We start from the raw sequence: 69,300 nt of genomic DNA, 5'->3' as shown, positions 1-69,300 counted from the left end.
GGTGTGGAACAACATGGCCTGCTCTGGGCATGGAATTGACAGGGTGCATATGAGTGCTTAGAAGGACAAAGCTCTAGGCGGCAAGCAAATGACAGGTGAAGGCCCTGTGCACCTAGCCTGTGCTGAAACCTGACTTCCTATGTGGAAAGAGCCAAAAGATTGCTTTAGTAGCCTGGATGATGTTTGGATGTCAAAGAATAGTGCCAGGATCCGTTTTGACCACTAGGAAACAGCCCAATTCAACCTGGAAGTAACTCCACTGAGAAGTCCAGACCTTAGAGCTGACCCCTACACACATGCCTCTTAACTCTCTTCTCCATCTCACCCCCAGTGCAAGCCTTCTCTGGGCCTTCTCAACCCCTGTAGCACACCTTGGACCACACAGGCTGATGAGTATTTCTCCCAGAAGGTGGCGCCAAAGAACAAGTAATGATTCAGCATCTGTACCGTGTCTCAGAGGGTTCCACAGACATCGAAGGGAGATGCTGCAGGGCTGCTCAGTGGTACAGGGTAAGTGCACTAGAGCGTCAGGGTTCAGTGCCAGCACCAAAACCACCACAACATCAGTAGCATAATGACATGCTTAACAATAACAAAGACTCAAACCAGTACCTTTCCCAGTTTGCATTCATCTGACGAAACCATTTCCTCAACAGACAACCAGTTTACTGAAAACTGAAAATACAGCCCAATTTTCCCACCTATTTGGAAGCTAGAACCATAGAAAAATTTATTAAATGTCTTTGACCCATCCATCATTCCCCAGGAATTTATCCCAAGAAATTGACTAACTAGAGGTTTTAGGCATAATTCAGAAAATATTCCCCTCTGCAATATCTGTAATTTAGAAACAGAAGTAAATGAAAACCTTCCAATCATGTAATTCACACTCTTAGTACTTAGACAAATACTCTATAACATTCTGTGTTTCAGCTCTAGAATCATATGTGGAATGATCTAATAACCAAATGGCAGCTTGTCAAAGACCAGCACCTCCTCCTGACCTGTATCCCTCCCAGATCACAGCCCATCCCCACCAGGGACTCCTGTCTCTCTCCCTGATCATAGCCCACCCCAATGGGGGGCTCTCTATGCACCAAAAGTGACTCAGACACCCAGGTTATGCTGCCTGCTCTTCCTTCCTGGCCCCATCCACTCATTAACGTCCTCAAAAATGACTGGAAGTGAACCTAACCAGGAAAATGAAAGACTTGTACAATGAAAACTTTCAAACAGCAAAGAAAGAAATTTAAAAAGATAGCAAGAGATGGAAAGACCTCTCACGCCATGGATTGGTGGAACGATTGTGAAAATGGCCAGCCTTCCAAAAGCAATTTATAGGTTCAGACAGGTCCCTGATTCTTATCTTTTGTAACAGTCATTTATAAAATGAAGCAAAGATATTGATGCAAAACTTGAAACTTTGAAGCTACAAGAACACATAGGGGGAAACATTTGGCAAGGATTGTGGTAAGGACTCTATCTAGTAGCTCAAGAAATAATAGCGGCTGGGCGGTAGTGGCACACACCTTTAATCCCAGCACTTGGGAGGCAGAGCCAGGCGGATCTCTGTGAGTTCTAGGCCAGCCTGAACTACAGAGTGAGTTCCAGGAAAGGCGCAAAACTACACAGAGAAACCCTGTCTCAAAAAAAAAAAAAAAAGCAAGAAGCACTATTCACAATAGCCAGCATACATAGAATCAGCCTTGGTACCCATCAATTGCTAGAGATGTATGAATGAACCAAGAAAATGTGGTCTACAAGGCTAGAGTGGTGGCTCAGCCACTAAAGGCTAGGCTCAAACCAAGAAGACAAAATGTGGCCTATATCCACAGTGGAGTCTTACTTAGCCCTAAGGAAAAAGGGAAATATGTCATTTGCAGGAAAATGGATAGCCCTGGAGATCATTGTACTAATAAAATAATCTAGACTCAGAAAGACAAATGCTGTGAGGGTCCTCTCATCTGTAGAGGACATGCATATAGAAGGGGGGCTGACTGCTGTTGGGGGGCAGAGTGGAACTGATGAAAGAGGGTAGAAATGATCAGGAAAGAGATGTGGATACTGAGTGTTAGAACAGTATAATGACATACATGTATGAAAATGTCATCATGAAATTCATTAGCCTGTACGTTAATTTTAAAATTAAGAAAAAAGAAACCTGGCAGGGCGGTGGTGGTGCACACCTTTGATCCCAGCACTCGGGAGGCAGAGGCAGGCAGATCTCTGTGAGTTCAAGGCCAGCCTGGTCTACAGAGCGAGATCCAGGACAGCCAAAGCTACACAGAGAAACCGTGTCTCGAAAAACCAAAAAAAAAAAAAAAAAAAAAAAGAAAGAAAGAAAAAGAAAAAAAAGAAAGAAAGAAAGAAAAGAAAAGCAGAAAGAAAGAAAGAAAGAAAGAAAAAGAAAAAAGAAATCCTTGTATGCCAAAAACCTCTAACTGCATGTCAGTGGTATAGATACAATAACATTCAACTATTTCTATTTAAATTATTTATAGCCTATAAACACAAAATGGGTATTTCCATCATATGGAGAAGTGGAGAGAAAGAAAATAGAGGCCCTTGGTTACAATAGGGATCAGCTGAGGAGAAAGTTGGAGGAATAAAGAGGATTAAGACAGTGGGCCCCACCTAGGGAGGACAGAGCATCATAGCTCAATGGAGCCCCAATATGCCTGAAGGGATGGTCACCAAATGAACCCTGAACTCTGTGCCACACGGGGAATGTCGGGCACAGAGCAATAGGAGGGGGTCCCATTTCAGATAGCATCTCCCCTTTCTTCCCACCGGCTTCCCAATTCCAACTGACCACCCATTCCTTCATCCCCCCACCCACATTAGCCTTTTCTGCATGGTAGGGCACATCATATGTAATATCATGACAACCAACTCCTGCACAGGCTGTTTTGCATAGATTTGAACTACCTAATCCCCTCTCCGACTCATTCCTTGGTGGTCCTTCCAACGCTGAATCCAGACAGTGGAGAGTGGGAAGAGAGTGGCACTGGTGTCCTCTTCCCCTCTTCTTGAGAACCTTGTGAGCATCTGGTCATATGATGCACTGAAGCCACCCTACCTCTTCCCTTGGACTGTGAGTTCCCAGAGGGCAGTTGCTGATGAGGCCTGGGGAGCTTCACCTGAGGGAACAGAAGGATGAGTTTGAAGTAGGATTTTCTGCTGTTTGTTTGCCGAGTACACAGTGGAATGTGCCTAACTCTACACATGTCAGGGGCTCTTTAGTTAAAATGAAAACAGCCTAGCTGTTAGGATTATGAGAATTAAGAAGGACTGAAGGTAGTGTGGGACTCTTGATGTGTGGTTGGTTCATCAAACATTAATTGTGGGGTTGTGTGACTGTCAGGACAAATACATGGGAATTTGTAGGTCAGGTGAACAATCAAAGAAAACCATGCTGCCTCACAGGCTCAGACATCCTAGCAGCTCAGTGTTTCTCTCCCATTTGCCCATCTGCTGACCATCCAAGTGCCAATCTGAGCTGGGACAAGAGCCTTCTGCTCCAAGTAAGTTCTCTTGGGAGGCGCAGAACCTGGTCACTGGAAATGCTGAGCACAGTGTGGTAAGCGTGTCTTACCCACAAGAAGTAGGGCAAGGCTGCTGGAAACTGGGTTCCCAGCATCCCGACAAGGTTCAACCTTATAAAGGGACTTCACTCTGTGTCCAGGTGCACACATCTCACCTGTCTTCTCCATAAAACCTTCCTCAGCTCAGGTAAGTCAGCAATTGCCTCTTGTACCTTGGAACTGTTGTGCCCTTCTCCTAGCCCATCCTGCGACCTGCAGGATAAGAAACACTTTGGGACTCTGGCTAGCCACAGTCATCAGCAGGCCACAAAGAAGAGAGAAACACAATGCCAGTAACCTCTATAAACAGGCAATCTGACCCAACAGTGTAAGAAGCAAGAGAGTTGTTTCTGTTCAGCTGATGCCTATTGTGGTCATCCATCCTTGTTTCCTCATGCCCAGAGTGCTCTGGGAAGTTCTCTAACTAGTCCAGGATGGGACTTTGACATCCACTCACAGCCTTACTCATATACTCACACTTGGAGCTGACACACTATTTCATGAAGAACTTAGAAATAGTGATGACAAGGCTCCCAGGTGTCTTGTCCCTGATAGAGGATGGTCAATAAGCAGATGACCAAGGACATTATCCTGCTTCCACCACTCTAACCTTGACTTTGAAGCTGAAAGAGATAGTTTTGATGCTTCTTAAAGAGGGGTCTATTGGTGTAATTATTAAGGCCACTCCTTGTAGTTAAAAGGGAGGTTTACTTTGTGGGATAACTTACAAATGAAGGGATAGGTTGTAGGGTCGCAAAGGTATGGCGCAGTCTGGTGGTGTTCTCTGGAGAACTCTGCTCAGTCTACCTCCTGTGTCCAGCGTCCCCAACGCGTGCCTCCTCTCCTCTTGGGTCTTCCACTTCTTCCTCCGCCCCGCCTTGTGGGCGTGACCATTACCGAAGCCTCAATGGGGGTTGGGACTTCCAGGCCAATGCTGGGATGTCTATCCACTACAGGGGTCTATCAAATACTTGGTGTGGCTGGGTACACTATCCTAGGGCTCGATCATGTTTTGTATGTTAACCCCCCAGTTCTGCCTGCTTCTGCATCCTGAGCAGGCTCATGGTCTCCACTGCTAGACTTTGGTCCACCTATATTGTCCTCTTGGTTCCTGAGTAGATAAATGAAGGTCCCAGGCAGGTTCCTACCTTCCTCTTTTCGAACAAGAATTATTCCATCACACTGAAAGCAGTAGCTCTTTCCGCCCTCCTTCAGTCTTCCTTCCCTCAGTCCGGAGGCACTTAGCCACATGTGAGGAGGAGGAAAACAGGGTCATTATCTTTGTTCCCTACAGATTTTTGAAAGTAAAGATGAGCAACACTAAAGCTGAGATGTCCATGACAGGGATGATGAACACGTTTCATGAATACAGGGATAAAGATGACATGACCACAAGCCAGGTTCGACGAAGATATTGAAGGGGAATTTCCTCAAGTTCTTCAGTGTCCGTGTGGATGAAGGTCTGAGTTTTCAATCTTGGTTGGGCTCTGCTATGGCCAAATATCCGTGTTGCTCATGTTGCAGAAGTCAACCTTATTCTTCAGTTCTCAGTGTCCACATCTGCATAGTGGAGTAAATGATGTGACTTCCTATCTTGGATCAATATGGAGATTCTAAAGAGATGATAAAAGTAAAAAGGTATTGAACTGGGAAAGAGTTACTGGGATATGATTGGTTGGTATTAGGTGGCAAAAAACGTACTACTTGAGGTGAGTGAGTGGATCTCCTTCTTATTGTCGGTGACACTTCATGAGATGAAACATCACTTACAGCTCCTGAAGACTCTCTGTTGCTGTCTCTGATTTTGTGCCACAGCACTGGTAATACCACCATTGATCAAATTTAACAGTGGACAAAGTTCACTAAGAAATCTAAAACAGAGTCTAGCTAACAAGAGCAGGGGATCCAGATGTGAGGAGAAGGCTGTTCAACCTCAGTATCTGTCCTCCCATTGGTCATGAGAATGGATTTGGCTAATATGGCTGGCTAAGATGCTGTCCACTTCCTTACAGTCCCATGCGCATCCTTGTGAAGCTGTGAACTTGGTCTAAGAAGACAGCCTTCCCTGAGGGAAAACTCTTCTGTCAAGGGTAGAGGAGCAATTGAACATCCCTGCTAGAGACTCCAAATAAGACCTCAAGAACAGTGAACCTCAAACAGGTTCTGTTGGGGGAGAGGAGAGAGAGAGAGAGAGAGAGAGAGAGAGAGAGAGAGAGAGAGAGAGAGAGAGGAGAGAGAGAGAAGAGAGAGAAGGAAGGTTTGAAAATAAAGAAAATGCCGGGTGACCGTAGCACACACCTTTAATCCCAGCACTCGGGAGACAGAGCCAGACAGATCTCCGTGAGTTTGAGGCCAGCCTGGTCTACAGAGCGAGCTCCAGGACAGGCACTAGAACTACACAGAGAAACCCTGTCTCAAAAAAACCAAAAAGAAGAAGAAGAAGAAGAAGAAGAAGAAGAAGAAGGAGGAGGAGGAGGAGGAGGAGGAGGAGGAGGAGGAGGAGGAGGAGAAGGAGGAGAAGGAGAAGGAGAAGGAGAAGGAGAAGGAGAAGGAGAAGGAGAAGGAGAAGAGAAAAAGAAAAAGAAAACAAGACTCAGGCCTCTTCTGAGTCTCTGGCATGAATTTAGGGCAAGTAGTGCCAATACAGGTTGGGGACAGAGTAGGGTAAAAGCTTCCAAGCCTTAGGGGCCCACTGGGTGGGCCAATAGAGATGTCACATTTAGAGCTGAGTACTCAATAGTCACCTCTTCTCAGCTCTCTGATCATTATGAGTCTCTAGATTAACAAATGGTATGTGTTCTTTCTCATATGTGGATCCTAGCTAGGAAATTGTAGACTTGTTTAATTTTGGAGTTTCTGTACAGTCCAGAAGTCAGAAAGAGCTCAGAAGAGAAGAGAAGTCAAGGAGTAAGGGACAGTAGAACATATTTGATATTAAAATTTCTCCGACCATGCTTAAGGGAAGCTAATCTATGGATAAAAGCAAAAAAAAAAAAAAAATGTTTAGAAGTAGCTTGGTAACAAAAGCATTTAGAAAACAGCAGTAGTAGGTTACTCCCTAAGGCCAATGACCTACCCAACCAGGAGCTTTTGACCAGGTTTACAAGGCTAGGCATAAGTTCTCCCCTGTGGAACAGTCAGTCCTCAAATCCAATTGGAAAGTGGTTAGTTATCCCCATAATAAGCATGCCACTATTGCCTGGTAGACTGGTGTTCTAGCAGGAAGGTCCCAATGCTGGGTAAGATCACTGATGTCTCTTCCTTTCCAGCACTCCGTATGGTACCTTCCTGCACTGTGAAAGCTAGTCATCAAAGAGAAACTTTCCTTGTAAGTTCATTCCTCATTTCTTTATGTCCTACAACGAAAGTGTGTGGTGTCTTCAGCAATTATACCAGCTAGTTATGGTGAGTAACCAAGAGAAATGGAAGCAGCCTGTACTGTTCTGAAGGCTTTTGAAGCCTACTTGACCAATAACTCACAGAGATATCACATGCCTAGCATTGAGATTTTTGTTTAATAACCCATGTTTTTTGACAGCCCATGCAGAGTACCTTCATTCAAACTCCTTCTTTAAAAAATTACCTTACAAAGCAACAGGTTTCAATAAGTTGTTTAACACACCCTTAGTTTTGCTTAGCTCTCCTTCCTCTCCTCTATCCACTATTTCTTTGGGGTATCATGTTAGCAGTTAACTTTTGAAATTTCTAAAGAGAAGTTTATCTTAAAGTTCTCTCTCTCTCTCTCTCTCTCTCTCTCTCTCTCTCTCTCTCTCTCTCTCCCTCCCTCCCTCTGTGTGTGTGTGTGTGTGTGTGTGTGTGTATGTGTACATATATCTATTTGTGTGTATATGGGTTCACGTGTGTGTGTGTGTGTGTGTGTGTGTGTGTGTGTGTGTGTGTGCATGTGCAAGCATTGTGGTCAGGGGAGTCCAAGAGACTTCCAAAGGAATACAGGCTGTTGCCATCCTTCCTGGTTGCCTCCCAGAAACTAGAGGTAAGATCATCCTCATTTATTTTTAAGATGAATGTTCAATAATTTAATTAATGGTTGATTTGTTTTAATTTTCCATATTTTTTCTCCATCTTCTCTCCTCTTGTACTTTCCATTTTCTATTGACTCTTGACCATGAGTAGAGAATTTCACAGGATAAAGACAAGTATGCAAGGAAGGAAGATGATGAGGAACAGCAGAACACTGGAATGTGGGAGGTGAGCCCTGAAGGGTGTCAAGGTGTGGATTATGGTGTGGAAAGAATGTTCCTGATGGGCAAAGGGAGGGGTGCTTTATGAGTAGAAGAACAGGATGAGTAGAAAGTGGACATCCCCATGGGCAAATAATTCATTCTTCATATTTTTTAGACAGGGTTTCTCTATATAACCCTGGATGTCCTGAAATTCACTTTTCATATGTAAAGGGATTTGGAGTATTCTAATTCTTCCAAGGAAAATGTTGACTTGATGTGTACAGATCAGTGTTTTGCCGCTGTGATACAATACCTAAAAGCCTTGAGAAGGACAGATTCATTTAGCCTTCTTTGATTCATGAGTGTCAGGCTGGCACGGTAGTGTGAATGAGAATTGCTCCTATCGGTTTATTTAGCTCAAATTTCTCACTCCTGCCTAGCTCTGGGGAAAACCTTCTTTGAATGGCATCACAATGGTGGAAACACAGGAGGACTGACTTACTGACTGAGGTAAGATTCCAAAGACCAGAGAGGGTCAGTCTTGATTTTCTTGGTAGCAATCCACACTTCTGGGAACTCATTCCAAGACATCAGCATTCAACCTCTCTGAGGGCAGTACTCCCTGTGACCTAATTACCTCAACAAAGCCTTCACCTCTGAAAGGTCCCAGCACTTCTAACATTGCCACTCAAATGATATCTGGACCCCAGTGTGAGCCTTAGCAAGGCTCCCACCATCCCTCCCCCTCTGTGGTTCTTAATCTGTCCTCTGCTCCGGGAAGCCCCGGGCTGATTCTCTACGTTGTAACTCTTCTGTCCTACTTTCCATGTTTTGCTGTTTGCTTGGTTTGGGGTTCCACTTTTTATTCGCCTGGTTTGGGGTTCCACTTTTCATTCGCCTGGTTTGGGGTTCCACTTTTCATTCGCCTGGTTTAGGGTTCCACTTTTCATTCGCCTGGTTTGGGGTTCCACTTTTCATTCGCCTGGTTTGGGGTTCCACTTTTCATTCACCTGGTTTGGGGTTCCACTTTTCATTCACCTTCATCTTCTAGCACTTATGTTACATTTTTATTCCTACCAACGCTGAAAGGAAATTCAGAAGCAAATCTATTCTGTAATGAATAGCTTCCTTTTCTTCCCTGAATAGTCCTTTCTAAATCTTGTTTCAGAGAAAATATCTTTTCTAACTCTAAAAATATAAACTTATGAGTTTTCTTCTGATGTCCTTATGGACTTTACTTTTTTTTTCATTTATTTGTTTGTTTGTGAGAATCTTAGTCTTTCATTTTCTTTAAACCTCTGGTCATCTTTAACTATGTATTCCTTTTAATAATAAGATACTAAAGGGGGTGAAGAATGTCTCCATTGGTAAAATGTCTGCCTTACAAGCATGAGGGCCCACCTACAAACATAACACCCCCTACCCCCACACTGAGTAGGGTGGGGACAGGCAGATCCCTGAAGCTTATTGGTAGGCCAGCCTAGACAAATCCATGCACATCAGTGAAAGACCCTGTCTCAAAGAATAAAAAGGTGGGGCCCTGCGGAGACTCACAGCAGCTCACAACTGTAACTCCAGTCCCAGGTAAGCCTTCTCCTGGCCTCCATAGGCAATGCATGCATGTGGTATACAGACATACATGCAGGCAAAACACATATACATATATAACCAAGTAAATAAATAAGTAAAATTTTAAGATAAATTAGTAGGTTAGGGAGACTGCCCAGAGGTTGAGAGCACTAGTACCTATACCTATATAACCAAATAAATAAATAAATAAAATTTGAAGATAAATTAGTAGTCTAGGGAGACTGCTCAGAGCTTAAGAGCACTGGCTGTTCTACCAGAGGGCCTGTTTGATTCCCAGTACCCACATGGTAGCTTGCAAACATCTGTAACTCCAGTTCCAGGAGACTCAATGCCATTTCTGGCCTCCTCGGGCTCCTGCACACATACAGTGTATATAAATACACTCAGGTATGAACACATACAATAAAGTAAATAAATATTTTGCTGGATGTGGTGGCACAGGCCTTTAGTTCAAGCACTTGGGAGGCAGAAGCAAATGAGTCTGGGAGTTCAAGGCCAGCCTCTTCTACAGAGTAAAATCTTGTCTCAGAAAAACAAAATAAAGTATAAATAAATAAATAGGTGGAGAGGGATCAAGAAGAGATACTCCGTCATCCCCCGACCTCTACATACCCACATGCACATATGCATTCACCTATGCTAATAAATACGTACTCCACTCACAATGAGAGAGAATAAGAAAGGAGAGAGGCAGAGACAGAGAGTGTGATGGAGGGAGAATCAGAGAGAGCTCATTTGTGGGTTTCCCATTTCTGTTTGAGTATAAATTTATCTCACTCAAAAGCTGTAGGTGACCGGCCTGCACTCAGGCCTCAGGCCTCAATCCTTGCCTCACTTGACCTCATCTTCTCCAGCCACAATGGCTATCACTTCCAGCTCCTCCATACGGGTCATGATTCCTTCCCACCCCAGAAGTTTCTCCACACTGTGGATACGCCCAGAACTACCTTCCACCCTTCATTCTCCCTGCCTGACATGGGCTTCAGTATCTGTCAGGACCTTCCCTGAACTCCTAAATAGGATCATGTGTGCTGCAGTTAGGACTCCTGGGGAACTCGGTGAGGAAAGGGATGCTGTTGAGAAGTGTATGTGCTCCACCGCATCACCAGCTTCTAGCACAGGACTTGCCCCCACAACAAACTCAGAGTGGCTTTCCCCTGAATCAACCAAGTCATTAAATTATCAGCTGACACTTGGTGGTAACTAAACGGCAGCCTGTTTCAAGCAAGGACCTAGGAGAAACATTAGATCTAGGAGTGATCTGGGTGGAGGTTCTGAAGGGAGGGATGGGAGGGGACCAAGGAGCTAATGTGCACCACCCTCAACTTCACAACCCAAGAAGACACTAGAGAAACCACTGCTGACTGAGCATTCCTTAAGCCCTCTCACGCTGGGAATCAAGAGGTCTCATACCCCAGCTCTCAGCTACTTCTTGTCTCCCTGCCTTGCCCAGGTGTGACCTGATTTGGAAAGTGAAGGGTTTACACTTGGATGTTGGTGCCGAAGCAGAGCAACATTCTATGTCTTTACCGTCTAAGTTCAATATGTACCATTGCACCCCAGTCCTGGCCTCACCCTCCCCAGGCGTTCTCTCCCACCCAGGCCCTATTCAAACCATCTCCTCTTCTGTTACTGCCCCTCTTTCCACGCCAAGCACTGTCCCCCTTGGGCTTCAAGCCCAACCCTACCCACCACAGCCCACTAAGGGCTGGCCTGGAGTGCACTGCTTCCCATTACCCAAAGGCTTGCAGGCTTTTTCTGAATACTCAGCAAGGGTTCTTCAGAGGAAGAGACTGACCACCTCTCCCACTTTCCAGACAAAAGTCTCCCAATCCCATCCACTAAGCCAACTCCCGTCTGCAACATCTTGTCTCTAGCAACCATCCAAGAGCTAATGTGGATCACACTGTCAGCAATTGCTGGTGAGCTACTGAGTGCCAAGTCCTGCTCCATTAGCACTGAGGCTCTCCCCCACCCCTGCACTCATCAACTAGGCTGGATTTGCACACAGTCACAGTCAACAGAGCCATAAATGTAACTACCGTGGCAACTGAGGTTGTCTCGAAGGGCTCACTCAGCCTAGGGATTTCACCAGTGCGCTCTGTAGAATGTTTTTCTTAGAGAGATTTTCTTGCCCTAAAGTCCAGAGCAAAGCAGAGATGCCAGAAATGCTGGAATTACAAGTGTGCGCACCAGAAATGGAGCCACACATAAATGAAAGCAATCAATAAAAAAGGTAGGCACAGAATGTGGATGTGGGAGGGTCTTTGCAGATCTGTAGGAAATGACAACCTAGTATGTAAGTGGTTCTGAGATAACTTTCCAGACAGGAGAAAATGGGATTGTGTTTCATTCTGTATCATATAATAAAATAAATCCTAAAATCAGGCATAGTGTCTCACGTCTACAATCCTAGCAGCCAGGAAATGGAGGCAGGAAAATCACCAAAAGAAATCGCTATTTTCAGCTAGACATGGTTGTCATCATGGAAGGAGGCGTGTTTATGACTTCTTGACTGAAAAGGAAATACTTGCAAAGAAGTTGGCATGATTGATTGACAGAATCACCCACATCTGCAGCCTCTTGCATACAAAAGCTCTTTGTAGGAGATAAGCCTCTAGTTACTCAGTTTATAACCCGTTTTGAATCGGTTAATCTGATGTTTTGCAACCAAAAAGGCCCCCATCTGGTACAAAGATCCTCTTCTTTCCAGGCCAACAGCAGCAGCACTCCATCTCCAGGCCCCTCCCTTGTTGCTGCCCAGAAGTCAGACATCATCTGTAAGTCCCAAGAATGCAAGGGGTCACTTAGACTAACTCCTGCCTCCTGCTTAGATCTCTCAGGAAAGAAGAGGTTGAGTATACATGTAGAAACACGAGACCAGATGAGAACCTGAAGGAAAGATGGAGCAGTAAGGAGAAACAGCCGAATTTGGTGCCATGCACCTGTAATACCAGCATGTGGGAGGTATGGGCAGGAGGATCAATGATAGAAGGCTATCCTTGGCTGCAGAGCAAGTTTAGGGCCAGCCTGGTCTTAGAAAGAAAGAGAGAGAGAGAGAGAGAGAGAGAGAGAGAGAGAGAGAGAGAGAAGAAAAAAGAGGGAGAGGCAGGGAGGGAGAGAGGGAGGAAGGAAAAGAGCCAACCTGGTTTTTCCACTGATGTGTGATGCTTAATTTCAATTGTCAACTTGATAAGACTGGGAATCATCTGAGAAATAGGCCTCTGGTGTGCTATGGGTCATTATCATGATTTGGCTCATTGAGGTGAGAGCACCTGCCGTTTGTTTGTGGGTGGCCCCATTCAGTGGGCTGGGGGCCTACAATGAACAAACAGGTGAAAATATTGAGTTGAATATTAGCGTCTGTCACCCTCTGCTTCCTGTTGAATGCTAGTGTTCAACTCATTTAAGCAAATCATAACAAAGGAGAAAGGGATTGTTTTTGGCTCACAGTTTTCAAATATTGACCATTCTGACAGGGATGTCCTGGTGGCGGGAGCTTGAGGTGGCTGGTCAAACTGCTTTTGTGGAGAATTTAATCGCAGCAGCAGCAAATGTAATGAAGACAATGTAGTATTTCTGGTTTGTTTTCTTGTTTTGTTTTGTTTTGTTTTGTTTTGTTTTGTTTTCGAGACAGGATTTCTTTGTAGTTTTGGAGACTGTCCTGGAACTCACTTTGTAGACCAGGCTGGCCTCGAACTCACAGAGATCCACCTGCCTCTGCCTCCCGAGTGCTGGGATTACAGGCGTGCGCCACCACCGCCTGGCGACAATGTAGTATTTCTAAACTGCGGATCTGTGGCCTCCTCACCCAAAATTTCGTTTCTTCCTTAACTTGCTGCTTCTCCATACATGGATTCTAGGGCCCGCCCCCCCTCCCTTATTTTCAATACCTTCCATAGACTGTTGGGTCTCGAAACTCATGACACATGGCTAAGCTGGCCACCAGGTCCTCTCAGTATAGCAAGGATGGGTTACAGAGTCCTGGCTCCTCTGAGGCTTCTCACCACACCCCTACACTAAACTCTCCAGCCCTGAGCTCCCCTTTCCCCAGCCTCTCTTTTCTATAAAACAGCCACTTGGGCCAACGCTCTCTTGATGCCTCTCCCTTTCGTGCCCTTCCCCACATGGCCTGGTCTACTCTGCTACCATATTCAGTCTAGACTCTTCCAGATGCATCCGGTGTTCTCTCCGCCATACCTACAATAAAAATAAAAAATAAAAATCCACTCCTCAACCATCCCTAGCAGCGTCGTATCCCCGTTTTCACTCCTAGCCTACCACAGCCGTGGTAGTGAGACATGAGTGAGACACTCCACTCCCGTCTGGCAGGTTTTGTTCCCTGAATTTCAACAGGAGCCTGGATGTCCACCATTTCCTCCACTCCCACCCAACTCCAAGCCACCCCCACCTCTCACATATGTCCAACGCCTTCTCAAAAGTCCTACAAGTGATGGGAGGGCTGGCATTCCCGGGCTCACCTCTGCCTCTGCAGCCTTACACGTGAGACATCTGTCCTCTACCACGTGAGAAACACAAGCCTTGGCACAAAACCAAACAAATGGGAAAAGCGCAAAGCACTCACTCACTGACGCTGATGTTCCTAAACATCGTGAAGGAAGAATCTCTGAACCGGTATTTCCATCAAGGAAAAACAAACAAACAGACTTTCCTGGGATTAAAGAAAATTCAGAATATACTAGAAGAAGATATTCTTTATCAAAACACTCAGCCTCCCCTCCCGGAAGCCATGATGGACAGGATCCTCAAGCGAGCAGCCGGAAGTCTGTGCAGACCCCAGCCGCCAAGGCCAGAGGTGAGGCGAGGTAGTCAGTCGCCTGTCTGCCTCGCTGACTTTTGAGTCTACTGCCTTCCACTTCTCTGCCTGCTCCCTGGGAATTCCCTTGATCAACATCCTTTCCCCCCAACCTCCCCTCCATCCACCACCTCTCGCCTATGAAATGGTACTGCTGCCCCCTGCTGGTTCTTCTTGGCAATGGTCCTGACCAGCTCTCCAGTCAGGTCCTCCTCTCCCACGCTTTTTTTTCTTTTTCTTTTCTTTTCTTTTTTTTTTCTTTTTGAAAAGACTGACACCCCACCTCTCAAGGATATACTAGTCCTCAACTACTGCTCCCACAAGGCCAGGAGATACATTATGGTCTTTACGTTATATTCTTCACATTGTAACACATTACTCTCAAGAGTGAAGAAAGAATCAGGATCACCCTGTCCCAGCCAGAGAGAAGCTCTGTGATGCTCGGTCCTGAGCATCTGATCAGCAGTTTCTGTGGCCAGCTGAGGAAATGCCTGTGGCATAAAGCCAGGCAAGCCCCAGCAGCACCAAGCCAGGATGAAATCGGTAGCGGAGACCCCCAGCTAGGACAGAGTGGCTACCCCGAGTACAGGAGGGTGGGGTTCACACCTGCTCTGAGCTGCACTGAGGCAAAAGATACACCCCCAAGGTGTGTTTGCCTTTCCCGGAATTTAATCCCACTAGAAAAGTGCAGAACAGGCCTGGCAGTGGTGGCGCACACCTTTAATCCCAGCGCTCAGGAGGCAGAGCCAGGTGAATCTCTGAATTTGAGGCCAACCTGGTCTACAGAGTGAGTTCCAGGACAGCCAGGGATACACAGAGAAACCCCCATCTCAAAACACAAACAAAAGGAGGAGGCAAGGAAGGAAGGAAGGAAGGAAGGAAGGAAGGAAGGAAGGAAGGAATGAAAGAAGGAAGGAGAGAGAGAAAGAAAGAAAGGAAGGAAGGAAGGAAGGAAAGAAAGAAAGAAAGAACAGAAAAAGAAAAGAAGATAAGAGAAAAGAAAGTACAGTACAGAGTACATGAGCAGCTCCTTGTCCGCTGTCATGGTTTCCATACCAGCTTCCCGTGACATCAAGTGTCTATGACCTGGTACTACCAAGGGCCCATGGCCTTTATTCCCCCAGCATTCATGTGTGTCACCTAACAGCCCACACACCACCTCTGCTATGCCCTCTGGGCTCTCTAAACAACATCAAGGACCAGGGCACAGACCACAGCAGACACAGACTGCAATCCTTGAGGATCCTCAGCGAAAGCAGGGAACCCCAACCCAGCTTGGGGGAGCCAGCCATGTCAAAGCTGTTCAGAGAAGCAAAGTTCTGAGAGGCCTTCAGGGAAGGGTCCACATCCTCAGCTAACCCAGACAAGGTTCGCCTCCCTTCCTCTCGAAGGCCTCCTCTTCCAGGCTGTCCTCCAACACTCAAGTCACTCAGCACCTGCTGGGTACCAGGCTGCTCTCAGCACTGGAGAAGGGAAGACAAGCAAAACAGATAAGATTGTTCTCTCTCTCTCTTTGATTATAGTCTGAGAATTAAGGGGTTTTATGTTTTTATTGGCATATGTAATTATTATAGATGTGTTAATGATATAATGGTGACTGTGTAAGATACTATATTTGTGTGCATGTGTGAGGGAGCATACATGTGGGACCAGGGCACAGCTTCAGATGCTGTCCCTCCTCAAGCATGCTGTATATGGTGATATATTGTGTACCCTAATAAAATTTGCCTGAAGATCAGAGAGACAAAGGAACAAGCCGCAGCCACATCTCACCTCTAGGACTCCTCAGCCTGGAAAGCTTCAGTTCCTTCTCCTCACTCCTTCCTTATATACCTTTCTCTGCCCAGCCATAACTTCCTTCCTAGTGCTAGAATTAATGGTGTGTGTGTGTGTGTGTGTGTGTGTGTGTGTGTGTGTGTGTGTGCTTCCCAAATACTGGGATTAAAGGTGTGAGATCTCAAGTGCTAGGATTAAAGGCATGTGCTTCCCAATGCTGGGATTAAAGGTGTGTGTCACCACTACCTGGCTCTGTTTCTCTCCTAGACTGAGTCAATCTCTTGTAGTCCAGGGTGGCTTTGAACTCACAGAGATCCAGACGGATCTCTGCCTCCCGAGTGCTAGGATTAAAGGTGTGTGCTACCACTGCCTGGCCTCTATGTTTCACCTAGTGGCTCGTTCTGTCCTCTAATCTTAAGGACAATCGTATTAGGGTAGAATATATCACAGGTGTGCTTTGGGCTTTTGTTTTTATTCTCTCGCTGGAATCTGGGCCTTGCCGGCTAGACTAGGCAGGTTGGCCATCAAGCCCTGGGGATGTGCCTCCATTCACCTCCCAGCACTCAGGTTACATGAGGAGTAGCAGCTTTTTACCTGGGTGCTGAGACTCAGTGAGACCAAAACTCGGGGCCTTGGGTTTGTACAACACTTTACCACAATGGTAAATCCCAGGATGTCAATTTTAACCTTTCTTTTTTGTGCTTTTTTTTTTTTTTCTCTTTTGAATTATAAAAGTGACTCATTCCCACTACAGGAAAGGAAATGTGGCAGCCGTTATGCCTCAAATGATTTTTACTTTTCTTTGTTAGTGGCTCTTCCTTCCTTTTACATTTTTATCAAACCAGTGCACGAGTGTGCCTTTTTTTAATTAAACAATTCAGATGTTTATTCTACAAAAGTACCCCTGCCCTGCCTGCAGTCCCTCTCCTGGGGGCAGTCCCCTTAATGACTTCTCTTTTCCTCTCTCTGCCTGTGCCACCACCCTGGTAAGGCGACTTATGCTCCTGCTTATTTAACTAACGGATGAGGCCCTTACCACAGACTCCCTGGATGGAAGGGGCGGACAACCCTTGTCCTCCTCTCCCCGGCTCCCTCCTAAATCTTAGTGGTTACTAGGGTATTCTTTTAGCTCTTCTCCTGACCGCCTTTTGGACTTTTTTTTTTTTCCGAGACAGGGTTTCTCTGTATAGCTTTGCGCCTTTCCTAGATCTCGCTCTGTAGCCCAGGCTGGCCTCGAACTCACAGAGATCCGCCTGGCTCTGCCTCCCAAGTGCTGGGATTAAAGGCATGTGCCACCACCACCCGGCTGGACTATTTTTTAAGACACATTTTTACTTTGTATACAAGGGTGCTTTGCCTGTATGCAAGTTTGTGTGTCTATGCACCAGGTACATGGGTGGTGCCTGTGGAGACCAGAAGAGGACACAGGATCCCTTGGGACTGAAGTGACAGATAGTCGTGAGCTGCCGTGTGGGGTGCTGGGAACCAAAGTTGGGTCCCCTGGAAGAGCAGACAGTGCTCTTAACCAATGAGCCATCTCTCCATGCCCACCTTTGTGACTCTTAATCACAGCCTTAAGCCTCCTGTGTGTGTTTCAGACTGTCCCTCTGCGCTCCTAAGATGAAAGTGTGTCCCCACCCTCCTTTGCCTTTACATCTCCAGACAAATCTGCACACACTTCTGGACCCACAGTCACAGCTCCAGGCTCTGCTTTAGGTTAATTATACACAACTGAAAGCCAAACACAGCGTTTATGGGATGGTTACAGCAACATCACTACCTGCCACAGCCAGAAACGGTTGCTCAGATGGCTCTTCATCCCTTGTCTAGTGATCCAGGGTCTCAACCTTCAGTCTTTCACGGTTTAAGCAAAGTAAACACCTTTTTCCCCTCATTTTGACATAGACCGATGTCTATGTCACCCCCACCCCCAAGTTCCATAGGTCAAAGTTTAGTCCCCAATATTCCTGGGCAATTAGGCTGCACAGGGACAGACTCTATGGATTAGTGGAGAAATCCCAGTGTTCCTTCATCCCTCCACTACATAAGGACATATCCAAAGAGACCTCTTCCGGACATGAACTCAACGCAGCTGTGTTTGCCTGGACAGGACCTGCACATGACTGGACTCTTTCAACACTTCATCATAGGTTGAGGAGGGATCTGATGACACCCCTCCCTGGGGGACTATTGGCAGTTAGCAGCTGTTACGGTAGAGGGTGACCTTCATTGGTGTAGCTGCTGACATGGTCCCCCATTTTCTTCATTGGTGTAGCCGCTGACACGTTCCCTTCCTCCAGTAAATAGCCTCCCACTCACTCTCTGGCAAGAACTCTAATTAAGCTCAATGGGTCAAAAAAAAAAAAAAAAGACATGGAAATAGGAAGGGGGCTTGCTGGCTGGAAGAAGGGTTCAGTGGGAGAGGGAGGGAGGGAGGTGAGGGAGGGGACTGGGGTGAAAACAACTCAAATTCACTACATAGTGTGTCAAACTGTCAAACAGTTTGGAAACATCCTTGAAGGTGGCCATCTTCAGTGTGACTTTCACAGTTTCTGTCTCATCTGGCTTTCATTTGCCTTGTGGAGTTTCCCTTGCTAGGCAAAGAAGCCTATGGCGTTTATACCACTCGTGGTGGAAAGCTACATCTACTAATTTGCAGTGCCAAGGTGCACGTACCACTACATAACCAGCTTCCTGTGCAATCGTCCCCGCCAAAATCGTTTCCTGAACACACACCCCCATCACCCCACCCGGCTGCCCCTCTGAAGATGGAATATTCGGGCTCCAGAATGTTCCTTCCTTTTCTATGGTCAGTGGCTCTTTCACACCCAGAATCTTCTTCATAGTGAGGTGATTTTATAACCTTAGGAATAAAAGACCAGGTTAATGCACAGCTCTGATTGGTCTGACTCTGATCACATGTCCACCTCTTTCAACAGTCACTGTGGCCAGGATGACATCATCCATAAGCACTAGATTAAAGGCTTAGAGAAAAGGGCACCCTCTGATGCTTCGTTTGTGAGGAGCTGATGCTTCTGTTAAACAGCTGGAGGACTCCTTCCTCGGAACATTTCAGAGGGGGTCAGCTAGGGGATGTCCGCTGACTGGCCCCCCTTTCCCCTCGTGTCCTCATCCTTGTCTTGGCACTCTAACGGGGTTCCAAACCCACCCTCAAGTGACCACATCACCTCACTCTTACCCCCGGGTCGGCTACAAGTGCTGTCTTGTTCCATCCCCCGTGTGAGCTAAGCCATACTGCAATGGTGGGCCACTCACTGTAAGTCACCTCCTGCATTTCAGAGCTTTGGGGAACTGCACACAAGAGGCTTATCTAGGGCTCATGGCATGAAGGGACAAGGTTCTGGGGTCACCCAGGTCTGTGGTAGCACAGCCACACTATGGGAAGTAGGTATTAGGTTTTTAAAGCACCACCAGCAGATGGAAATGAGAAAGATGATGCTTTACCCTAGAAATGAGGGTAAAGCATCAGAAAGGCAGAAGGGTACCTGTTGGACAGATGGGAATGGGTGCAAGTATGTAGCAAGGACTCACTGGCCTCAGAACCCTCCTCTGGGCACTCAGGACTTACTGGGTCCTTTTGTAACCACCACCCAGACTCGTTGGACTCACCAGCTTCATGCAGCTGGCCTCCTTCACTAGTTCCATGAACAAATATTTCCACTTCCAAGCCAGGCAAGGGAGGTGGTGGACTCTATTGCCAGAGAACCCAGAGCCATGAATTAGCTCCCCTGAGCCCAGGCCAGGCCCCTATGACAGGACAGTAAGCTGGGCCTGAGGTGCAAGCTGGCCCAGAGAAAGGACGAGGTGGGAAAAAACAGACAGCCTCAGAGTGTGCAAGACCCTGGCCACTAGGGCCCTCTCCAGGCCTGAGGCTGAGTGGAAGGCCCTCACAGACATAGACGAGAGACTGGCATGCAGGATGAGATTCGTCCTGGAGGACGGGCTGAGGCCCATATTTAGCATGGCCTGGACAGTGCTCAGCTTCGGGTTTCTTCTCCCATAGCTGCTCCACCAGGAGCCAGAAACCAACTTCTCTTCTGTACCAAATTCCTCACTCCAGGGCTTTCACCTCCCAACCACTCTCTTACCTGCTGGAACAGCTAGCCTTGGCCTTCAAGGATCAGTCACTCTAACAATGCTGACACTGTGTCATAACATGTCTCCTGAAGACATTATTTCAGATGGACTAGGGCTGTGTGGCAGCTTCTACGATTGTCTGAGTGTTCAAGATGTGTAGCAGGAATCTTAAATGGTCTTAATAAGATCAAACCTGAGCCAGTTATTGGGGTGAATGCTGGAAGTTCAGAGAAGCTGAACAAGCCACAGCTTCCTCACCTCGCCAGTTCCTCAGCTGATCCTGTTTCCTCAGACTGGAAGCTTCTGAGTCCTCATCCTAAATGAATCTCAGCTGAACTGCTGCTCAAAAGCCTGAAAGCTTAACCAGCCAAAAGCTTCTAATTTCTGGTTTTCATGCCTTATATATCTTTCTGGTTTCTGCCATCACTCCCTGGGATTAAAGGCTCACTTTCTGGGATTAAAGGTGTGAGTCACCAGGCCTGGCTATTTCCAATGTGACCTTGAACTCACAGAGATCCGCCTGGCTCTGCCTCCTGAGTGCTGGGATTAAAGGATTGTGCTACCACTGCCTAACCTCTATGTTTAATATTGTGGCCATCCTGTTCTCTGATCCCAGATAAGTTTCTTAGTGTGCACAATATTTCAGGGAACACAATACCACCACTTGCAAAGAAAGCAAGTAAGTTTACCATGGGCCCACAGCAGGGTTCAAGCCCAAGTTTCCAAGTCTGCCCCAGGGAGACCCAGAGCCGAGCCCCTTCCGCTACCCTCTTGCCAGTCTCCTCTCCTCCTACTAGCCTCATTTCTCACCCAAGAAGCCTCCTGGAAAAGCGACCCTGAGACCTCCCAATTGTAATTCCATCCATTCACTCATTCTCCAGACCCCAATGCCACAGGAAGCTAAATATCCACACGGCTTCTATCACAGTGGCCCCAAAGTAAAGGGTAAAGGGGATGCATTTCTAAGCTTTCTAGAGAGGCTCTTGGTCCTCTATGGGAATTAGCAAACAATAAATCCTCACCTCAAGTAAAAGGTAGTCTAGGATTATTCAGAGAGAGAGCTGGGTTGTTTTGGGGGTGCCATTTGTTCCTATCTCACCCCCATAGAAGAGGATGGCAGGTACTACCTATGCAGAACAAGTGAGGGGCTCACTGAGAGAACCTCTCAATTGATTTGAGCTCGGTCGTGGAATGGAAAATAGAGGAACTAGTTCCTGACCAGTGTGTAAAACACTCTGAAGATGGGAGGCCGCTTGCCCAAAGCCAGTGACGAATGGTTGCATCTATCAACTATGCTGCTACCTGATGTCAGGGGCAATTGTTGAAGTCCCATGGTCTGACAGGGAACCCTGAAAAATAGGGCCTACTATAGGACAACTTAACCCCAACAGAGTCCGTGTGGAGACATCAGCTGGATCCTGATGGGGATTGTCACAGTGATCAGAGGTATCCTCTCCATTAAGAGAAAGAGGACTAGATAAGCCCACAGCAGTCAGCCCACCTTGAGGATTATAAGGGTGACGGTCAGAAAGCCTGGACTGGCCAGGTGGTGGTGGCGCACACCTTTAATCCCAGCACTTGGGAGGCAGAGGCAGGAGGATCTCTGTGAGTTCGAGGCCAGCCTGGGCTACCAAGTGAGTTCCAGAAAAGGCGCAAAGCTACACAGAGAAACCCTGTCTCGCAAAAAAAAAAAAAAAAAAGGAAGGAAGGAAGGAAGGAAGGAAGGAAGGAAGGAAGAAAGAAAGAAAGAAAGAAAGAAAGAAAAGAAAAGAAAAGAAAAGAAAACCTGGACTCCTTGTGTCTCTATTCCCCCTGCTTAGAAGAGCAAGCAGACACAGTGATGGGGACAGGTGGCTGGAAGAGGAAAAGGCTTCCCACGTGTCCCCTCCCTGTTGCAGGGCAGGCCCAGCTGGAGCAGTAGAAGCCCTTTGACTGGAACTGGAATGGAGACCTTCAGACAGACTTTCCACCACCTGGAAGCCATGACCTCAGAGACACGGACAAGGCCATGATTCATCCAGGGTGAAGGATAGTGGCTGAAAGTGTGCTGTTTGAAGAGAACAAGGTTTCATCTGCATTTGCACTTCGGTAAGTCCGTGGTCGTGACTCAGGCACCTGCTGTCCCTGTCTCAGCCAGGAACACAGCAATGAATGCAGCATTCAGGACTGAGCCCTCCAGGTATCCCTGAGATGATGACTCACAGACACCCCTGCCCCATGACTGAAGTCTCGGGGACACACCCATGTGGCCTAATCTCACATACTTCATCTTTCTGGCTCATCCTCCAAGCTATTCATGGATCAGATTCCTACCTAAAAACACCTTCCACAGGCTCCCTCCCTGAATCCTTTATCCACATCCCTCCTCTGTGTGAGCAAAGATTTACTAAACACCCACTATATGGCAGGACTTAGGCCAAATAAAGAGGAGGTGCACTTGGGAGGCAGAGGCAGGTGGATCTCTGTGAGTTCAAAGCTAGCCTGGTTTACAAAGTGAGTTCCAGGACAGCCTCCAAAGCTACAGAGAGAAAAACCCTGTCTCCAAAAAACCACAAAAAAAAAAAAAGGAGGTGCTGTGGCCCTGTATCTCAGTTCAGACTCAAGGGAGATTTATGGAAGAAGGAGGAAGGGAGGAAGGGGCAGTCATGCAAACCAGTGTCATAGGACTGTTGCAGAGGATTGTGTCAGGACTTTGGGAGAGCCAGCGCAGAGTCCAGGACCTGAGATGTCACTGAGTGGACAACCTGCAGCTGGGTATAGAAGGTCGGGAGGGTTGAAACATGACAGGAAAGTTGCAGATTTGAAGGATGCAAGATCAGAAGAGAGCAGTCTCTAAGGTGGCATGAGCCGGGCTCCTTTGCCAGGAGCAGTGGGGCGGAGGCTGGGTGCTATGGGATGAGGTTAGTGGATGCCTTGTCTCCAGTCTAGCTGTGATCATGACTCCTAAAATATCTGTTAGCAAACAAAATTCTTAATAGTAAATTTTCTACATGAAAGATGCACGTTCTCACATTAATATGCCACCCGCAACCTCTTTGTAAAGTGTTCGCACTGGCTTTATTATGTCCAGGTGCATTTTTGCTTGTTTTCAATAGTTAATCTCTCCGAGGATTTCAGATGCCTCTGCCTGCACCATCAGGCAAATGGCACCTCATCCATACATCCTGTCATGACCCAAGTTTCTCCAAGACAACCAACAGGAAAGATTTTGGTTTTTTTTTTTTTTTTAATTGGGAGAGGATGTGTTTGTTTTGGGGTTAGGGGCACAGTTTGGTTTGGTTTGGTTTGGTTTATGTGTGTGTCCAGGAATCTTTCTGCCCAGCTGTAAACTCTGGCCTAGAGAGAAAAAAAAAAAGAACAAGCGTCAGAAAATGGAGCAGATGAGGCAGAGACACACTGTGGAGGGCTTGCTGTGTACATTTAGTGTTAGGGCCTGGCCCGTGGCTGAAGCCCATAGAGGGTTTGAATTACAGGATCAGTTTGGTTTGCAAAACCCAAAGCACATTCAACCACAAACTGGAAGCTACGCTGGCACAGAAAAGCTTAGCTCAGCTCTTCCCCGTGGGAGCCTATGCTCTGCTGTAGCCCAATGACTTAGCCCTGAAGAGAAACAAACTGGTCTGGCTTCTGCTCCAACCAGCTGTTGTCCAAACTATCTAGCCACTGGCTGGGCTCCCCCAGCAACCCCTTAGCAGCCTAACCACCTCAGACAACTTTCCTGGCAGGACCACAATGAATGGCCAGAAGGAGGTGCTAAAGTGTGGATAATGAGACACCTCAGGCTGATCAGCTTCCTCTGGTCTTGTGGAAAAGAGGAAGACAGACTCCTCACCTGCGCAGACCCTGTGGGCTTTATCACTCCTGCCCTCGGGGTCTGAGCTCAGATGGGGGCACAAAATAGAAAGGGGGTGTCTTTCCCTCCAACGTTTGGAGTAGGAAGTATGAACTGAAGTTCCCAGAAAAGAAGCCCCACCTATGTTACAGAGCCACAAGACAGATGGACTACTGCTTACACCTTTGTGATTAAGCCTTGGAACCTTGCAGATCTAGAGCCGAACTATCTTGGGCTATCTTTAATTCTCTTAATAATCATTCATTTCCGCCCCTGTATCTGACTTGACTTCCTTATGATTGTCACATAAGCCCTTTAGAAACTAGAGTGACAGACCTCTAGTTCCTACGAACGCAAAGCTAAGCACAATATCAAATAGCATCTGAAAGCCACAAACGATCTGCTGCAACTCACCTGATGTCCCCACCAATCTCAGAGCAAACTTCCTGTCCCTCCGACTCTTACAATCTTCCCACCCGCTCTTCCGAGAGGATCCCTAAACCTTAGGGTGGGCGTTGTGTTGTAGATGTTATCTATTGGGACTGGAAACCCCCATCCCTTTTTTTTTAGATGTGTTTTTTCATCCCTAAGACTTGCCACCTCCTCAGTTCTGGAATTATAAGCACTCACCACCACACCCAGCTTTTTAAGTGGGTTTTGGGAATCCCACTGGCACTGTCTCCTCGCTCCACCGTGGAGTAGTTTTTACTTACCAAATTTGTAAATCAGTCAACAGCCACATTTCAAACAATTAGACATGTTTTCCTAAACTAACACTATGGCTCTGGGCTGCAGACATGGCTTGTCAAAACAAAATGGCATCCCAGGACTCAGCAGCACAAGCCACAGACGTGAGAGATCCGACGATGCCTCAGCTGCTCTGGTTGATACATTCTCCTCCAACATTCTCCTCCGAGAGCCATTGGTAATTCAGAGACGTACAAGCAATAACAGTCTGAAGTGTCCAGAAGGCAGGGACTTTAGCAAATGCTGCTTAGCAGCAGCAAAGAGCTGTTTCTAATATTAAAATGGTGATTATGCTTTCCTAGGAAGACTTAATGATGAATTTGAGTGTTGTCTTCCAGTGGGGAGGGGGATCTGCAGTGAAAGGGCAGGCTCCCGGGGCAGGCTCCTGGGGCAGACTCCGAACCTCTCTCACCTGAGCTAAGAGAAGGCACAAGGGACTTCTTGCTTAGTTGAAGATTTGGGAAGGGAGGAGATTTTTTTTGCCTTTTATGTGATGTGTTATAGTATCTAATTTTTTTTCAAACTATATTAAGTATATTGTTCCAGTCACTTATTAAATTCTGGAAACTTCTACATAAAATACAAATATCCATCCATATTTTGCTACCGTGTGAAATATAAAAGTACAAGTACTGACCTTTTGCTCTATGTAACAGTCATTAAGAATGAGGCCTCCCAGGCTCAACTGGTTTTTCCATTGCTTTATATTTAAACTTCAGTTAACACTGGGTTTCTGTGGTGGAGGATAAAGGGAATCGGGGGTTGTCAGGAGAAAATAGAAAAGGACCAGGGTGTCCACAAGGAGGTGGGGTCAGGAGACTTGGAACTTGCAGGGCCGGGAAAATTATCAAAGAGACAGCAGTCAGCCCCTGGGGTGCTGGGATGCCCTGGAGGTAGGGTACACCTCGGCTCTTCTAGCCCTTCCGGCTGACCTTCCAGTCTTCAACATTTGGTCTCTGTTCAGATTCCTCTGTGTGGGAACTTGCTGCTCTGCCCAGTGACAGTTGACCTGCACAGCCAGACACACACACCAGCAGGACAGCTTCCCTGAGACCCCCAGGACAACCGTACAGCAATGGGCATCCCCAGACTCTTAGTGTGGTGGAGAGGACCTTCTGCTGTACCCAGAATAAGTTAAGCACGTGGTAGGGGCAATTTATGCCACAGGTCAAGTAGAAAATATAAAATGCCCAATAGTGTAAGTCACCATATGATGATGTAAGAGCCTTGGAAGACAATATAAAAACTTATCCCTGCCGGGCAGTGGTGACACACACCTTTAATCCCAGCACTGAGAGGCAGAGGCAGGAGGATCTCTGTGAGTTCCAGGCCAGCCTGGGCTACCAAGTGAGTTCCAGGAAAAAGGCGCAAAGCTACACAGAGAAACCCTGTCTCGGAAAAAACAAACAAACAAACAAACAAACAAACAATAACTCATCCCTGTTGGGGTGGTAGAGCTTGGAATTTTTAGTGTTTGCTTTTTTTTTTAATCTAGAATAGTGTCTTTTCAAATTTCTTATGAAGGTTACTGCCCCTGCTCTTATCCCTCAGGAAGAGCGGGCCTGACAGTCCACCACAGCCCATATCCACCGTCTAGGACTGTTGCCACCCTGGCCACCAGTCCCTCACCCATGCAGATGGCACTACAGTGTCATCCATGCCAGCCTTCCCCTCTGACAGGCCACACCCCTTCTTCCTGGATGCCCACATCCACATGCATCTCCTCCTGGAAGCTTCTCAACAGCCTCCCACAGCCCACTCCCTCCCCAAGTACTCCACTATGCAGGACCTCCTGATACAGTGGGCACACACACACACACCTCACTCTGCCCCCAACTGGCTTCCCTCTTTTGTTGATTTTTGTTCTGATTGTTTTGTTGTTGTTGTTGTTTTGGGGGGGGTTCTTTTTCATTGTTGTTGTTTTTCATTTTTTTGCTTTTTTGAGACAAGCTTTCTCTGTGTAGTTTTGGTGCCTGTCCTGGATCTCGCTCTGTAGACCAGGCTGGCCTCGAACTCACAGAGATCTGCCAGGCTCTGCTGGGATTAAAGGCGTGCGCCACCACCGCCCGGCGACTGTTCTTATTGTTTATAGCAAAAAGACAACGACAGCTGGTGACAGACTGAACGGTCATCCCCCTCTCTGTGGGCCCTGTGACCAACTCTTTTGAGTGACAGTCTTCTGGGGACAACGTCTATTAGTGCAGGGACCATGTTTATTCCTCTACTCCATCCCTCAGCTTTCTGGTGCTGGTGTTGGGTTAACAAGGTTTAAAACAAGGAATCCCGGTGTCCCTTATAAGGAAAATGACTTCTCTCACCCGGCTTCCACTTCAATCACTTTTAACACTTTGGCTCACCACTTCTGGTCTCAGGCTCACCAGAACCCTGACAGCTCCTCTGCCAGCCACCAGCATGTGGCTGTCTCCTCCATAGAAGCAATGGCCTTTCCGTTCCCAGCTGCCCACGCCCACCCCCACCCCCACCCCGAGCTTTGAGGGATCTAATTGTGGAATGATACTGCTATTGTCTTTCAGCCCACTCTAACTACTACCTAATAAGTATTTACTCTTATTCTAACTAGTAATCTGTTTGCTATGCTAATAATAGTGATCATCGTTGACTATATTGTAATGCTAAGGACGATAAATGCATTCTTTCCTTTCGTTCTCAAAACATCTCCGACAGGAAGCTACGTGTATCTCGATTTAAAGGTGACCAAACCGAGGCTTGAGGATTTTTTTCAGCCTCCACACAGCTATGCCCATAGCTAAGGCCAAGGGAGGTTCTGGGGTTGTTTCGTTTTGTTTTGCTTGGTCTGCAAATGCTTTTGTTTGTGTTCCTGTGATTTTTGGTTTGGTTGAGATGATCTCACTGTAGCCCTGTTTTGCCTGGAATGCACTGTGTAGACCGTCCTGCCCTGGAACCCCTGCCAATTCTCCTACCCTGACTTTTGAGTGCTGGGTTGCAGGCTTGAGCACCACACCAGGCTCACAACAAGGCTTGAACTTGATTCTGCCTACTCCAAAACTTAAGCTCTAGCCGCTGCGCTTTACCACAGCCCTTCTGAAGCAGTCGGTGGAGACCACTGTCTGCCTCCAACAATGTTCTTGTCCCACCTTCCTCCAAGAATGGAGTGGGCAGACAGTGAAGAGCACAAACCAGGGGGTACTTTACTGTTGGTTCCCTTTCAATGGGATAGAGATTGAAACAGGTGTCCAGGTGGGATTTAAATGGGAGAGGTTTAAACTCTCGGTAGCGCTGGGGTGCTAGCTCTGAGAAGTGTTAGAACTCTGGAAACTGTTAAACCTCAAAGGCTTCTGGTGCCAACACTGGTCTTGCAGAGCAAGCCTGCAGGGCAGTGACCAGCATAACAGAAACAGGCCTTCTGTCTCCAGCAGGCCTCAAAGAAAGCTGGAGTTGAACATCTCTGAACCAAAGCTGGAATCACAAGTCTCCAAAGCGGGTCCGGAAGTTTGGAGCTGCCAAGCTCAGAAGTCGAGCCTCAGAGACTAAAAGCTGCTGCAGAAGGAAATTCTCCTCTGTAGACCACCAAGTGAGAAGAGTCTTGGAGGCTGAGACAAGTACAAGTCCCTCACATGCACCTGCTCTTCAGATCTTGGAATCCAGAAAGCTTCCTGCCCAGGGCGGAAGCCTTGGACCCAAGGACTCCTCTTTGACCCTGGTGATTCTGGAAGGCACTCTTCCTGCTCCAGTGAGCAAGCCAGCCAGGAGCCAGAAGTCTTCAGGAAGTATCTCTGAAGAAAGCAGGAACATCTGGAGTCAGGCTGCCGGCCAGGGCCAGGGGGCAGGCTTTGAAGTCCCTTCTCTTCCTCCTTGGTGGGCTCCTGCAGAAACTCTAGCTCTGCGCTCTGGAAGGCCAGGATTCATAGACTTGCCAGGGTGCCAGCTGGGCCTCGCCAGCTGCTTATGGGTGTGCAAATGAGATGAAAAAAGTTGCACCCATCAGAGAAAATCTGTCAAACCTGGGAAGGGAGGGGAAGCAACCTGAGCAAGCCTTGCCAAAAGTTCACAAAGAGGTCCACAGATCTTTGTCTCCAAGGAGGCAGGGAAACAGTTGAAAGGCTCTGTTTCTAGTTGCTATGGTGACCTTGGCAGCCTGCCTCCTGCTTCTCAGCTGCTGGGTTCACTAGGGGATTTCACTCAGCAGGTGCTTTTTGTTTCTTGGGGTTTTTTGGTTTCTTTTTGCAGCTACTGTGACTGTACAGCAGAGCCTCGGAGGCTCCTTTGCCCTCCCGGGTTCAGAAAGCTCTGGGCATGGGGTTGGAACACCTATATAACACTTCTGCCAAGCCTGTGCTAGAAATATATGGCACAGATACGTGAACCAACCAAACACTACCATGTTGTGGTAGCATGACCCGAGAGCCCCATGCCTGGTGAGCTGTGCTCCTCAGCCCTACCCACAGATCAGACAGCTGGATTCTCCCATGTCATAGAGAAATAGGTCTTCCCTTCTCTGCTCAGAAGATGATATGGGGATTGGAATGTGTATTTGGAGACCGAGCCAAATCCCCTAATAGTAGAGGCAGAAATGTACAGCATTAGTGAGGTTGACCCTGCCAAGAAGCTCATAGGAAACCAAGGGCCACAATAATGCCCATGTTGCTACTTCCCAAATGAGGGTGAGTGACGTGAAAAGCCAGGTAATTTGCTTTCTGCGTACAGGAAGGAGCTCATCCATGCCTGCACATGTCCCTGAACGAATGAACTGAAATTGTATCTGCACAAAACCTACGTGAACACTCACATTTAGAACAGCATGATTTGTAATTTTTTAAATGTAAAAATAACACAGATGTTCATTCGCTGTTGTACATATCAACACATTGCAGTATGAATATATAATGAGGTGCTATTCATGAAAAGCACTAAATACTGATGTGTGCTTCAGCAGAGACGAACTGAAAACAAGTGAAGCAGTCGGAAAGGCTCCTGAGTGGTTTCATTTATATGCGAAACCCAGAGTAGACACATGCATAGAGATGGAAAAGTGTGTCAGTGGATGCCAGAGGCCAGAGGGAAGGACTGCCAATGGGCACCAGGTTGCTGAAGGGATTAAAATGACCTGAAATCAAATCATGGGGGGGGGGCCCCCCGCTGGAGAGATGGCTCAGTGGTTAAGAGCACTGGCTGCTTTTCCAGAGGTCCTGAGTTCAATTCCCAGCACCCACATGGTGGCTCCCAGCCATCTATTGTAGGATCTGATGTCCTCTTCTGGCATAAAGCTGTACATGCAGATAGAGCACTCAAATACATAAGATAGATAGACAGATAGATAGATAGATAGATAGATAGATAGATAGATAGATAAATCACAAGTTTAAAAAAAACAGTAAAGGTTATAGAAGGCCAAGCTTATTAAAGATCTCTGATTTAGAGCTGGAGAGGTAGATATAATAGGATGAAAGCATAGATTATCAAATCTGCTTTTAAAGAGCAACAGTTTGTTTGAAATGTTTTACATTGCTATGGATTTTACTTTATTGATACAAATTTAAAGTTAATTTTGTTATACTGTATATATATTTCTACTCTTGTTTAAGGTATTATGTCTATGCAACTCATTTAAAACTGTAATGTATGATTAAGAAATACAGATTAATAGTCATCTATAGGGCTGGAGAGATGGTTCAGAGGTCAAGAGCACCTACTGCTCTTCCAGAGGTCCTGAGTTCAATTCCCAGAAACCACATGGTGGCTCACAGCCATCTGTAATGAAATCTGGCACCCTCTTCTGTGTACATAATAAATAAATAAATCTTTTAAAAAAATAGTCATCTATAATAATCAAACTTATAGTTATGTTAGTTAAGTTTTCTAGATACATTTCAGCTAGGTAGGTAATCTTCAAACACTTCAAAGACCTACAGAATATGACATTTAAAATGTTTTAAAACATAGACTTTTCTGGACAGTGAGACACATCTGCTTCTAGCAGCACCAATCAAAGAGGAAGATGGGCATTGAAGACACTCCATATGGAATTTATCTTCTTGGTAAAACTGGCCATTTGGGCAAGAAACTGCTCTTGCCTGGACTGCTTGACAGTATGTTGTATAAACTGGACATACAGAACTTATAGGAAAGTGACCACTGAACTTTGTCTAAACAGGGCAAGATGGTCCTTCAGGTCCCTATTTCACAGAAGATACTGCCAGACATTCTGCAGGACACAGAAAGTGGCTAATGAACTTTGCCCATAGGTGAGACAATCCTTCAAATTTCCTGCTTCTCAAAAATATCTGCCAGAGACTCTAGGCCTGTAGGCTGAAGATGGATGCCCCAGCATTGCAGAGGAACTTTAGGTGACTGTCCAGGCAGCCAGCTGTCTCTGTCATTTCTAGAATTTTGGAAGATGTTTACAATGCACTTCCTGTTTACTCAGGTACTATTATATCCTTCTGGGATCTTTGATGTAATTAAAGACTAGATAGTTATAGTTTCCATTGGATGTGATACAAAGAAAAATTAGATATGAAACTTTAGACTCACAAATATAAGATAGGTGGCCATGCAATTTATAATTAATATAAGCCTCTGAGTAATTATTTTATAAGTGGCTGTGGGACTGTGGGTGGCAGAGATTCATCTGGACTGCTGGGCAAGGCAGGACCAGAGAAATTTCTGTCTACAGAAAGGTGGCTCAGGAGTGAAGAGCAGAGGACCCAGATTTGGTTCCCAGCACCCACATAATAGCTCACAGATCTACATAGAAGCAAAACACCAAAACACATTGTAAAAAATTTAGACCACTGAATTGAACATTTGGGGGGGTCTGGATTTAGGGGTGCTTTTTGAGATAGGGTCTGCTTATATGTCCCTGGCTGGCCTGGCACTCACTGTGTAGCCTAGGCTGGCCTCTACTGTGTGGTGGTCCTCCTGCTTCTGCCTCTCAAGGGCTAGGGTTACAGGTGTGAGCCATCACACTCAGCGTTGAATTACTGAACACTTTTAGAGGGTCGGTTTTGTGGCGTGTGAATTACCCCTGAATGAGGCTATGCTTACAAAAAGGGAAGAGGAAAACTAGGCCGTTTTTCTCTTAGAAAAAAAGTGGGGAAGATATCCACTGGCCACTGGGTGCACGCTGTAAAGGGCCCACATAGGTATTCCAGCCTTGTTAAAACTAGAAAAGGACCAGACAGATGGTTCTGTGGGTAAAGGAGCCTGCAGGCAAACTGGATGATCTGAGTGCAATACCTGGGACCACATGGCAGGAGGAAACAACTCTCAAAAGATTCTCTCTCTCTCTCTCTCTCTCTCTCTCTCTCTCTCTCTCTCTCTCTCTCTCCCCACCCCTGCTCTGTGTGTGTGTCTATGTGTGTGTCTGTGTGTCTGTGTGTGTGTGTCTGTGTATGTGTGTCTCTCACACACATATACACACTCATACACACACAAAATAAATAAACATGTGACAGAAAAAAGAAATTATAATAGTGGATGTGTGACGTCTTGGCTTACTAATTCTTTCCTCTGGAGGAAAAAACCCAGAGGGGACAGTGCAAGGAGCAGGCAGAAGTCATAGTGGCCCTTCCTCTAGATAGTTCGTGAGGAAATTAGGAACAGCCTTCATACAGAAAAGAAGAACGGGAATCATGCTGGTCATCCTCCATGCCGGGTCTCGGCAAAACATCATGGGAAAACTCCATGAGCCTTCATTCCAACACACCAGGGGCTACAGCTGGGATAGGCTCCTGTAAGGAGTGAGACAGGGATGAATGTGAGCATGCAGAGTTTGGATTTGAAGAAGGAGGAGAGCTGTCACTAAGAGGAAGCATCATGGGAGACCCTCCCCATCTGAAGGTTTCAAATGCGCCTTCAGGCAGGAGAGGGTCCTACTGATTGGCAGTTCTCATCTTCCTCTGGAAGAAGGAGGGAAACAGGAGTCCACAGCCTCCCCACTCCTCCTCCTGGACACAGAAGTGAGTTGTCCTCCCCAAACTCTAAAGGACACTGCTAGGGTATGGGCACTAGGGGAACTCCTTGGGCGTATTCCTGTGATGCCCAGGGGCTCCCAGCTTCCTCCTTGCTCCCAGTTCACCTACCACACCTTCAAGGAGAGCTGGCTCCACAGCTAGGTTTTTCCCCATCCCCTCTCCCAGCTCTGCCGATGCAGGTGGGACTACCTGGCTTCTGAGATGGGGGTTTTAGATATACACCACACTGGTCTAGAACTCACGGTATAATCCAGAATGGCCTCACAATTGTAGGAGTCCTCCTGCCTCCACCTCTTGAGTGCTGAGACTATAAGCTTGTACCACCACACCGGACTCGGGATACTTTTTAAGGTTAGTGTATATATTGTTTTGAGAAGTGTCACAATTCATCCAGCCATTTGCTAACTCCCTTGTTGCAGAGGCCTTTCGTGCTTCGTTTTTTTTTGTTTGTTTGTTTGTTTGTTTGTTTCACCAAAAGCAATTAATAGTTTCACTGAAGTGTTTTTATATTTACATCTTTAAGGAATGATGCTTTTATTTTGATGGCATGGATCCCAGGAGTGAAGCTGCTGGATGCCGGGCTACATGTATATTTAATTTAAGTAGCTCTTGCTGTATTACTTTCCCAAACAGTAATAACAGTTCACACTTCGATTAGCAGTCATGAGACCAGCCTTTCCTGGCGTCTCTGACATCTCAAAGCTTGACACTCAGGGGTGCTAATGGAGTTGGAAAGCCCCATTTCCAGGCTGAGGATGAGGAATAGCTTGAGAGGGCTTTCAAAAGATGGAGCCTTGAAGGCAAGGACATCCGGAGCCTGAGGAGGATAGGCTGAGGCAAGTTCTGCCAGCTGCTGGTAGGACACTACATACCCTGCGTGGACTGTGGCAGGGAGACGGCAGGAGGGCAGACACACATTCAAAGGTGACCTTGGGATTCTTCTAGGGACCTAGTGCAGGCTGTGCATGGGGACAGTCGTGGTGGGGCCAAATAAGTAAACAAATATTTTAAACCACAAGATTTGCCCTTTAGGGGTCTAGCTCAGTGGTGGGATGCTTGCCTAGCACACAACACAACACACAAAGGAAATGTAGAAACTAGTGAGAGGTCTTCTCTTCAGTGGAGATATATTCTTAAAGAGGATATTGAGGGCCCAGCCCCTCCCTCTTCTCTTTTACATCTAGGCCATGAGGCAAATGATTTCACCACATGTTCCTGTTACAGCGCCCAAAAGCAATAGGGCCAACCTCCCATGGATTTAAGTCCTCAAAACTAGGAACTAAAATAAACCTTTCTTCTTAAGTTGATTGTCTCACGTCTTTTGTTACAGTAGCAGAAATAAAGAGATAAGCCAGGAATGGTGGCACACACCTTTAATCCTAGCAATTGGAAGGCCTGGGCAGATAGATCTCTGAGTTTGAGGCCAGCATAGTCTGTACAGAACTAGTTTCAGGATAGCCAGGTCTACACAGAAAAATACTCTCTCAAAAAACAAACAAACAAAAAAGGTATAAATCATGTTCATGGGTTTGAAGAGTCAATATTCTCCAACGTTTGCTCTACAGAATCAATGCAATGCCAACCAAAATTCTAAAGCATTGTGTTGTGGAATATGAACATTTCACACTGAAGTATATATATATATATATATATTTCTTTTTCATATTTGTTTACCTAGGGAGGGTATTTGTTTGGGTTTTGCTTTATTTTGAGACAAGATCTCCCTATGTAGCCTGGGATAGCCTGAAACTAATCATAGAGATTTGCCTTCCTCTACCTCCTGAGTGCTAGATTGAAGGCCTGTACTTATTGTACAATATCTGGCTTATTGATTTTTGTATTATGTGTATTGGTGTTTTGCTTAGATGTGTGTAAGTGCACCACATGCGTGCAGTGCCCACGGAGGCCAGAAGATGGTGTCAGCAACTCCTGAAACTGGAGTTGCAGGCCTTTGTGGGCCACTGTGTTAGTAGTGGGAACACAACCCAGGTCCACTGTAAGAACAGCAAGTGCTCTTAACCAGCTCTCCAGCCCCCTAAAGTGTATATCTTAAAGTAGAAGCCAGTAATAGATAAAATATCCTGCAAAAGAAGAACAAGTGGGAGATTCGTTTTAGTAGATTTCAAACATTATTGTAAGGTATAAAAGGTGCATTATTTTGGCATTGGTGAAAAAGAAAAGAAAGTCAGAAAAAGACACGCTGTGGCATTGTAAAATGTATGTATGGTCTTCCACTTGTTCCAGACACGCAGCCTCTAGAACCCTTGGAATCTACAGAGTGATAAGGAAGTGTTTTGTATGTGTGCGGGCTAATTGTCTGTCAACTTGACAGAAGCTAGATTCATCTGAGAGGAGGGAGCCTCGTTTGAGAAAATGACCCCCATTAAGACTGAGCTATAGCCAGGCAGTGGTGACACGTGTCTTAAATCCCAGCACTCAGAAGGCAGAGGCAGGCAGATCTCTGTGAGTTCGAGGCCAGCCTGGTCTACAGAGTCAATTCCAGGATGGCCAGGGTGGGTTACACAGAGAAACCTTGTCTCAACAACAAAGGAAAAAAAAAAAAAAAAAAAGATTGAGCTATAGGCAAGCCGGCAAGGTGTTTTCTTGATTGGTGATTGATGGGGAGGGCCCAGACCATTGTGGGCAGTGCCATCCCTGGACTGGTGGTTCTGGGTGCTATAAGAAAGCAGGCTGTGTAAGCCATGATGAGCAAGCCAGTAAGCAGTATCCCTCCATGGCCTCTGCATCAGTTCCTGCCTCCAGGTCCCTGCCCTGTTTGCGTTCCTGCCCTTGCTTCCTTCAATAACAGACTACTATGTGGAAGCATAAGCCAAATAAACCTTTTCCTCCCCAACTTGCTTTTGGTCATGATGTTCCATTGTAGCAATAGTAACCCTAACTAGACCCAGATGTTAGATGATCCACACTTTCATCCCCCTGCCACCCTCCGGACTGAAGGCAAACTCAGTCAGTGGCTAGGGATGTAATCAATCATGCTTCCTAATGAAGCTTCCATACATAACCTAAAAGGATCAGGCTCAAGCCAGGTATAGTGACACGCACCAGTAATCCCAGCACTTGGAAGAGAGAGGGAAGAGACTTGGGAATTCAACGCAAAGCCAGCCTCAACTGCATAGCAAGGCCCAGGCTTCCAGGACTACATGAGACTGAATAAAATGAAGCAAATAAGAGGGCTCAGATAGCTGGATCTATTAGAGGTTCCTTGTGTATGGAGCAAGAACGTGCTTGCCCCTCCTCACATGCCTGGCCTTCCGCATCTTTTCCATCTGGCTGTTCTGCTTCCTTTATTGTATCCCCAGTGAACCAGTGCACAAATAGCTCTCTCTGGCTCCTGGAGTCACTCTAGCAAACTAACCAAACTCTCTGTCTGCTACAGTGTTTTCCTCTTTTAAAGATTCAAGTTTATTTTTTAATTAGATGTGTATATGTGTTGGAGGGAGGGATGTGCAATTGAGCTCATGTGCATGCGGTGACCAGAAGAGAACATCAGATCCCTTGGATCCAGAGTTCATACTGTTGTGAGCTGCCCCATGTGGGTGCTGGGAACCCAGTTCCAGTCCTCTGCTGAGCTATCTCTCCAAGCCTGTGTCCTTTTTTTTATTATTATATTACATTTATTTATTTGTGTGTACATATGCACGTATGTGGAGGACAGAGGCAACTTATAGGAGTCAGGTGTCTCCGTGTACCGTGTGGGTCCCAGGAATTAAATGCAAGTCAGCAGGCTTGACAGCAAACGCCTTCACCCACTGAGCCATCTCAGCCAAATGTTTGTTTCTTAAACCAGAGGTTTGTGTTGCAATTTTTATATTCTAGGTGTAGTCTATAGACTGTTTCATAGTCTCAATATTTAATTAAAACATTTAAGAGAAAGAGATGAGGAAGAAATAGTGAAATCACATCTGGAAACAGCAGCTGATGAAGTGGCCTGGGGTCAGGAGAGCTCAATCCCTCCCAGAACTCCTACTGCCACGCCTTGGAGGTCCTGCAACTCTGTCCCTTCATTGGAATAGGGTTAGTCACACACACACTGCACATAATTCTTCTGGAGATGAGACCACAGTAGGTATAGTGACACCTTGGACATGTGCAAGACTGTAGGACACCAACACTGCAGGAGTGGCGTTGCTTTCTTGACGGTTTCAGACGTGCTTGGCAGAGGACAAATAATGCATCCTGGGTCGGTCTCACCCCAAACCCCAACCCGGGGACCACCCAGTTTATGGAAACACGATGCTGCTGTTCCGGCTCCATGGATGTAAGGGTGACTAGATTATGGGATTACTGCCAGTATGCAGGGGAAGGGAAGAACAGAGCCTGGACTTCAGGAAGAGGGGTAGCAGGGCCACTCCCTCTGCCATACAGGTATATAGTCCCAGGGCGTCTGCGTGGAAGGAAGGGATCTGCTGCGAAGTCCTCAGCTCCAGCCCTCTTCTCGGAACCTAGACCGTGCTCAAGAGCCAACTTGAAATCTTCTGGATGAACAAAAGTAGTCAGTCTGCACCTGACCACACCCAATTCTACCTCCTGCCTGCTGCACCCACCAAAATTTCCGGTGTAAACACCGCTTCACTTTTCAATTTTAAAACTATATCCCCAACGCAGACGAAAGTTTTGCTACTTGTTTTATTTCGCTTTGCTTTGCTTGCTTTTTTTTTTCTTTCTTTCTTTTTTTTTTTTTTTAAAGACTGGGTCTCACTAAGCAGCCCTGACTGGCTTGCAATTCGCTATGTAGACCAGGCTCAATAAAGATCCATCTGTCTCTGCCTCCTGAGAGCTGACATTAAAGATGTGCGCCACCACACCCAAGGAGGAGAAGGTTTTTTAGCAGATGGACTCTGCATCTTCTGCTCCTCTCTAGCCCCACGCACCAGCAGAGCCTGCCGGCCTCCTGAGGAGCCAAGCATCTCCTTCCACCACCAGACTCTGCACCCCGAAACAGCTCACCTTCACCCTCCAAGAGCCTCGCTGACTGTCTCGGTCTTCTCAACCTGGAGCGGGATCTGGGGGACAGGGTCTCGGATTCCCCTTGTCTTTACAGAAACCTTCTCTTTCTTGACTTGTTTGTAACAAATGTGCTTCGGGTGAAATTGAGTTGATTGCTCTAATCGATGCCCCCACCGTGACATTCCATGAATAGTTAATTCTGCCTCCCCTCGAACAGCCCAGACTTCCTAAGCCTTGGCTCCCATCACCTGCCTCATCGCCATTGCCCTATCCTCAAAGGCTCAGAAAAGCAATTAGACTTTCCTCCTGCTTCTTTTCCCCTTTCCAGGTCCCCGCCTTCCAAGCCCCATCCCGCCCCCACCCCGCCCCCGCGCCCCCGCGCCCCCGCGCCCCTCGACCCCGCTTCCCTATCGGCAACCTGTTCTCTGTCCACAAGAGGGCGATCACTCCGCACCCCAAAGAGTCAACAACTGGGTGTGGGCGATGACATTAGGCGTACTTTTCCAGAGCCACCGAATAGAACCAACGCTGAGCCGCGTAGGGGGAGCTCGGCCCAGGGACCCTCTCGCTGCCCAACAGAGCGGTGAGACCAGAAGGCGGAATCCACTACTGCTGTTTACTAACCCCCACCCGACGCAAGAATAGTCCTCTGGAGAAGGCGGGGGGCGGGGATAAGAAGAGAAAACGGCTGTGGTCTCCACATGAAGTCACGATCTTTTCCCCTCAGGTTTTGGCCAGGACGTTGCCCAACTTGGATTAGGCACTCCGAGGAGGAATATCAGCAAACGCTATCTCCATGACACCCAGACAAATACCCTACCCTATGATTTAAGCCTTAATGTACACAGTCGACAGGAACGCAATTGGCTATCTACTCTGATGGGAATTGAGGGCTTAACTGGGTTCCAGGGGAGTAGCCCCATGAGTCATTCTGCAGGGACAGGCTGGGTCAATATTGACAGAAAGGCCTGAAACTGCATTTGACGTGTCTAAGAACCCCAACTCTGCCCTGTTTGTGGGCACCTCATGAATCACAGGTTCATGGAGCTGCCAGCAGCTCAGGTCACTGCCCTAACAAAAAGGACCCTACATGTGAATGTAGGGATAGACTCCTAAAGTGTGCCCCACCTCCAACTGCAACACAGGCAGCTGCAGAAAACTGTCATCCTGGGTCCTTGGTCACCTCAAGCACCCCAGATGTGCCCTTCCCCACCCCTCCCTCATACAACACAAACACACAGTGAAAAGGTGGATGGCCCAACATCAGGGCCCATCCAGTACTTCCTCTCTGGTACTTCCCTCTCACCACACCCAGCCCAAAGCGTGTCTTCCAGGAGACGACTGGAGTGGTGCTGCCCTGCTTCTAGGTCCCTAACTCTATGCCACACCTCAGACCCCCTCTCCTGGAGATCACTTAAGCCTGTGTTTAAGGTGGCTTTGTCTAGCCTAAAGACTCCTGGTGAGCTAGCAGACCTTGTCAGGGTAGGTCAATGAGCTGCTCTCAAAGATTAATGGTAACTAAGACGGCCCAATGATGAGTTTAGCAGCAAACCAGGAAGCAACTAGAAACCAGTGGGGAGCCAGAACACAGGAGTAGACGTAACAAAAACAAAATATTTATTGTACAATTACCCACCACTGGATTTGACTGAGATAGGCATCCAGAGGGCATCTCTACCTTCCCATTTTACTTGAGAGCTTCGTTGTAGATCAAAGCCAAGGCCCCCAGGAAGGCGACATACTCCTGGAAGTTTACTTCCTGATCCTTGTTACGGTCCAGGTCCTCCATCAGCCTTGCGATCTCAGCATCCTGCAGCTTCTAATACATTAGAAAAGAGAAGTCCACACTCAGTGGGGGCCAGCACCCTAGATTCCTTACGCCTTCCCTGGAAGCCCTCGCTCATGCAAGTGTCTCTGCTCATGGTCACCAAGGATGGGCCTTCAGCTTACGTTTACCTTTGTTTAATTCTCCTCAGTCCCTGCTCCTCCCTCAGGGGATAGGACAGCAGGCTGGGAGCATGCAGGCTTCTCTCCAAGGAAAGTAAGATCAGGAACTGTGTCCACTAGAATGGATAGAGGTGGGAGGGGGGAACCCAGGCAGGGGCTAGCTACTCACAGAGCCGATGGTGAGCTCCTTCTGGATCAGCTCCTTCAGCTCCTTCTTGCTCAAGGTGTGCTTGTCACCCTCCTTGCCAGAGTACTTGTGGAAGATGGCTACAAGAAGGCCAATGGCCTGATCCAGGGGGCATGCCATAATTGACCACTGGGCTAGAAGAAGCTGTTTGACAGAGGGGCTAGTCAGTGCCGCTGGTAGCAAAGACTTCTGTCATCATCCCCTAAGCCGGGTGACCACATACATGAACCAGCTAGCCTCAAGTCAACACAGGTGGCAGCCCAGGGCAACTGGGGTCAGAGGTGTAAGGATGGAACCGACTTTGGGGTGTCTGAACACTGTCCTCCAGGGCTTCCAGGAGAGCTGGGGATTATGACTAAGCAGAGGAAGGGATGGAAGCTGCCCCTGGACATCTCCTGGCAGGGCCACACACTGCGACGGCAATGACACACACCCAGGGCAAACCTGGGGAGCCGCCCCAAAGGGATGCTTTAGCCTCGGGGTTTGCCTGGCATAACCCAGCTGATCCTGCCTCTCCCTGCCTCCCCCCCCCCCCCCCCCGCCGGGGACTCGGCAGACTTAGAGCCCAATGCAGACAACCCGCGGAGCTCGTAAGGGGCTTGACCCCACCCCACCCCCCGCCCCAGCCCAGGAGCAGGTTCACCCTAGTGGGACCTAGGGCTGCCCCAGCAAGAGCTCCGTGGAGCCCGTCGGGGCTTGACCCCACCCCCCCCCCACCCCAGCTCAGGAGCGGGCTGACGCTAGAGGGACCTAGGGCTGCCCCAGCAAGAGCTCACCGCACCGTAGACAGCTATGAGCCAAAGTGGTCGAGGGGATGGACTGTGTCGCAGTCCGGCTGGCCTTATAGCTGCCAGCATCCAGGAGGCCGGCCCAAGGAGTGCCGGCCCGCCCCAGCCCCACCCTGCGCCTGAGGCTAGCTAAACAGAACCCCAACCCCTTCAGTTTTCCACGCCTCTGCTGCCCGGACTGTCCCGGATTGGGAGTGGCATGAGGGAGCCTAGTCACCCCGGTCCAGGAAACATCGAGTTTTTCCTCATTTCCATAGTTCAGTTTGCCCTTCTGGCACATGACTCGTGCCTCTGGGATGTGTGCTGGGCCATCTGCCAGCCAGAGCACAATGTGTCCCTGAAGTTAGCATCAGTGTGAGGGGGAGTGGGAACCTCACCAACGCTGTCGTTCTCTAGTGGCAAGATCAACTCCATGAAGGAGGGGAAGCAGATCTTCTAAGACTGTGGTTCTCTATCTTCCTAATGCTGCAACCTTTTAATACAGTTCCTCATGCTGTGGTGAACCCCTCAATCACAAAATTATTTTCGTTGCTGCTTCATAACTGTAATTTTGCTACTGTTATGAATCGTAATGTAAATATTTGTGTTTTCCAATGGTCTTAGGCAACCCCTGTGAAAGGGTCGTTCATCCTCTCTGCAGGTTGAGAACCACTAGTTTAAGACTTGGGATCTAGTTCTGTATGTTGATCCCAGGAGGCAGAATTTTGAGCCAACCTGGGCTATAGAAGAGCCTGTCTCAAAAAAAAGGGGGGGGGGGGGAGAGACACAGTCCAAAAGATTTCAGACACCATTGCCCCACCAAAAATCAAGTTCTACCTAACACCATCACTCGCTTCCTAAGGGTCACTGCCTGGAATTTCGTTGTTAGAGCAGCTTACATATTAATGTGCACACAGTGGAGCCAAGCCCATCGGGCATGCTTAGTTATTCATCTTAAGTGAAAAGTTTTGAATGTTTTCTCCTGAAGAAAAGTCTTAAGAAGAGGAAGCTGGAGGAGGAGGAGATGTTAGCCTCCTGAAGTCACTCAGATGTGGGAAGGGTGCTAAGTCTGTGCCTTCCCTTTTCACTGGGGCTGCCAGAGTGGCCTCCTGTGGGTTATGCCCCAAATCAGACCAGTCGGCCATCCCTGCACTAGTCGCCTGGCCTCCTCATTCCAGATCGCCTTTTCTCACTGTCTCCTCTGCATCTCTGCTGCCTGGGGAAGCATGCAAATGCCTGGGACAGCTTTGTTGTTTTACAGGAGTGCAGGACAAAGCCAGGACATGTTCAACAGTGTCCACAACAAAGGACAGTCAGTGAAGTGGGGTGGAAGCCCACCCTTTGTACCCACAGGCCGCCAGTGTGTGGCCTGAGGCTGAGTGGCTCAAAAAACATCCGTCTGTTTGTATTCCCCTGCCTCAGCCAACGGAGACAAACCATCTCAAAACCAACACATGGAAAGGAAAAGACTTTATTTCTCTACTGGAAGAATCCATCTGTGAGAAAGAGAAAGACCAGGGGCATAAGAGGCGCCCTTAAAGAGGCTTCAGAGGACAGGACAAAGAACTTCCAATGAGGTGAGAGAGGCCCCTGGTCACTTGTCCTCTAGGAAGAAGTCATTGTAGGCCATGCACAGTGTGGTCAGGAACACAGAGTACTCCTTGAAGTCAATCTCCTGGTCGCTGTTCTTGTCCAGGCTCTTCATCAGGTTATCAATGCTGCTCTCCTCCATCTTCTGCAAGGGCCCAGGGGAAGGACTGCTCAGGAGCTTGGCCCCAACCCATACCTTTACCACAGGACCTGACACCAAATGGGGGTCACGGACCTGAGTGCTGATTCCAAGTGAATTATAGTAGGAAGGCTAGTCTAGCCTTTGCTCCTGGGACATCCTCCCATCCAAAGAAAATATAATCTATAATTTATACAAATGCCTACTAAAAACAGCTTGAGTCCTGGGCTCTGCAGCCATGAGCATCATCCGAGTCCCAGACTTAGACTGCCCATATTGTAAGGCCAAGCTGGGAAAGGACCCAGACATGACTATATACTTCTCTGTAAGATCAGTACACTGGAGCTGAGAAGCCAGCATGCCCCCAGCATGCCCCTGACACTGGATTTCCTCCCAGTTTGGTCCCTGCATCCCAGCTTCTCTAGGAAGTTAAAGACAGCCTTAGGGTAGAACAAGCAGGCAGACCCCGCTCTCCCTCCATTGCAATCAGTTCCAGGTCTCCCTTGGATACAGGATGTTGATACCCAGGATGCTGGAAACAGCCTCTCTGTAACATGACCCTGGTCCCCAGACTAGGCTCCTCCCCTGGGGCTCTGTCCCCCAGTAATTAGCACCTGATAGACCAGCAGCCTTTCCCTCTACCTTCATTAACTCCAGGACAGCAGGGTGGTTTCTAGCATATATATATATATATATATATATGCCAGACCAGGCATGATGGCTCTCAATCAGAGGCAGGTGGAACTCTGTGAGTTGGAGACCAGCCCAGTCAGGAGCTACAGAATAAGTTCAAGGACAACCAAGGCTATACAGAGAAACCCTGTCTCAAAAAGAAAATGTATATGCCATGGTGAACTTCATGTGCCACAGACAGGCCTGGGAACAGTGACACCTGCTTCACCCCTACCCATGGACATACTCCAGGAACCTTCTTCCTGAAGAAACAATGGGATTTAGGACTTTATTGTAAAGATAAATAGGAGATTGGTGCGGAGGCCTAGCCTGGAATTCCAGCTCAGCCTCAATGGACAAGTTCTCTGATGTATTTGAGGCTCAATTACTTTATCTTTTAGACCTTCAAATTAGCCAGCCACCACTCCTATCATGTCCATCTAATGGGAACCAATGCTCTCTCCTTCCTACCCCATGTTCATAAATTCGTCTGTTAGTTTACTTGACAACATCACTTAGGACCTTGGTTATGCCAGGCAGAGGGGAGAATCAAGAAGAATCCCTATTCTTGAGTTATACACAGCCAAAACTGGCTCCCACATCCCTCAGACCCTCAAGATCCCTAACACAGGCTATGCAAACCATCATCAAAGTCTCCTTTATGTGATCTCAGAGGCTCCCAACGGTATTAGCGCACCCAGACTCACCTCCTTTCCAGTGGAGACTGATTCATTCCCCAGCACAGAGGTCTAGAGCCTTAGTAGCCAGAGATGCCAACCACTTCCTCTATCTCTGGCCCCTGGCTTGCAGTAGGTGGGCATCTCCCAGAAGGGGTGCTCAGAATGTGTAGTGGAATACGAGAGAATGGTCACCTACCTCTGCAAGACTCAGTTCTGTCTTGATCAACTCCTTCAGTTCTTTCCTGCTCAGTGTCAGCTTGCTCCCCTCTCTCCCTGAATATTTATGGAACGTGGTGACCATGGTGGTCAGGGCCTTCTCGAGAGGAGTCTCCATAACGTTGTGCACTCTGGGGTGAGAGAGGGGGACAATCACAGCACTGGAGAAGCTAGACTTGCTTCTCACCAGTCATACCCAAAGGCATTCTTGCCAACTACCATTGACAGGAGCCCCCAGTGAGACCAAATTCCATCAACAAGAAGATCGCTGTGTATATAGACAGGTTGTAATGAGAACCATGACAAATCCTGGCAGCCAAAGGAGTGAGAAGGGAGGCTGTGGGCTTTCCTGATCAAGAATGCTGACCAAGAGATCCAGGAGCCAAGATGGTACAGGACAGCCTCTTCAAAAGAACAAGATTTTCATCTTCCCCACACAGTTTAGGTTCTGGCTTTCCAGCCACCGTTCCCACCTAATCACCCTCCTCTCCAGCCTCTGAGTCACGTTAGACGAAGAAGTCTCATTGTAAGGGTGTGGGGGCAAAAAAAGGAGTCCAGGGGTCAGAGGGGGTTGGGGCAGAAACTGAGAGATAAGATCTCAGCAGGAAGCAGGAGAGAGGTGACTGGACTTGCCCAGTGACCTCCAGTCTACTGCCCAGAGAGCTTCACCCATAGCCTGATAGGGGCAGGGGCGGGTGGGTGGGTACGGACATGGCCAGGAGGCATAGCCACTCCCTAAAAGAGCAGAGAGCTGGAGCTTGTGGGTCTCAGGCTTAAAAACCACTTCCCCTTAAAGAGGAAGGAAACAAAGCCCACAGTGGAGGCTTCTGCAGATCCTGTGGAGAACCCTGAGCTAGGTAGGAGGGTGGGGACTCCTACCCTGACTCCTATGTCTAACTCAAGAAGTTCTTGAGTTGGACTGAACCCATCATTCATCTCCTGCCACCCAGACTATCAGCTTCTCCCCGCCTCCTGGATGCTCAGCCAGACCACAGTTCAAGGCAAGGAAGGGACTCTGAGCATCTGCAGGAACATCTTGCCCATTGCACTCTACACCTCCTCCCTTCCTCTCTCCTCCCTCCCTTCTCTCTCTCCCCGAGAGAGTGTCTCACCACCCTAAGATGACTACTCTCAAACTCGTGATCCTCCTGCCTCAGTGTTCTTGCTCCTAGGGTTGGATTCTCAGGAAATCCCGACAGTCACAATTCCATGTACTCTGCCCTCTCCTCCCTAAGTCCACTCCCACTTGTGAGGCCAGGCCTTCCCTGTGGAGGTTTCCACATCTTGTCACACTCTTCCTAGCCCAGGCTGGTGCAGCAGAAATGAAGGTCATCTGAAGGAGACACTCACCAAGGAAGAAGTGAATCTGGAGAATCGAAGCTGCGGCCACAGCCTCCCTGCCAGTGCCCTCTGCTTTTATTCCCTCATCCCCAGTGCCCAAGAGAACCAGGAGGCGTGGAGCCAATGAGAAGGGAGCAGAGACATGAGGAGTTCCAGAAAAGGCTGAAGGGAACCCCCTCTGGAAACTCTGACGTGCTGTTTACCAACAGGGCTGGAGGTGGCATGTGAAGGTCACCATGGCATACACATTTTCAATACCAGAAACCAATTTTCCTACTAAACCTCACCATCTAGTGAAGCAATTGGCTGAAAAAGGCAAGTTGGGCTCTCCAGAAAAGAAACAATAGAAAGTGTGGCCCAAGCACAGGGTCTATCTCCCCATATCCTAGGCTACTCTCCACGAGGAGACCCTCCATCCTTGCACACTAGTCCAAGAGCACAAAGGATCCATCTTGGGGTGGGCTCAGTGAAGGAAGATATTTCCTGCCAAGGACAGTCAGCTAAAGTCACTAGCTAACACAAAGTAGAAGATGGTAAATTGGGTTGGGGATTTAGCTCAGTGGTAGAGTGCTTGCCTAGCAAGCGCAAGGCCCTGGGTTTGATCCTCAGCTAAAAAAAAAAAAAGAAGAAGAAGAAGAAGAAGAAGAAGAAGAAGAAGAAGAAGAAGAAGAAGAAGAAGAAGAAGAAGGTAAATAATTGTCAAAGACTCCTGGGTTGGGGGATAAGAATCCAGGGTTGGGGAAGAAGTTCAAAGAAAGGCTCAGGACTGGATTGAAACTATGGCCTGGGGAAGAGGCTCAGGTTTAAGGTCTAGTCATGCATGGCTTAGAGACCACTCACGCTGACTCTAGGCACAGAATTTGGTTAGGGCATAGCCCCTAATGCTGACTGAAGTCCCACCCTAGCTGCCTAGTTCCTCTCCACTGCCCCCTTGCCATCCCATCACAGCTAGTGCAATAGGGATATAGCTGGGACTTGTCTCTAAGCAACGGCAGTTTCCAAAAGCAGAGAATGATGCAGGACAAGGCTCCAGGGAACACACTCCCATGGAAGATGGGCAGATTGGCTGGGAGTGCAAAAAAAAGAGAAGACGGGCTGAGCCTGGACCTAAGTCTCCATAGTCAAACTCCAAGGGAACATCTGAGTCACCTACCCCACTCCTCTGAGGCTGGAGAGAAAAGCACCATATGATGAGAAGGGAAGCCTGAGGTCAAGAGGAGCAAACCTGCCAGCCCTAGAACAGCTTCTGTGTATCCTTCCTTAAGCACCCTCTTATCACCCAGGCAGGGGCTTGCCGTCTAATCTCAGTCCCGTTCTCTGCACTCTGGGACCACTAACCCTAAGGGCAAGCAGCAGTTGCCTCCTGTTCTAGGGGTGAGAGAATGAGGAGATGGGTTCTCAATTTTCTTTACTAGATTCTATGGCCAAAATTACATCTCTAAAACTGTGGGCACCTCCTCTATCATCTCCTTCACTCCCACCTGGCCACTACCCACCTCCCACTTCTTCTCCCTGAGGTCCCTTGTCCCCCTCTAAGCAACATGATCCTTAGTAGATCTTGTCCCACAGCCCTTTGAGGGCTGAGACAGTGTGTTAAGAGAATGGCTATTTCAGTCAGCCATGGCAGCACACATCTGCAATCCCCAAACTCGAGATGCTGGCTAGGAGGATCAGAAGGTCAAAGCTAGCTTTGACTATAGGAGTGAGACCTCTTCTCAAAGAGAGAGAGGCTCTTGTGCTACTACAAAGGACCCCTCTATACCGCCCTTCTTCATCCAGCCACGAACAGGAAAGGATTAATCCGCTGTTCGAAGCCCATGAGCTGGAATGGGTGACAGGGAAGACCTGGACTATGAATGTCAAGGATGAGTGCCAGTCTACCTCCCCATCCTTCTCTGGCTTCGAGACTCCTTCCTTGTGACTCAGGCCTGTTGTCTTCCCTCCAGACTCCAACCAGCAACAGATGTGACCTTCAATCCCATTCCAACTTCAGCTTGAGCCCAGAGGCAGTTCTGGAGAGAGGAGGGAGGGTGGTGGGCTGGCTAACATCCCACATCTGGAGCCTTTCAAGCCAAGCCTCTGGTGGTTTCTGCCCTAAGTGTTCCCAGAGCTTGCTTTGTTGCATATATGTGGGTGGGCGCACACACGCACACACGCGTGCGTGTACACACACACACACACACACACACACACACACGCACACGCACACGCACACACACACACACACACTTGTATGTACACTACATCAGCCATTCTACCCTTCCTCAACCTTTTCTGGTTTTGTCCCCACAAAGCTCCAGCTCAACTCCCAGCAGCCCCTACCCCTACCCTGTGACATACCCTCCCTCAGCCCTCAACCCACAATCTCCAGTCTCTTAGGCAACAGATCATAGTTTCAAAACTCTTTATTGAACTTGCTCAGCATTGTGCATATGTGTGAAGAAACCAGAGTAAGGCACTATGCTCAGAACCAACGGGGAAGACCCCCACCATCCCCCTCCCGCAGACAACACCCCCACACTTCATCGGAGGAGTCTTCACTTCTTGCGGGGTTGTTTATCTGGGAAGCCTTCAAAGAATTCATTGCACATCATGGCGATGCAGGACAGGAAGATGCAGTATTCCTGGAAGTCTATTTCATTATCCCTGTTGCTGTCCAAGTTGCTCATCAGCTTCTGGAATCCAGCTTCATCTGTCCTTTTCTGGAGGCAGAAGAGGCACAGTTAGAAGCCAAACCCAAGCTAGATCTCTGCCTCCAGCCAGGAGCTCAAGAAGGCCTCCAGGCACTCCCTGGCAGCCTTGGGGCTAAGCTATGTAGAGAAGGACACTCCTTGGATGAGCACTTGGGATAGCTTGAAAAGGGTGGGACCACATCTTCCGGATGCTTGCTTTAATTATCTCATTAGGTAACAGCCATGACCGTGAAGCATCAGCTAATGCAAAGTGTTACAGAGGGGAGGATCTGCAGGTATTGGTGTGCCTCCACAATTGTGTCTTCACAGACCGAAATCCAACCTCTATTGCCAACAGTCCTGATCTAGGCTGCAGTTTCAGACACTGACTACCCTAGATGGTTGTTTCGGTTTTCCTGTATCTCTTCAGTTGTGGTCATTCTAAGCCTTCTCTCAGCTGAGGGCTAGAGAGAAGTAGATGCTTCACTGCGGTTTCACACCAAGCACCCGGAGCAAGCTCCCCGGCCTCCATCTCCCCACCCTAGGGATATATGCCAGCGGCAGCCAAGCTCTGCATCAAGGCTAGTGCCTACCAGAGCCCCATCCTCCTCCTGGGGATGCACAACCCATGAAACACACAGGCTGGACCCACTCACCCCCAGGAAGCTAGGCAGCTCCCTGGTCAGCAGCTCCTTCAACTCTGACTTGTTGAGCTTGAACTTATCACCCTCTTTGCCTGAGTATTTGTGGAAGGTAGACACCATCCTATCCAGAGCCTCTTCCAAGGGGTATGCCATGGTGACAGTTGAGACCTAGAGGCAGGAGACACAAAGGTAGCCTTACCACCCCACACCAACAGTGTTTCAAGAACTGGCTATGTGGCGTACATGTCACCCAAGTGACTCATTCTGCCTCCATTTTAAGTGCTCCATTCCAAACTACCCTCTAGGAGCACTTCAGGGGCCCATTGATGGCAAGAGGGTCATGTATGCTTTGGGCTCTGAAACCTCCAGAGCCTACCACACAAGCTCTGGAGGTTCATGCCAGCAGCTTGGGGGGGGGGCCTCCCCTCAGCCCTGGCCTCAACAACAGCAGTTTTCCATCCTTCACTCAGCTCATTCACTCCCACGACTCTACCACAAGCACCAGGCTCTGACCCATTCTTCTCCCTCCCGGCATTGGGCGAGGCTGCTGGCTGCCTGCCCAGGGGCCTACAGCGGAAAAAACCCAGCTGCTTGTGACCAGCTTTGGGAGGAGTGAGATGAGGTGGCAGAGGTAGGGGTACAAGGGGAGGGTGGGGAAGCTGGGCTCTCTTGGCCTTGGGTGCTGCTATATGCCCATAGGGCACTGATATGAACACAAAACACACTATGAACACAAAAGCCTATAGGGGGGATGCTCGAGAGATGGCTTAGTTATCCACTTGCTCACCACCAAGCTTGACGGCCTGAGTTTGATCCCCAGAGCCCACGTGGTAGAAGGAGCAGGCTGACTCCCACAAATTGTCCTCTGACCTCCGCAAGCGCACCTCGGCATGAGCCTCCCACCCCCAACCCACACCACGCGTGCACACAAGTAAATGACTGTAATTTAAATGTTAAAAAGCCTACAGATTCCTTCACTTTGCTTCATGCACCTGCTTCCTGCACACATTGGCTTGACTGCGGGGTGCCTATCCTGGGCTCCCAAACACGAACTTACACTGTAGCATCTCAGAGACTCTTGAGGGTTCAAATGCCATCTATACACTCTTTTTTGGTTTTCATTCTTGGGCAACACACACACACACACACACACACACACACACACACACACACACACACATGAGCCTCCACATCAGAATCTCTCATCTGGATCTATTAAAAACATCTGTCTCCCCTGCAGCCTCCCTTTCTCCTGTCCCAGCCTCAGCCGCTCCACACTGCTATCAGGCCAACACAACTCACCAGACCCAGAGAGAGGAAGTGCTGAACAGAGAGGTTTGGGGAGAGCCCAAATGTCTGCCCTATTTATACCCCGCCAGGCCCTGCCCCTGCAGGGGATGGCGGGGAGCATGGATACTGTGCTCTGGCTGTTGGTTGATGTAGTAAATGTTACAGCCCCCTCCACCAGCCCAGCCTGGAAACCAAGCTTCCTGGGGACGGCAGGCACAGGCGAGCAGTGAGTGAGCCCCAGTGGGCACAGCAGAAACCTGAATGGTGTGGATACCACCCAGTAGCTGCAGCTCAGCCAAAGTTTTAGGAAGTTTTGAGAAGGGGACAGCCTGGCCATGGGATGTGGGCCACAGGAAAGGAGATGGAGAGGTGATGAGCAAGAGGTGGAAGACTGCCCTGGAAATGTGTGGTCCTGGAATTGGGAAGGTGATCCCTGCCAGTGAGACAGTCGGTCAGCCCTCCTCTCTAGCGTAAACATCTCTCTGCCGTGATCAGTAAGATCCAGGGTGAAGACCAGCAAGTCAGGAGAGGCCTTGGGACCACCCCAGGTATTAAATGGGGAAGATGCATAGGAGGTCGTGATGGACCTAGGGCAGGAGTGAGGTCTGGAGGATCACGAACGGATGGAAGGTCCAGTGAGGGTATCAGAGGTGATGGGAACACTCAGGGTTGAACGCTCAGCTTGCAGAACAGAGTTAGAGGAGAAACAGATAAAATGGGGAGTCAGGATGAATCTCTAAGGATGAGGTAGAAACTCGGGAAATGAGTGAGGGTCAGAAATGGTGATTTGGGGCCCTCAGGGGGCTTGTGGTTTCAGAGATGGGGACCAATTGCCCCAAGTATCCCCTTCCCCCTCCAATAAATACAAAGCCTCCATCCCTGGCTGGGAGGAAGTATCTCAGAGGCTCTAGTCCCATTACTGCTGCTTTCTGGTCTCCCACAGCTACACTCACAACCACAACCACAGCCACACCCTCCCTGGAGTATCCCATCACAAGTACTGAGTTCCTCCCAAGGAGCCCCCTGCCCTCCTAGAAAGCCCAAGGGGAGGGCTTCCACCTCAAGACAGGGGACAGGGAGGTGGTGACAAAGACCCCCAGCCTCACCTGATGAGGGCTTGTATCGGCCCCACCCTCCTTTGAACACTGAGACTTGTGTAATCCTATGGTATCTGACACTGCCTTCGGAGCCCCTGCCTCCAGCCTCCTTCCTCCAGGGGTAATGAGCATAGAAAAGCAAAGGTTCCCAAGGACTCCATCCCAAAGTCCAGTGTGCCCCATCAGAAGAACCAGACCAAGCCGAGCTGACATTTCTTTATTAGGAGTTGCATAGGCCCCTGCCACAGTGGTCCTAATTGTGTGTACATGGCTGAGCCTCCAAAGTGAGAGCAGATGTTCTCCCTCCCAAGAACAGAAGCAAAGGCTGGCTACTGTTCCATCCCTCACTACTTCGACACGCCTAGGAAAGCCTCTAAAGCTCATGAGTAGCCAGGGTTAGCTTATCAGGGACCTGGTTAAGACCAGATTGAAAGGGGTACCACAGACAGGGTAGGAAGGGTGTGGCTACACACCCAGGACCACCTCAGGGACAAAGACGGAGCACTAGAGCAGACCTGCCCTTCCAGGATGGCACGCCCCTCTGGATCAGAGGCTACTGGGGGCAGGGGGGTTCAGGGGGGCAGTCTTTGAAGTACTCGTGGCAGTAGAGACAAAGGCTGGCAAGCGCGCGCACATACTCCCCAAAGTCCACCTCGCAGTCCTTGTTGGTATCCAGAACACTCATGAATTTATTGTAGTCACACTCCCGGAACTCACTCTGTGGAAGGGATGAGAAGGGAAGATCAGGAAAACCGGGATGAGGAGCCTAAGCAGCTTCCCACACCACTCCCCTCCTAAGGGTGGGCCTCCCCCATTCCAGCCCACCCCCTCCTGGGGGCCAACCTCATCCTACCCATCTTGATAAGACACCCATTTCCCAGCCCTGCTTCTCAGCTCATTTGCTGAGCGCCCACTCCTTGCTATGGCGAGCCTGCTGTGAGTTAGGTATTATCCACAGGACAGTAAGAGTGACTGTCACCCTCCTTTACATCTGATTTTGCTAAGACTCAGGCAGCCAAGTCAGCTCACTTCCTTAGATCCCCTCCCCACAGTCCAGTCTCTCCCTCTCGGTGCCCTGTGCTGGTGTTTGGCCCCAGGCCATTCTTTGCAGAGTCCACGCTGCGCCTTCCACTAGCAGGGAGAGGGATGAGGGTGCTCACCGGGGTCCAGGTGGGCAGCTCCTTCTGCAGCAGCTCCTTCAGCTCCGACTGGCAGATCTTGTACTTGTCCCCACAGCGCCCAGCATACTCCTGGAAGGTGCACACGATGGCAGCAACTGCCTGCTCCAGGGGCCGGGTCATCCTCACTGTCACAAAACAAGGATGTGACACACACGGAGAGCCAGGCCATCACTCTCTTCTCCCTCAGTGTCCCCAGGAGCTAATTCCAGACCTGTCAGTCTCTGCCATGCTGAAGTTGCCCTTTCTCTGAGCAGTCATCCTTGACAACTGCTTACACACACACACACACACACACACACACACACACACACACACACACACACACACACCAATTTACCTCCCCATTGTGCCTGTTGGGATTTTTCTGGACAGAAGTTTCATTTCTCCAACAGTACCATAAATTCCTCAGGAACAGAATATCCTACCCCATCACCTTCACCCCCAACTGTGGGTCTCCCAAGGATTGCTTCGCACAGGTCCTTTCTCACCCAAACACCTGGGAACTCTCAGTCTCCCACTGGACACTATGTGATGCAGCCCCTGGTCCTAAAAGCCTCTGCCCCTTGGGGACCTGGAGGCCCATCCTATAAAAATCCCCGCCCAGTGCTTCTTTGCCCTGGTGAGGCTAGTGCCAACAGGGATGGATGGTCAGCTTGAGGGGATCCCCTACCACCTCACTATGCCTCCTTCCCTGACCCAAAGAAGCTACAGTTGGGGAATCCTCCTCTTGCTCACTCTGCAGCCCTGGGTAAACTGTTTCTCTCTGAGTCTCAATTGTCTTTATCTGTAAAGTGGGTTAATCCAGTCTCACAGGCCTAGTCAGGAACATGGACCAGGTGTTCTCTGTGGAGTCCATCCACTCATAGATTTATTCATCTATGTCCTGCCCTATCCTGTATCAAGCCTCCATTGGGGGGGGGGGAGTCTTAAGACAGAAGGCTTTGAGAAGAGGCCCCCACTCTGATGGAAGGGAAGTAGTTCCTAGGGCCCCTTCCCTCCCCCCCATTTCTATTGTCCCCTTCCATTGCCCACCCAGCCTGGGCAAACCCTGGGCAGGCAGGAAGGCAATAGTCATTTCCATGGGAGTCCAATGACTCACTCAGGGGACTGGAGTCCTGCAACACAAGGCAGCCAGAGCCAAGACTCTTCTTGGTGAGTTCCCTCTGCTGGGAGCAAATGGCCAGCCAGGAAGTAAGGGGGGTGGGGGCTGAAGGGGCAAGCATTGCCGGGGTCTACTTCATGACAGTCCAGGGCTGGAACAAGGATCCACATTCCCAGTAGAGGAAAGGGCCATGATCCCCAGAGCTCAGCTCCTGGGAGTCCCGTGCTCCTCCCAGCCTGCCTGGCGCCACTTCAGCTGCTATTTCAGAAGCTTGGGGCTTGAAGAGTCACAGGAATCCTCTCCTTCCTGGCAGCCCTAGCCTGTCCCAACTCATCCCCAGGAATGAAGCAAAGAGGCTCCCTAAGGGCTGCACCAGAACCATAGATAGCCCATTGTCCCACATTGGGCACACTTCCCAGGCCAAACCACCTTACAGACCCTTAGTGTTCAAGGGAACCTCTGAGTTTACCATATCCCTCACCCCTTCACCTGCTAACATAACATCTCTGCTCCCGTACCAGGGCCCTGTATCCAGGAACAGGCTAGCTGTTGAGGGGTCACGGAGCTGCCCCAACCCCCAGCCCAAGGCAGTTAGTTCCCAAGCAGCCACACTCACCACTGCTGCTGGTGCTTCAGCTATTGGAGCCTAACAACTGGGTGTCCCTATTTGTAGCCTCTCGGGAGGTGAAGGGAGCAATTATAAGGACCCAAGCAGGTCAACACTGAGGCTGCCCTCAGGGTCCCCGGCCTTCTTCCCTCAGTAGCCTCTATTACAGGCCCACCACCCACCTAGCAACGCACACATCAAAGGCCCAGTCTGAGTCTCAGACACCACTCCCAACTCATCCCCCCTCCCCCTGCCCTTCCCCAAAGCTGTGAACTGGTGACAGCTCTTGGTAACATCTTCCAGCCACACACATCCCTCTCCTGGGCTCTTTATTGGAAAGAGACCCAGAATACAAAACGGGAGCCCGCCTTGGATTCTCTTAGGTTGTACCTTCTGAATCCCTGTACAGGGGAGGAGACCTTGGGACCATCCGGCTAAGGTCCTTATTTACAGGTGAGAAGTCTGAGGCCATGGGACATCCTCTTTGCCCCGCCAGACCACTGAGTGTTTGGTGGCCTTTGGCTGTGAATTGCTTATTTCACTGGAGGAAATTGTTGTGAGGTATTTTTGAGACTTAGAAGGAAGGGTGTTCCTAGGGAGCCTCCAGCTGTCAGGGCTGGAACTTTCTTGCCTCTCTACTCCCAGTGATATGGATGAATTTGGGCCACAGATTCATGAAAAGCTGGCCATGTTCCTGAGCTCCGAGGAAGCTGGTTTCCTAGTCTGCTGCTCTGCTCAGCACTGGGGCAGCTTTCCAGGCAGTCCTAGGGGTAGAGCATTCATTTGCCTTTGAGCTTCAGGGTATTGTCCCTTGGGGGCTCAGCATCACCGCTCTACTTGTGCCCCCTCCTCTGTGAGCCCTGGATGTCAACTCATGGCTTCCTCATTCCCCAGATCATCAAACCTAAATCCAAGTTTAGGCTTGGCCAGAGCCCCAGGGTCCCCTGCTCAACTTTGCAGATTTTGCTATCACTTGAGCATTTTTAACCAGGTTTTTGTTTGGTATTCTTGTTGTTTTTTAAAGATTTATTTTTATTTTTATTTGTGAAGATGTGCATGAGTGTTGTGTACATTAGTGCAGGTGCCCACAAGGGTCATAGGCATTGAGTCCCCATGGAGATGGGGTAACAGGTGGTTGTGAGTCACCTAATGTGGGTGCTGGGAACCAAACTCTGGTCCTCTACAAAAGCAGTACATACTCTTAACAGATAAGCCATCTCTCTGGCCATCACTTAAAATTCTGATGTGGTTTCTCTCTTTCTCTCTCTGTCTCTCTCTCTCTCTCTCTCTCTCTCTCTCTCTCTCTCTCCTCTTCTTCTTCCTCTTCTTCTTCTTCTCCTCCTCCTTTTGAAACTGTTTTTTTTTCTTTTTAAGATGTTTATTTTATGTGTGTGAGTGCCTGCATATCTGTATAACACATGCCACCTCCCAAGGACGTCAGAAGAGGGTATTGGATCCCCTGGAACTGGAGTAATAGGTGATTGTGAGCCACAAGGTGGGTGCTAGGAACAAAAGCTGATTCCCCTGCAAAAACAGCAGGTACTTTTAATCTCAGAGCCATCTCTCCAGACACAATGGGGCTCGTTTTGTTTTGTTTTCTGAGACAGGGTCTCTCGACATAGCCCTGGCTATCCTAGAACTTACCATGTAGAATAGGCTGGCTCCATCTTACAGAGATCCGCTTGCCTCTGCCTCCTGAGTGCTGGATTCAAGGCGTGTGATACCATGTCTGGTCTAGGTTTTTCTTAATATGTTGCTGTTCTTTGATGTTTTGAAAAAGATCGTTTTAATTTTGTCCAGCATTTCCTGCTGTTCTCAGCTGGCATAGGCCGAAACTACCATTGACCAGACACGGAAATCTGCTGCTGCTGCATCTCTGCTCTCTCCCCCACCCTTCAGCTTCCCTGTTTCACAGAAAGAAAACCCAACACCCAGAAGAGTGCGGGAAGAAGAGGAGCCTGGCTTCCCATCAGTGACAAAACCCTCATGCATGTATGGGCAGCTCTTGACCTCACCCTGGGCCCAGCACCCAGCTTTCCCTGGGCCACCATTTCCTCCTGGAGGCTGCCAGCCGTGTGGGTAAGGGGAGTGAGCAATTGAGGCAGAAGGAAGGAAGAGCTGTGATTAACCCTGTTTTATTGGCAAGAAGTTATGAGCAGTTTGGGACAGAGGACAGAGATGGTCACAGAGGAGCAGAAGGAGGGGCCAGAGTGGACCAGCAATTAATTTGCTTCTAGGTCAATGACTTATTCCCACCTGCTACCAGCCACCTTAAGCCTGTCATCTCTGCTCTTGGGACCTGATTTTCCTCATTGATGGAAATAAACGTAGTAACCATCTCATAGGGTCATTGTGGAGTTTGAGTTAGCACAAGCAAGGCACACAGAAAAAAAATGTTGCTAGAATATAGTAAGGGCTTGGTAACTGTTAACCCAGAGAGGTGATGAGTTGCCCAAGGTCATACAACCAGTGAGTGAATGGCAGACTAGCTAGCTAGTCACTGTTCATACAAGTCATTAGAGGCACTGATTCTAGGCATCCGGGGTATAACATAAACAACACAGACACAGTCCCTCTCAAGGGGGATGACAATCTAGTGGGAGAAGCAGCCAATAACAAACTCGTGTTAATAAGCTGCAGGAGTCCAACAGCCTAGCTCCTGAGCCCATGTGCTAGCCAGCAGCCTTTCACGTTTCTGGCACAGCCACAGTTCCTAAGAACACTGCATCTTTGTCCATGAGGAGATAGCTGGGAGAGGCCAAGAGACTTGTCTGGCTAGAGATGTGGGGTTGGAGGAAGCATATAGAAAGAACACTTCATTGGGCCTTCATTCAAACCCCACACCCTCCTCACCACCTGACTTCCACATGTTTGTCCTTTATCTTGTGAGAAATTTAATTTCCTTCCCTCCAAAGAGGATTTGGAGGATTCTTACCCTAAGAATCCAAAGTGTTGCCTCGTATGGTGGAACATGCCTTTCATCCCAGCACTTAAGCGGCAGAGGCAAGCCGATCTTGGTGAGTTCAGGCCCAGCCTAGTGTACACAGCAAGGTTCAGGCCAGTCAGAGAGACATAGCGAGACTTTGTCTCAAAAAGAAAATACATTTCAAAGTACTTTTTGTTACCAGTTGTTACCATGGCAATGTGAGGGCTCTGGCCCCCAAGTCTAACTCGAAACACGCTGAGTTCCCTAGATGGAGGAGGGGAGAGAAAGATCCAGCCCTTCCTCACTAGATCATCTTACTCCTCAGCTTCTGCTGCCACAGAGATGGAGGTCAAGACTCTAAATTCTCTTCCCTTGTTCCCAAAAACCCTTCTTAAAGGGCCTGGAATCTTCCTGCCCTACTGAAAGTTTTCCAGCATCTACCCTGAGCCCTTTTCTGCAGTGACTCCCAGTGCACAGCAGTGGACCCCAGATCAAAGGCCTGGACTAGAGCCATCCTCCTTCCTTCCTGCCCACATGCTCCACCCCCACCCTTAGGCTGAACCTCCTACCAGGGCGTCTCACCTAGCTCCCCAGGACGGTGAGCTGACCGCTGAGAAATGAGCTGTTGCTGGTGACTGAGGCGCATGGCCTCAAAGGATCAGCAAGAGGGTGCCCTGTGTGCGTGTGAGCGTGTGCACAAAGGGTGAAGGCAGATGCTAGCCAATCTGGCCGGACTTCTTACAAGCTGAAACCCTGACTCTCCCCAGCTTCCCCTCTGTCTCCTCACTATCACCACCATCGCCTAAGATCCCTGGAAAACATGTCACCCCTCTAAAGGGCAGAGTCTGGTCCTGCACCTCAGGGCAAAATAAGATAGTGTCCCAAGAATCTGGGCATTCTATTTCTGACAACGGGGCCTTAGCCCTAGAGCCAGAGTGACCACCCAAATCCAATAGCCCCATGAGGTTAAATGAACCTAACTGAAAGCATTGACCTGCTTTCTGATCTTCTAGGCCAAGTGTGGAGAACATATGGGAAGGAGTATCCATTTACTGGGACCAGCACTGGGGCCAGAGAGGAATCTGGAGCCAGAGCCAAAGCTACAGAATTGGAGCTGGGAAAAGAGAAAGAAGGGAATCTAACCTGGACCCAGAAGAGCCTGCAGAGGTTAGATCTACTGCTTGTTTTGACAACCAAGCCAAAGGCTGGTTGTGTCCACTGCACAGAAGGGAACAGTAAGTTGGTAGAGATCAAGTGACCCACGTGGGAGCTGTGGAATGGGGTACCAGTTCACGCCATTGTTCCAGAACCCGTAACTGAGTGGGTGTTGAGAACCAAACTCGCTCTGTTCTTCTGAGTAAACAATACATGCTCTTACATGCGGAGGCATCTAATTCAAGCTTTGCTTGCTCTTAGTTAACTTTGAAAATCAGTAACTTTGGAGGTAATGAGCTGAGCAAGTCTCCTAGTTCAACTGACATCTCTAATGTTTGGCTTAAAATGATAAAAGTCATCTAGCCCAGCCCCACCCTCATTAATGCCTGAAGCAGATGGGAGAGCTGGCCCTGTGTTTATAAGAGCAAGAGAGCCAACCCTGTTAGCACAGGTGTGGGCGAGCCAGCCCCAAAGTTGTAAACATGGGAGAGCTGAACTCATCTCTCATCCGGCGGACCAACCCTACAGCTGCCCAGGCCCAGGCCCAGACCCAGGGTTACAACTTGGTCCATCCCAATATCCACCCCATCTATGTATGCTCTGCAGGAGCACGTGAAGGGACCTGACCCAGAGACACAAAGCTGCGGGATCTCCATAACACAAGGTAACAACAGGATACCCAGGAAGAGTCCTAGTGAGGGCCAAGCATAGAGTATAGTACAAACCAGAGGCCTCGAACTTCACCAATGACTCTGCAGTGAATACTGGCAAATAAAGATGTATGTACAAAGGGCTTTACAGTGGGACTCCCTGTGTCACACTGCAGCTTCCAAAACGAGATTTCGAATTTTTTCCCTTTATTTGTTTTTTTCTCTTAAATTTTGTTTTATTTGGGGGAGCAGCAGGGGCAGAGAGCAGATGTGAAGGGATGAGGAAACGAACAGGATCAAGATACATGATGAAAAAGACATATAGAATTAATTAATTAGTTAGTTGTTGGTTAATTAATTAAAGTCACCTAGGTGCCGGGTGGTAGTGGCGCATGCCTTTGATCCCAGCACTCAGGAGACAGAGGCAGGAGGATCTCTGTGAGTTTGAGGTCAGCCTGGTCTACAGAGCGAGTTTCAGGTCAGCCAGGGATACACAGAGAAACCCTATCTCAAAAACAAAACAAAACAAAAAAGTCACCTAGGGTATTTTTCAAGGACTTCCTTGAAAGCCATTTTCCTGTAAGTACTTCCCCTCTGGCCCCAGGAGTGTCTGGTGGATGACTGAAACAAGAAGTCAAGCTTGGTACTGTGTGCCTGTGCTCTGAGAATGAGGAAGGCTGAGGCAGGATGATCACTGCAAGTCTGAGCACAACCTAGCCGCCACAGCAATACCTTGTCACAAATAATAAAGGAGGGTGGACACGCTCAGAACTTCCACCATGTATGCTTGTCTCCTTTTCTACCTTAGTCTTCGGGTCAGATTCTGCTGAACTCTGCACGTAGACATGTGAGTCATTCAATGAATGTTTGTCTGGACTCCCAGGACAAGACTCCTCTCCTGCTGCTTCAAGGCTAAAGACACCGAAATAAGAGTAACTAAGATATTTTCAAGATTTACGGCCACATCACTACCTTGTGACCGCACGTGTTCCAACCATGCTTTTCAATGTCCTATTCCCGATCATGGGAAAGGCACAGGGAAGTCTCAAGCCATCCCTAGTCGAGACCCACGTCTTTCCCCCTTGTGTAAGGATAGAAGGACCTTGACTGTTGGGTTAAGGTGTTGTCCAGCCTACCATCTTCCCATTTTGCTGGATTTCTGGACTAGATCTTTTTACTTGTTCCCTGGGCTCCTTTCTGAGTGGCTGGGCGAGCAATGAGCTTGGATTTGATAACTAACTCACCTTGGCCTTCAGTCTCCCTTTCCATGAGACATTAGAGAGCTCTCCATGGCTGAGCCACACTAAAATGGTGGCATGACAGGAGATGAGCTTGCAACGTTTCTCATCCCGGCAGCAAGTCCAGGAGGAATGGGGGACGTCTGGCCACAGATCCTTGACAAGCAAGGTGATGTCCAGATCCTCCTCTGCCTCCACACAAAGAAGAGGGGAGCTTGCTGCTCTGGATTCAACAGTCTGATGTCAGTCAAATACCAAAAGGAATGGTTAGTCACTTTGGAACCTCTCCAAATGGCAGCAAGGTTGTCTGGTCTTGCTAGCCCAACTGACTGTCCAAATCCAAGCCTGCACCAAAAGAAATCAGAGTTCACAGAGCCAACCACCTGCAAGCAGGTTCCATCGCTCTGTGACTCGGGGTGAGGCGCTGGGTACATCTGAACCACATTCAGCCAGGTCCCCTCCAGTTCACACAAAGTTCAGAAAGAGGCAAGAGGCCCAGCCTGTCAGGCCAGTGTCCCACGGGGATGAGGAGCTTTCTTACAGATGTGAGTCAAGCCCAAACACTAGCCCTTAGCCTCTCCCGGCCTCTGCTTCCTCATCAGCCAGGTGCAGGCACAGTGGGGATTAAATGGCTGGTGCATGGGTAGGCCAAGCGCCTAGTCAGAAGCAGTGCTCCACAAATGCTGAAGCTGCCCCTCTCTGCTTTCCCATCTGTAAAAGGGGTTTAATGATAGCCCCTTCCAGGTTGTCGTGAGGCTGAAATGACAGTGTGCTTACAGGGAGCTTGGAGAACTACCCCCAGGGTGCTAATTACTGGCATCATGACTCCCTGGCCCATACTTACGGGATCCCTCTCCAACAGGGTGTCAAGAAGGTGGCCTTCTCTCTTTTTATTACCATGGAAAGGGACCATTTGCCCCAGAGGGCCTGCTTGGCCTTGTTTCTCAGCTCTGGACATGTAGAGAGGACAGAGCAAGGAGAGAAGTGGCTGTCACATGGCCTCTCACCTGGCTCCTTCCTCCTCTTCAGAGCGCTGTCTGATCTGCTCTGCAAGGGGCCCCCACACACCAGAGTTTCCCAGGGAAAGAAGGTCCAACTTGTAGTCTCTCCACATAGTTTAGGCTCCTCAGAGTATGGCCCCTAGCTTCTAATGTATCTTAGAGTGAGCCCTGCAAGAGCCTAAACTGGAAGCTGCATGTTCTACAGCTCTATCTCAGATCTCCCAGGGCATCTTCTTCTCTACTTTATTCATCACACAAATCATTACGATTGCCTCAGATTCAGGATGACCGCACATAAAGGAGTTGTCTTCTAATCTCCACATATATCATAGCATACACAACGCCCTCTCCTCCCTCCCTCCCTCTCTCTCTCTCTCTCTCTCTCTCTCTCTCTCTCTCTCTCTCTCTCACACACACACACACACACACACACACACACACAAATGCATGCACACACGTGCACACATACAGCTATATCCATAATGTCAAATTCTGTACTAATCCCGAGTTTATGAAACAGCAAACTGTAGAAAACTTGGTGGGTAGTGACTTTCATCACTTTGCATAATAAGTCTGCTGCAGGCGGTTTGGGGTTGGGTCCAGGAACACATCTGAAACCCAGTGTTCTTTCATTGTTTTGTTCTTTAAACCCACAGCACACCAACCCCTGCACTGGGTTTGTTGATTCCTGCTCACGACATGGCTGCTATACCTCCAGGTCTCACTGGCTATGCTCTAGGTGGATGACAGAGTAGGATGACAGCCGAAAAGCTTTTTCCTCAAGAGCTTTTTTGTCTCACTAATATGGCAGAAGTGACCTCTCTAGACAGGGCTTCACCCACATCTGTGGGTGCTTAGCTATGTAATATGGCTACTTCTGGCTGGCTGTGTTGACACCTTGAAAGAAAAAAAAAAGTTGAGATTTTTTAATCAAAGAAGAGATGAATAATAATTCTAATACCACAAGTAAAATCAGCGCTTTTCTGGTTGTTTCCTTCCTTCCCTGGGAAACTCTGGCGTGTGGGGGCCCCTTGCAGAGTAGATCAGACAGAGCTCTGAAGAGGAGGAAGGAGCCAGGTGAGAGGCCATGTGACAGCCACTTCTCTCCTTGCTCTGTCCTCTCTACATGTCCAGAGCTGGGAGACAAGGCCAAGCAGGCCCTCTGGGGCAAATGGTCCCTTTCCATGGTAGTAAAAAGAGAGAAGGCCACCTTCTTGACACCCTGTTTGTCAAGCTGATTGTCTTAGTTGGGGTTTCCATATATTGCCACAACAAAACACCATGACGAAACTGCAAGTTGGGGAAGAAAGAGTTTACTGGGCTCACACTTCTGCACACACTGCATCACTGAAGGAAGCCAGGACAGGAGCTCACACAGGGCAGGCACCTGGAGGCAGGAGCTGATGCAGAGGCCGTGGAGGGGAGCTGCTTATTGGCTTGTTCCTCTTGGCTTGTTCAGCCTGCTTTCTTGTAGAACCCAGGACCACCAGCCCAGGAATGGCCCCACCCACAATTGCCTGGGTCCTCCCCATCAATCACTAATTAAGAAAATACCCTCAAGGCTTACCCAAACTTATGGAGGCGTTTTCCCAGTTGAGGTCATCCTCTCAAATGACTGTGGTTAGTGTCAGGTTGACATAGGTCTATCAGCATACTGGTGGTTCTGCCTGAGGTCCAGCCACCCAACCGTCACCAAGCACAAAGCATGCTGAGAGAGTACCCTTGGGCGACTGTAGCCCCAACTTCCACCTACACCTGCCTGAGATACCCCAAATAAGACTCTCACAGCTATTTCCAACCTACCCACAGAACCATGAGAGATATAAACGTTACGTTTTCACCCACCATGTCTTAGAATGGTTCACCATACAGCAACAGGTAGCTAGTAGGGCATCTGTGAGTCACTGAATCAATCTTGAACTGTCCACCAACAAGTCTAACAACATGGGCGTTCAAATGCAGTTTTGTTAAACCACCACAGGTCAGACCTTGGGTAACTTCTGAATGCTTATGTTATTAGTACAAACCCCATCAAGAATAATAAAAGATGAAATTGGATGGAGATAAGAAAGAGTCAACTATAGGACCTAGAGTTTATAGGATGGAAAGCTGGGGACCCTTGTCCTGACGCAGCAAGCAATGTGCTCAAACTGCCACCTGAGATGCCTTAGGTTACAGCTTTAGGGAAAATGGTAGGAAAAGTAAGAATTCTTGGCTTTTTGTCCTATGACTGATGGAGGAGATGCAGAGATCCACGGCCAGGCACCAGGCTGAGCTCCAGGAATCCAACTGATGAGAGAAAGGATGGATTCTGCAGGCGAGGGATGTCGAGATCATGATGGGAGGACTGCAGAGATGACCGGCCACACTAGTGGAAGCCCATGATCTGTGGACTGGTGGCTGTGGAGCCCCCATGGGACTGGACTAGGCCCTCTGGATACAGAAGATGGTTGTTTGGCTCCAACTGTTTGGGGGGCACCCAGGCAGGGGGATCGGGATCTGTCCCTGGTCTATGGGCAGGCTTCTGGAATCCAGTGCCTGAGGTGTGACACCTTGCACAGCCTTGGTGCAGTGGGAAGGGACTTGGACCTGCCTAGGCCCAGTGTGCTGGGTTCTGCTGACTCCCCATGGGAGACCTCGATTTGGGGGATGTGGGGTGGCTTGTGAAAGTGGGCTGGGGGTGGGAGAAAGGAGGAGGGGGGATCTGTGGATAATAGTGGAGTGAGCAGAAAATTTCTTAATAAAGAAAATTAAATAGATAGATAGATGATAGATAGATAGATAGATAGATAGATAGATAAGAAAAATATTCTTGGCTTGAGCTGGCTCCTAAGAGGTTTTAGCAGAGATCAACTGGGAGAGGGTAAGCTCAAGATTGAGCTAGCCAACTTGAAAGCAGATAGAAAAATCAAGTTTTTCTACAAATGAGTACACTGCCCAGGGCCTGGAATCTGACAAGGGAACCCTTAATGAAACTGTAGGACTCATTAGGCCAACTCTACCCCTGAGCAGCTCCCAGGCCCACTTACCCTTCACAGTCCCGAATAGTAAGGTCTGTGCTATGCTCTGATGTTATACCCTCCCTTCTCTCTTGAAATTGGGGAGGGAAGGGAAATGATTGTAGTTGTAGGTGGTAATTATCTTTTTGTATGTTTTCTGTTTTGTTTTGTTTTGTTTTGTTTCGTTTTGTTTTAAGACAGAGTCTTACTATGTAGACCAAGCTGGCCTCAAACTCCTAGAGATCTGTTGCCCCTGACCCTGACCCTGACCCTGACGCTGTCTCCTGAGTGCTGGGATTAAAGGTTGAAGCACTATGCCCAACCTGCCTTTTTAAAATATCTTTCTTGACAAAATAAAATGTTACCAGCCTACCTTAGTTCCCAAAATCTCATTCATTTATGTGAAATCCCAAAGAGTAGAACCTTTGGCCTCAGGAGAGTCAGGGTGCAGTATGTGTTGGAAACCAGAGAGCTTTCTGTTTCCAGCCCTTTAACTGGTCCAGCCAAGGCACAAAGCATCACTGAGCCATTACAATATTGCCCACAAATGAACAAACAAAAGTTTATTTAGCACAAATTCAAAAAGGTAGAGAGCTTATTGGCCCAGTGGCAGAGAGTGGTCCGCTCTGCTTCAGGACCGGTCTGGGGACCCCTGGAAGAAATTGTTGTGTATTGTAGTGATGGATGACAGAAACACGGAGTACTCCTGGAAGTCCACTTGCTGGTCACTGTTCTCATCAAGGTCATCCATCAGCTTCTTTAGCCCCTCCTCATTTGCCTTCTCCTGAAGGTGACAGGGAATGGAGTTGTCACCAAGCTGGCCCCTGCCCAACCCACTACCAAAACCTCCCCCTTTACATCAGCATCCAGCTCCTCCTCCCCACTGGGCAGCCAGGTTCGTGATAGGCAGGAAACCCCTGTGAGGTACCAAGAAGGCCCAGTGAGGAAGGACAGGTGGATGTATGATGTAAGGGTCTCCAGCATGCCTTCTGGAGTGGAGAATGCTGGGTATTCCTCAGACTGTGTATAGACTCCAATCTCTGCTAGAGTCCAGCTTCATCTTGATGATGAGGAAAAGCAAAGTTTACTGCCCCTACATCAGCAAGGGCATTCATTCAAGGACGAATTCAGAAAAGACAAACTTTTTAATACCAGCCAAAACAATGAGAGAGAATTAACCCAAAATGAACAAGGGGAAAAAAAAAAAAAAAAAGCAAGACCTGCCTCCTGTATTAAGATTTGAGACCTGACGCTAGGATTACCCATCAGTCTGTACAGGGCAGGAAGCAAACTGAGAGCTAGGTGCAGCCACTATGCCGAATGTCCCAGGGCGAATGTCTTAGCTGGAACCCATTTTCTCTGCATACTTTCTTGGCTTGCCACGTGAATGTGCACAATGAAAGGAGAAATTAATGCCCTAGTAATGTCCTTGTGTGAGCATGGGCCTGCTGCGACCCTTCTCTGAGTTCGGGACTGTTCAACTAGAAAACAACAGGGTCAGACCGATGGACTCGTAAGCCGCCAACAGCAATGTGTTCAGGGATGCTGAAGGGAATAGCCATTAGGGACCGGAGACGTGAAAGCTGAGGGGAAGACCCTCAGCTCCACCCTGGCACTGGCACCAGTAGGCACCTTGAGAATGAAAGCAGGAAAAGATTGACCCTGTCCCCCGCTCCCCAGGACTCTCCCCTCTCCGAGCCTCCTCAGTTACCCCCACAAAGCTCGGCAGTTCTTTCTGCAAAAGTGTCTTCATCTCCCTCTTACTGAATTTGTACTTGTCACCCTCTTAATGGGCGTACTTGTGGAAGACGCTGATAACCACACCCATGGCCTCTTCCAGGGGACTGGACATCTTGGGTCTAGTGACACGAAAGAACACCACCAAGGCACTTGTGGCCTCAAGTCCTATCTACCAGGCCTGCCTGCTTCTGCTTCACCAAGTCCCTCTAGGAATGGCAAGTCAGTGCCTGCCTCTTACTCTGGAAGTGTGCTCCCTAAGGATGAGGGTCCACACTGCCTCTTCACACTGTAATCAGATGTTAAACCTCCCCTGTGGTCTGGGAGTTACCTGAAGTGGAACCTTGTGTCCTAAGGACACACCTCTGAGGGTAGGCCTCCCTACTTGAGTGTCCATGGGAGGCAGAGAGGGGAACAGGAAGAGATGGCAGGGTGGCTAGAGTGTCAATTTGACTCCTTCTCGGTGACAGGAATGTAGAGCACAAATGTGTCCATGGGCTCCCAGGGTGGCTTGGCAGTAACCATGGGAACAGCCCAGAAGTCTGAGGCTCCATGAAGGGGCCAAACCTTTCGCCAACTCTGGTCTAAGTCAGAGTCTCTGCCATCTAAAGGGACTCTCTTAGGCAGGAACGTTTCCTCCCTCAGACCAGGGACTCTCATTGGGTGACAGATGTGTCTCCGGCCAGGCTGAGCGCTGTGTCGCACATGCTGGTTCTTTGCAGACCCGTGGCAGGATGGAGGCAATTGAAGACCCTCCCCATCAGGAAGGATTCTGTTGGGGTTAGGACTAAAAAAATAAAATAAAAATAAAAAGTTAAATGGCCAGTATCTCTAAAAATATAGAGTGGATTCCAGGGTAAGGCCAGAGGAGCCAGTGCTGGAAGAAGGGAAAGCCTTGGGTGTTCCCTACCAACCCTGCCCCACCAGCCCACCTTTACCCACTCAGAAAAGCACAGGAAGGAGCCTTGGGTAAGGCTCTGCTGCTACACAGGGACTCAGGCAGGCTAAGCACTAAGGCCCTGTCTCTGGCTTCTGAGTCCTAATAAAATCTAAGACTTTGCAAAAGCAAAAACAAATGAACTCAGTCTTGTTTGGTTTTATGACAACATCTCACTATGCAGCCCAGTCAGGCCTTGACCTCGTGACTTTCCTACCTCCATCTCCTGAGTGCAGAGTACAGATAGGCTCTATTGCATTGTATCTGGCTCAAACTAGGATTCTTATGAAAGCACCTCTCACATATCCATGACCTACTCCTAGGCCTAGACCCCCAAAATGAGGCCCAAGATGGGCATATCTAACCTGAAAAACACAGAGACCTCAGATGTGGAGATGGGAGAACAGACCACAGAGTAACCCCTAAGCCCTTCCATCCAAAACTTCACAGAGGGTCCCTTCAAATGGGAGACCCCACTAGGAAGTCAGAGAAACCTATACAGACAAAGATCAAGACAGAAGGATGAAGACGGAAATCCAGGACTCCTGCAGCACACAGGTACTCACAAGACCAGGTGGCAGAAAGACCCAGAAGGGATTAGAGTGGCCAAGACACCCAGGGTAGGCATTTATAGGCTCTCCTGACCTCCAACTTGACATTTTTTAGAAACAGAACCTGTCCCAACCTGATCTTGATCAAATCTGGCATCCTGCCACCCCATACACTTCCTCTTGGTCCACTCCCTCCTCAGACTATGCTGGCCTCAACACTAGCTGGAGGAGCCTCCAGGCCAAGCCAAGGGCATCCTGAGCTCATCTAGGCCACAGCAAGGAGACAGAGGCATTGTGGGAAAGGGGAGCCTGGTCAGGGATGAGGGGAGGCAGCTTTTGTTCTGGGGCCTAGAGACTCATTCCAAGCCTGGTTCTCATATTATGCCTGTGAGTCACAGCTCCCTTCTGTGTCAGAGGATTCAGGGACACAGAGTGGGTAGGAACTTCACAGCCTGTGCTCATGGTGTGTGTGTGTGTGTGTGTGTGTGTGTGTGTGTGTGTGTGTGTGTGTGTAAGGGAGACAGAAAGAGACAGAGAGAAGCAGTCCAGGACACATATAGAGGAGGATGTCAGGAGCTCGAAGAAAGCTTTTGTTGTTTGTTTTGTTGATTTTTGTTTTGTTTTCTTTTAAATGCCTTGCACCAGAATCCCTCTGAAAGACGGTAGTGAAGTGAGTGGGTGTGTTTAAAAGTACCTCAAAATGAGCCATGGCGATTATTGTGCACCAGGGACAGTTGCAATGAGCAGCAGTCTGCATAGGATACAAAAGAGGAATAAAGGGAGACGTGAACCTCCTCGTCTTCGTTTTACAGAGAGGTGAGTGGGTGGGAATGACTCCCTACCCAAAGCTGAGAACAGGGGCCTAGACCCAGCCATGGCCCTTCCTCAGGCTGTCACCAGCCTCTAACGTGTCTTCTCCATGGAGAAAAACAAACACTGTGTCCTTTAACTGGGTCCAAGGGAGGGGTCTTCAGGGAAGACCTGACCTCAAGACTTCAGACTCCCCACTGTCCCCTTCTGCACTTTACCCCATCCCCAGCTGGGCACCACCCTTCCTGTGGCCCAGCTCTCTTCCCCCTCCAGACACCAATCAGCTTTTCTCTGCTCCCCCAGAGCTGGGTGACTCACCCATGGTTCCAGGCCCAGATGCCCAGGTGGTGAGTCAGAGGCACACCCTGCTCCCCAGGGCCAGAGCAGCAGCCAGAAACCCCAAGCCACAAGCACCAGTATGGAGCCCCTCACCAGGCAGCTCCACTGAATTCTGAGAGCTAGCAGAATCAAACCCCCTGGTCTCTGCCTCAGGGTCACTGTGGCAACTAGCCTGCACAGCACAGATAAAGTGGGTCTTGGGTCCTCCAGTGTCCTCTTCTATGTCTTTGCAAAGCCACCTAGTGTCCCCGCCCCGCTCCTCCCCAAGGCACATGAATGTCCCCCTCTTCCCCTCCTCAGTGATGCCTCCCTTCCCATCACAACCTACTTTAGGTAGAGCTCAATAAAAACTCTCCACCCTGAGGAGGAGCCCATGGGGAACAAAGCACGGCTGCTCATGGTGATTCCACCACTTCATTCACATCTGCAGGTCCCTCTCTGCTCAGAAGCTACATTGTGTCTCTTCCATAAAGTGCACTGTGAAACACTCTACAGGCTAACACCCACTGTGTTCCAACCCCCCTGCCATTCCTCTCTGTCTGAACAAGGGTACCAGCACATGGTGAAGCCAAGACCCGTGGCCTCACTGATGACCACGCTCAGAATGTGTCCACAGCCCGACATGGTGTCTCCTTCGGCTGAGATCCCGCCTGCCCTTTGAAGACCATTTAAAAGGCCTCCTCTAACCCAACTAGACTCTGTTTCTACCTGTTCTGCACATGCAAAGCACAGAGCATGCCTTGTGCCCTCCCTCCCGCCCTTAGCGTCTTCCTACTTAGGCAGATTCACTTTCTCTCACCCTCGCCATGGTGAGCTCACTGATGAATACTGGGTCTTACTCATTTCTGCATGAGCACAGGATCTCGCCCACACCAGTGCCTCCCAGCATTTATGACTGCTGACTGGCAACAGGGGTCACTGGGGCTAATGAGTAGGTAGGAGGGGGGGTCTTTCTCTCACTGCCTGAGAGCACCCCACGGATCACACTAGTAAATAATAACTCCTCCTCTCCGTCCCAGGAGTGGCAATGAGATGGAGTTGGAAAACAGAGCCTCGGAGAGCTACAGATCCCTGGGGAGTGACCACAGGAAACATCCTGCCACAGGGACCCAGAAAAGGAGCGAAGTCCCCAGAGGACAAGGACGGAGCCTGGAGGCCGAGAAGCAGTCAGGTGGAAGAGTCAGGCCAAAAGAAGGGAGTGAGGGAAGAGAGCACACCAGTGAGAGAGGAAGCAGGGAGAAAGGGAGAGCTTCTACAGAGTCAGCAAGACCTGGA

At 48.7% G+C, this 69,300-nt stretch overlaps 5 protein-coding genes across 6 annotated transcripts in view; all 5 read right to left on the bottom strand.

Moving 5' to 3' along the window:
• Positions 1-39,144: 39,144 nt before the first annotated feature.
• On the bottom strand, positions 39,145-40,671 carry S100a6 (S100 calcium binding protein A6). Of its 2 annotated transcripts, none has more exons than XM_036190932.1 (3): positions 40,461-40,671; positions 39,667-39,828; positions 39,145-39,369 (listed from the first exon to the last, which is right to left on the bottom strand). In XM_036190932.1, the coding sequence occupies exons 1-3, from the start codon at positions 40,539-40,541 to the stop codon at positions 39,238-39,240; spliced, it is 375 nt and encodes a 124-aa protein (XP_036046825.1). In that variant the 5' UTR covers positions 40,542-40,671; the 3' UTR covers positions 39,145-39,237. The 2 variants fall into 2 exon arrangements, with proteins under 2 accessions (XP_036046825.1, XP_036046826.1); XM_036190933.1 differs by having other exon boundaries at positions 40,466-40,529.
• Positions 40,672-41,906: 1,235 nt separating this feature from the next.
• On the bottom strand, positions 41,907-45,109 carry S100a5 (S100 calcium binding protein A5). Its single transcript, XM_036189701.1, has 3 exons — positions 45,099-45,109; positions 43,729-43,879; positions 41,907-42,186 (listed from the first exon to the last, which is right to left on the bottom strand). The coding sequence occupies exons 2-3, from the start codon at positions 43,864-43,866 to the stop codon at positions 42,046-42,048; spliced, it is 279 nt and encodes a 92-aa protein (XP_036045594.1). The 5' UTR covers positions 43,867-43,879; positions 45,099-45,109; the 3' UTR covers positions 41,907-42,045.
• A 2,369-nt stretch (positions 45,110-47,478) lies between these two features.
• Positions 47,479-48,572, bottom strand: LOC118586086 (protein S100-A4). The gene is made up of 2 exons (XM_036191213.1): positions 48,418-48,572; positions 47,479-47,791 (listed from the first exon to the last, which is right to left on the bottom strand). Exons 1-2 carry the CDS (start codon positions 48,556-48,558, stop codon positions 47,627-47,629), a joined length of 306 nt encoding a protein of 101 aa, XP_036047106.1. The 5' UTR covers positions 48,559-48,572; the 3' UTR covers positions 47,479-47,626.
• A 2,418-nt stretch (positions 48,573-50,990) lies between these two features.
• Positions 50,991-53,746, bottom strand: S100a3 (S100 calcium binding protein A3). Its single transcript, XM_036189485.1, has 3 exons — positions 53,692-53,746; positions 51,953-52,098; positions 50,991-51,510 (listed from the first exon to the last, which is right to left on the bottom strand). Exons 2-3 carry the CDS (start codon positions 52,091-52,093, stop codon positions 51,346-51,348), a joined length of 306 nt encoding a protein of 101 aa, XP_036045378.1. The 5' UTR covers positions 52,094-52,098; positions 53,692-53,746; the 3' UTR covers positions 50,991-51,345.
• Positions 53,747-64,282: 10,536 nt separating this feature from the next.
• The window catches only part of LOC118586187 (protein S100-A2-like), a 6,149-nt gene continuing 1,131 nt past the window's right edge, over positions 64,283-69,300 (bottom strand). The window contains 2 exon segments of the mRNA XM_036191339.1: positions 64,283-64,435; positions 65,363-65,510. Of these exon segments, the coding sequence (XP_036047232.1) occupies positions 64,283-64,435; positions 65,363-65,510 (301 nt within the window).

This window comes from Onychomys torridus, chromosome 6 (assembly GCF_903995425.1).
Source record: "Onychomys torridus chromosome 6, mOncTor1.1, whole genome shotgun sequence".
NCBI lineage: Eukaryota > Metazoa > Chordata > Mammalia > Rodentia > Cricetidae > Onychomys > Onychomys torridus.
Note: the sequence above shows the minus strand (reverse complement) of the source record. Positions and strands in the feature narration are given on the sequence as shown.

Excerpts from the sequence above, each read along its gene's own strand:
- S100a3 (XM_036189485.1), bottom strand. The coding sequence starts at position 52,093 with ATGACCCGGCCCCTGGAGCAGGCAGTTGCTGCCATCGTGTGCACCTTC. Across the intron at positions 51,511-51,952 it reads AGCTGCCCACCTGGACCCCG|AGTGAGTTCCGGGAGTGTGA; the intron begins GTGAGCACCCTC and ends TCCCTTCCACAG.
- S100a5 (XM_036189701.1), bottom strand. The coding sequence starts at position 43,866 with ATGGAGACTCCTCTCGAGAAGGCCCTGACCACCATGGTCACCACGTTC. Across the intron at positions 42,187-43,728 it reads CAGAACTGAGTCTTGCAGAG|AAGATGGAGGAGAGCAGCAT; the intron begins GTAGGTGACCAT and ends GGGCCCTTGCAG.
- LOC118586086 (XM_036191213.1), bottom strand. The coding sequence starts at position 48,558 with ATGGCATACCCCTTGGAAGAGGCTCTGGATAGGATGGTGTCTACCTTC. Across the intron at positions 47,792-48,417 it reads AGCTGCCTAGCTTCCTGGGG|AAAAGGACAGATGAAGCTGG; the intron begins GTGAGTGGGTCC and ends TTCTGCCTCCAG.
- S100a6 (XM_036190932.1), bottom strand. The coding sequence starts at position 40,541 with ATGCTGGCAGCTATAAGGCCAGCCGGACTGCGACACAGTCCATCCCCT. Across the intron at positions 39,829-40,460 it reads TCATAGCTGTCTACGGTGCG|CTTCTTCTAGCCCAGTGGTC; the intron begins GTGAGCTCTTGC and ends TCTGTCAAACAG. Across the intron at positions 39,370-39,666 it reads AGGAGCTCACCATCGGCTCT|AAGCTGCAGGATGCTGAGAT; the intron begins GTGAGTAGCTAG and ends CTAATGTATTAG.